At 62.0% G+C, this 67,482-nt stretch overlaps 3 protein-coding genes across 5 annotated transcripts; 1 reads left to right on the top strand and 2 right to left on the bottom strand.

Moving 5' to 3' along the window:
* The first annotated feature begins 9,338 nt into the window (after nt 1–9,338).
* Nucleotides 9,339–27,811, top strand: TRPM5 (transient receptor potential cation channel subfamily M member 5). The gene is made up of 24 exons (XM_068976272.1): nt 9,339–9,455; nt 9,811–9,991; nt 10,874–11,040; nt 11,794–11,977; nt 13,266–13,330; nt 13,456–13,647; nt 13,889–13,991; nt 15,334–15,452; nt 15,762–16,103; nt 16,244–16,384; nt 16,500–16,623; nt 16,926–17,071; nt 19,903–20,015; nt 20,527–20,619; nt 20,732–20,990; nt 21,120–21,238; nt 21,406–21,538; nt 21,612–21,786; nt 24,336–24,489; nt 24,801–24,982; nt 25,134–25,266; nt 25,788–25,860; nt 26,155–26,221; nt 27,579–27,811. The coding sequence occupies exons 1-24, from the start codon at nt 9,339–9,341 to the stop codon at nt 27,809–27,811; spliced, it is 3,615 nt and encodes a 1,204-aa protein (XP_068832373.1).
* Nucleotides 27,812–27,838: 27 nt separating this feature from the next.
* On the bottom strand, nt 27,839–31,684 carry TSSC4 (tumor suppressing subtransferable candidate 4). Of its 2 annotated transcripts, none has more exons than XM_068977891.1 (3): nt 31,556–31,684; nt 29,187–29,302; nt 27,839–29,034 (listed from the first exon to the last, which is right to left on the bottom strand). In XM_068977891.1, the coding sequence occupies exon 3, from the start codon at nt 29,010–29,012 to the stop codon at nt 28,035–28,037; it is 978 nt and encodes a 325-aa protein (XP_068833992.1). In that variant the 5' UTR covers nt 29,013–29,034; nt 29,187–29,302; nt 31,556–31,684; the 3' UTR covers nt 27,839–28,034. The 2 variants fall into 2 exon arrangements, with proteins under 2 accessions (XP_068833992.1, XP_068833993.1); XM_068977892.1 differs by lacking the exon at nt 31,556–31,684 and adding an exon at nt 30,840–31,544.
* Nucleotides 31,685–34,829: 3,145 nt separating this feature from the next.
* CD81 (CD81 molecule) lies at nt 34,830–53,027 on the bottom strand. 2 transcript variants are annotated; one of them, XM_068976534.1, is made up of 8 exons: nt 52,835–53,027; nt 40,553–40,667; nt 37,512–37,609; nt 36,747–36,821; nt 36,386–36,490; nt 35,978–36,079; nt 35,526–35,609; nt 34,830–35,376 (listed from the first exon to the last, which is right to left on the bottom strand). In XM_068976534.1, the coding sequence occupies exons 1-8, from the start codon at nt 52,898–52,900 to the stop codon at nt 35,314–35,316; spliced, it is 708 nt and encodes a 235-aa protein (XP_068832635.1). In that variant the 5' UTR covers nt 52,901–53,027; the 3' UTR covers nt 34,830–35,313. The 2 variants fall into 2 exon arrangements, with proteins under 2 accessions (XP_068832635.1, XP_068832634.1); XM_068976533.1 differs by having other exon boundaries at nt 35,526–35,612; nt 52,835–53,021.
* Nucleotides 53,028–67,482: the final 14,455 nt, after the last annotated feature.

Genomic DNA, 67,482 nt, shown 5'->3' with positions numbered 1-67,482 from the left:
AGAGTGGACTTAGAGAGGGCAGATGGGCGGGGCGGGCCGGGGAGGCTGGGGTGGAGGAGCCAACAGCAAAGCAGGGCTGACCGGAGGAGGACGAGGCAAGGTGACTCAGCCAGCCTGGCGGTATCCGAGGGGCGCCTACTGAGTCCCCAGCCTGGCTTGGCCGTGGCGTGGGGGAGGCCCTCCCCGCAGGGGGTGGTGAGCGTCTCTGGGAGGCCAGGGGAGACGCCACACAAGGACCTCACACACCACGCAGTGCAGGGCTTTCCCCAGCTGCCTCCTCCTCCCGACCCCCACAGCAGCCAGAGCCTGGGGGAGAGCTGCCCAACCTTCCCCCATCTGTGGGCCCCTGAGGGCTGAGACTGACTCACCCATGGCTGAGTCCAGGCGCCCGGGAGGACTTGACAGGGAGTGAGTGTGACTGCAGAGGGGCGTGGAAGCACGGATGGAGGGACGGACGGACGGGTGGGCGGAGGGGCGGGTAGGCAGGCGGGTGGACAATGGATGGGTGGACGGATGGGGTGGCTAAGTAAGGATGATGAGCAGATGAGCCACCCTCTGCACAAATGTTACCTTCACACTGAGATGTCCCTTGACCATTTAAAAGTAGAATCTGCCCTCCATTCAGATTCTCAACTGCTCTGTTTTAATCATTTGATTTTAAATGGTTTTAATTTTAATCATTTTTTAAATTTGTTTCTTACTTCTTTCTTTGCTGTGTGCACGTCGCCTGACCCACAGTGCTGGTGCCCGGTGGTGGCTCAGTAAATCCACGTTGAATGGCTGGACGTGCTGGCGGGTGATGGGACGGTGGAGGATGATGTGGAGGGAAGGCGGGCTTGGAAAAACAGGTGCGGGCCACTGAGGCCTGTGGTTTTGAGCCTTAACCAACCCTCAGAAGGGAGAATCTGCTCCTCGGCCTCCTCAGGGACCAAGAAGGGAGGGGGAAAGAGGGACAGCTGAGGACTGCACCCACAGGGCAAGAGCACACGTGTCCACAGACGCACGCATGCACACACACACGGGATATTCTCACACTTGCACGCACTGGACGCACATCTGATGGTCCTTGCATCGGCGCGCCCTGGTGGCGCCAAGGCCAGCTCTGTTCTGAGTGCTCCACCCCCCAACAGGTCCTGCAAAACCATTTGATCATCGTCCCCACTTCACATGAGGACCTGGACCCACAGCTGTCCAAGGACTCAGTGAGGGCCGCCCCACCACCCCTCACAGAGGCCAGGGCCGCCAGCTAGCCTAGAGCTCCATGGTGGGACCCGCTCTCGGTGACTGGAAATGGGCTGCCTCTCGGGTGATGGGGTGATGGGAGGCACTCCCGTGTTCATTTTCGTTTATTGCAAGACAATCGCTTTACAACGCTGTGTTAGTCTCTTCTGAACAACATCATGAATCAGCCATGTGTATACACACATCCCCTCACCTAGAGCCAGACAGTCTGGAACGCAAAGCCAAGTGGGCCTTAGGAAGCATCACTATGGAAAGAGCTAGTGGAGGTGATGGAATTCCAGCTGAGCTCTTTCAAATCCTAAAAGATGATGTAAAAGTGCTGCACTTAATATGCCAGCAAATCTGGAAAACCCAGCAGTGGCCACAGGACTGGGAAGGGTCAGTTTTCATCCCAATCCCAAAGAGAGGCAATGCCAAAGAATGTTCAGACTACCGCACAATTGCACTCATCTCACACACTAGCAAAGTAATGCTCAAAACTCTCCAAGCCAGGCTTCAACAGTACATGAACCGAGAACTTCCAGATGTTCAAGCTGGTTTTAGAAAAGGCAGAGGAACCAGAGATCAAATTGCCAACAGCCGCTGGATCATAGAAAAAGCAAGAGAGTTCCAGAAAAACACCTACTCCTGTTTTATTGACTATTCTAAAGCCTTTTTGTGGCTCACAACAAACTGTGGAAAATTCTTCAAGAGATGGGAATACCAGACCACCTGACCTGTCTCCTGAGAAATCTGTATGCAGGTCAGGAAGCAACAGCTAGAACTGGACATGGAACAATGGACTGGTTCCAAATTGGGAAAGGAGTATGAAAAGGCTGTATATTGTCACCCTGCTTATTTAACTTATATAAAGAGTACATCGTGAAATGCTGGGCTGAATGAAGCACAAGCTGGAATCAAGATTGCTGGGAGAAATATCAATAACCACAGGTATGCAGATGACACCACCCTTATGGCAGAAAGTGAAGAGGAACTAAAGAGCCTCTGGATGAAAGTGAAAGAGGAGAGTGAAAAAGCTGGCTTAAAGCTCAATATTCAGAAAATGAAGATCATGGCATCCGGTCCCATCACTTCATGGTAAACAGATGGGGAAACAGTGGAAACAGTGAGAGGCTTTACTTTCTTGGCTCCGAAATCATTGCTGATGGTGACTGCAGCCATGTAATTAAAAGACCCTTGCTCCTTGGATGAAAAGCTATGACCAACCTAGACAGCATATTAAAAAGAAGAGACACTACTTTGCTGACAAATGTCTGTCTAGTCAAAGCTATGGTTTTTCCCGTGGTCATGTATGGATGTGAGAGTTGGACCATAAAGAAGGCTGAGTGCCGAAGAACTGATGCTTTTGAACTCTGGTGTTGGAGAAGACTCTTGAGAGTCCCCGGGAATGCAAGGAGATCCAACCAGTCCATCCTAAAGGAAATCAGTCCTGAATATTCATTGGAAGGACTGATGCTGAAGCTGATGCTCCAATACTTGGGCCCCCTGATGTGAAGAGCTGACTCATTGGAAAAGACCCTGATGCTGGGAAAGGCTGAAGACGGAAGAGAAGGGGACAACAGAGGATGAGATGGTTGGATGGCATCACCGACTCAATGGACAGGAGTTTGAGCAAGCTCTGGCAGTTGGTGATGGACAGGGAGGCCTGGCGTGCTGCCGTCCATGGGGTCACAGAATCGGACACGACTGAGCGACTGGACGGAACTTAACGACTCCCCTCACTCTCCCTCCCACCCGCCCCCCATTGCACCCGTCCAGGTCATCACAGAGCAGCGAGCTGAGCTCCCTGTATCACACAGCAGTTTCCTGCAGGCAGTGAGGGGAGGGGGGAGTGAGCTGGGGGTGGCTCCTTCCTGGAGCTCCAGAGAACTCCAGAGACAGAACGGCGCGGGGAGAAGGGTCGAGCCCGGGCCGAGGGCTGTGCCTGAGGGTCCGCTCATCCCCTGCCAGCCTCTCCCTGCGTCTGTGATGGGTTAACGCTCCCCCCGCTCCCTGGGGGCCCACGAAAGGACTGGCACCTGGCTGGGAGCTGGGTGACTGCAGGCGCTGCGGGTGGGCCCGGGGCCTCCCTGCCACCCCTGGCCCTCCGCATCCCAGTCCTGCTCCCGGGATCAGGGCCACAGATGAGGCTTCGCCTGCCCGATGCAGGGTCCTGGGCTGGGATGATCCTGAGGGTCACTCTGTGGGGAGGGTACTGGCAAGGGGCCTGAGGACCCTCGAGGCACAGCCTCAGAGCCCCGAACATTCTTGCGGGCCTGCCCGTCTCCTGAGTCCCAGGCGGGGAGCCGCAGGAGACCCGGGACAATGGGCGTCAGTGAGGTGGGGAGCGAGCCTGGGCTACTCAGCCTGGAGGGGGCTTCCACAGCGTGGCCCACCGGGTCTCAGCCTTCCCCACAGATGTGCAGGTCAGCCCAGAGGTGGCAGATGGCGGCAGCCTGCTCTGTCCTCTCCAACCTGGAGTGACCAGAGATGGTGTCCCCCATGAAGGACCAGGGCAGGGTCCTTCCTGTCCAAGGGCCTGAGTCCAGACCTCATGCAGACACAAGGGAGGACCCCAGGCTGATGGGGAGACGCGGGGCCCCTCTTTGGGTTGTGGCTTCTGTCCCAGGAGACTAAACCCAGAGGTGGCTGAGTCTTCCTGCAAATTCAGCCCTGCACGGCGCCAGCACGCATGGGCCGGGATGCCCCCTGTCCAGGGCGGGTGTGTGTCCCTCTCTCCCAGGCCTCAGCAGGGGGCAGAAGTCGAGTGCACCTCCGTGGAGAGCCTGCTTCGGAGTGGGACCTGCCGTCCCACAGACAGAGGCCTGGGAGCTGGCACTCGCTCTGCCAGGTGAGGCGTCTCCCCACAAATGAGGGGTCAAGCGAACTCAGTCCCATCCCGAGTAGGGAGCCAGGAGGATGGGGGCAGCTGAGAAAAAGCAGAGCAGGAGTCACACCTCCGGAGGCCCCAGCCATGTCGGTGAGCGCAGGTGGCACCTGGCATCTCCCTGCAGTGGGCGCCCCCCAAGCAGAGCCCTCGAGGGCTGCAGCCCCCGGCCCCCGAGGCTCCCTCATGGCGGTGGCTCGCGTAAACGCCAGCCCGCACCCCTCGTCCACTCACTGGCTGCGTCGCCCCTGCAGCTCCGGTCCTGGGTCTGGGAGGCTCAGTGGCCGACAGTCCCTGGCAGGAAGCAGGCAGGCAGCACACGAGTTCCCCTCGGAGGGTCAGGCCTCCTGAAAAGTCACGCCAGCTGACCCTGAGAGAAAGGCCAGGGGAGCTGCTGAGCCTGTGTGGCGGGGGCGGGGGCGTGCGGGGAGACAACAGGGGGGCCTCTGAGGTTGGACGAGGCTGTGAGGAGGAGGCCAGGTGGCCGGAGAGGTGGGCAGTGGGCAGGCCAGGCCGGCGGGTTCCAGGTTGGGTGTCATTGCTGAAGTAATAGGGAGCGATGGAGACGTGCCGGCATGGAGGAGCGGAGCCTGGTACTAGGCTGGGGGTGGCCAGAAAGGGACGTCCTGGGGGCAGCGGTAGAGGGCAGGGCTGGAACAGAGGGCGGGAGGAGGGGCAGTACCGTGTGCCTCTGGCCCCACAGGCTCGGAAGTTCTGGGGAGACCCCCTCATCCTCCACGTCGCCTGGGCGGGACACTGGCAGGACCCCCAGGGGGGCCGGGCCCCAGGACAGCAGGGGTGTGTGACCCAGTCCCACCCCCTTGCCAGGGCTGGGTCTGGCCCTCTGCCCAGGAACCCCAAGGTCAGCATCTTCCCCCCAGAATCTGGTCCTCAGGTTCTCAGGCCCGGGATCTCAGGCGGCCCCTCCCCTCCCTGGGAGCGGGGGGTGGGGGGCTCCAGGCTACACTATGGCCGCTCCCGGACCCTGACAGCCGTCGTGTGCAGAGACACAGCGGCCTCTGCGGGCCAGGCCTCATCTACGGGCCCCAACTCAGCCTGCGGTCCCGGGGTGCCCTCTGGTGGCCAATGGGCCCAAGTGGAGAGGACTTTGGTGGTCCCAGAGCTGGGCCTGGACCCGGCCTCCCACCCAGCCCCGAGCTCAGGGGGTGAGAGGTCCCAGGAGGGGCCCCTGGGGCCTCGGAAAGGGGCGCACGGACGTGTCACCTGCTCCCGTGAGTTACTGCAAACCCTAGAAGCGGAGCTGCTCGGATCCCCATTTTCCAGAGAAACCAACGCCCAGAGTTAGAGAGACAGAAGGATTTGCAGGGCGTGAACCAGGACGTGGGCTCCAGGGCCCCGGGGGCCTCCCTGCGCTGCTCCTCAGTGGAGCGACAGTGTCCGTGCGAAGTCTGCTCGCTGACAGCCGCCTGCCCACCCCTCCAGGACAGCACTCCTGGGGGGCTGACACCTCTCTGCTTGGCGGGACCCAGGAAGGGAGGGGACAGTCTCTGCCCCCTCCAGGGACGGCTGGGCTGTACCCTCTGGGATCAGCCACTTCCACCTGCTGGAGAAATGGAGGAAGCAGAGACACAGGAGGGGTGACGCTGCCAACCCCCACAGGACCGCCTCTCGACACCAGGAGACTGGTGCTGCCCAAGGGGTCCCTGGGCCCATCAGAGAGGGACGGCTGGCCCTTGTGCCCGGTGGCTTGGCCAGAGCAGCCCTGTGGGCTGGGCCGGGCCGAGATCAGGTGGCGCCCAGCTCTGCTCACAGCATTGGCTGCCCAAGTGCCAGGCGTGGAGGGCAGGGAGGGGCAGGCGGGCAGGCTGTGGGCCCCTCCACCCATCCCTTGGCCGGCAGTCACACGTCCGGGCCTCAGGGAGAAAGCAGGCAGGTAGGAGCCAGGCCGCCAGCCCCCGGGGGGAGGAGGGGGCGCCCTGCAACCCAGTCACTTCCTGCCCCGTGCCTCGGTTTCTCCCCTGGACCCTGGAATGAGTCCTGCCTTCCTGGGGCTGCAGACGGACGGTCCCTCCGTGGGTTAGGCGGGGTGTCTGGGAAGGAGCCTGCAGAGGGTCTGGTCCAGAGGAGCAGCCCCGGGGCCCTGGGGGCCAGACGCAGGGAGCTGGCGCTCATAGCTGGGGCCCGTCTGGTTGGGGGCTGAGTGCTGGCTGCAGAGTGTGGGACCCCTGGGCACCCACTCCTGGTCACCACGTTCTACCATCTCGGGAGGGAGGGGCAGGCCCAAGTGGTGAGGGGCTGGCCCCCGTGACATGGCCCTGGGAGGGCCCGGGCTGGGACCCCTGGGGCCTGGCTGCCCAGGTCCACGGCACTGGGGCTGCTTCCAGAGACCCCTGGCCAGGGGTGGCCGTCTGCCCCTCTGCCCGCTCCGAGCACGAGCCCCAGCACCTCCGCTGCCGGAGCTGAAGAGCTCGCCTCCATTCTGTTCTGCCTGTCGGGGGTGGGGGGTGGGATTCCAGCGGGGATGACTCAGGACCCCCTGGCGCCTGGCCTCCCCCGCCCCCTCCAGGAACAGGGGCCTCGAGCCCGGACACCTGCTCATGCAAATCTGCTATTTGCATGTCCTTCCCGCTCCGGCCCCATTTGCCTGGAGCCCCTCCCACCCCCAGCGCTCAGTGCCGCCCCCCACCCTGGTGCTTAGGGCCACCCCCACCATGCTCAGTGACCCCCAGCACTCAGCACAGGGCCCAATGCTCCTCAGCCCCTGGGCTGGGAAGCCAGAGGCCAGGGACCAGGCTTCGGGGTTGGGGGTGAGGGGTGTGGGGTGAGGGGTCAGGTGGTGGCCCCAGGGAAGGCAAAACTGGGGCTTCGGACCACCTGCCTCTCAGCAAGGAAAGGGCCGCGTGGGCTGGCGGGAGAGCCCCTCCTGAGACAGAGGCCAGTCCCAGGCCCCCGCCTCTGGGGGAGCACGCCTGGGGCTCACGGACCGTGAGCACTCCAGTGCTGCCCAGGGCCCCCGCACACCGGGCCAGGGCACGTCCAGCGGTGGGGAGGGAGGCCACCCCCACAAGCCCTGCCCTGTCCCCGCCGAATGGTGGGAAGGCTCCCCACGTCACTGCCTGCACTCTGTGGTTGAAGAGCATCCCCCAAGTTCACGTCCACCCTGAATCTCAGAATGCTTGGAAAGAGGGTCTTTGCAGAAGCACTGAGTGATGGTGAGGTCATAGGGAGGGGGGCGGCCCCTCGAGCAGTGACCGGTGTCCTTATAAGGAGACGGGGAGATATAGGCAGAGACTGGAGGGACGCCGGAGCCCCCAGAGCTGGACGGGGTGAGAAGGACCCTGCCCTAGAGCCTGCTGAGAGAGTGAGGCCCTGTGCGCCTTGATTTGGGGTTTCTGGCCTCCAGAGCCTCCTGTCGCTTTAAGACGCCCAGCAGGTGGTCATTCGTTAGGGCGCCCTGGAACCCTCCAGCAGTTATAACCCCAAGGGTAGCAGGGCCAAGGAGGTGCCCGAGCCCGGGCCAGGCCTAGCCCCCCTTGCCCCTACCCCGGCTCTGCAGTCACATGCAGGCCCCCCCACTCTCTGCGTGTGTCCCAGCAGCGGGCGCCCAGCGTGGGGGGCCGGGGGGGGGTGCGGTGGGGGGAGCGTGGATGCAAATCCTCCCCCATCCTCTCCCAGAGCTGGGAAGGGGGGAATTTGAATACGGCCTTTCCATCCGTCCTGGAGGCTGTGTGTGGGGACGGGGCCTGGGTGTGGAGGGCAACACCCGGGCTCTGGGAGTGCCCTGGCAGCCGTGCCAAGGTCCCACAGGGGGCGGAGGACAAGGGGAGGCGAGTCTCTGCTTGGAGGCCGGAACCCACCGCGGCGCAGACTGCTCTCCCCGCAGGGCCAGAGGAGCGTCCGCCCTGCTCTTCCCACTGCTGGGCCCGGCGCCCCCGGCCTTGGCCGCATCCCTGCAGCCTCGGTGTCCATCCTCACTCAGCTTCTTCCCCTCCTTCTAAGGCTACTTGGTCAGTGGGTCAGAGCCCATCCCGATGAGCCCCTCTCCCTGATCACATCCGCAAAGGGCTTACTTCCACAACAAGCGCATTCACAGGCCCCAGGAGCAAGGGCGTGGACGCGTAGTTTTGGGGGATGCGTCACTTTGGGGGATGTGGTGGTGGGCCCGTGCTGGCCTGCAGGGGCCCTGCCCACGCCTGCCGGCCCCGCCTGTGTGCACAGGTGGCCCTCTCTAAGAATCAAAGGGCTGGCCTGGCCCCGAGAACCGAGGGAGTCACTCTCCTTTCACAGAGGGCCCATCCTGGCTGGGCCCTGCCCAGGGCACCTCCCAGGGGATGGCAGTGGACGGGGCAGCCGTGGAGCTGGAGCTTCCCAGGGTGGGCCTGGTAGGGCAGGGCCTCTTGGGTCTACCTGGACCTGGGGTCCCATCGGCTCTGCTCCTTCTGTGGACATAGGAGGGCCGGGGCAGGGGGCGGGGTGCTCTCCCCATGGGTCTGCAGAGGAGGCTGCTGGAAACAGCAGGTTGCGAGGGGCCATGCTGGCCGTGGCTAGGGGGCGGGGAGCTGGGTGGCTGGTTTGCGGTGGGTCCAGGAGGCACGGGGGCATTTGCCATCAGGCGGGTTGATGGGACCCAGATCCTGTCCCTTGGTCGTTCCTGGGACCCCTCCAGGCACGTGGGCAGTGCTGGGCTGGAGTGAGGACTCGGTGGGCAGGTCTCTGGGAGGGGCTGGGGGTTAAGGAGGAGGCCCCGTCCCTCCTCACCTGAGCTTCGTGCACCCGTTTGCCTGCCGCCCCCTCTCTGCCGGCAGCCGGCGCCCAGGTAGCCATGCCTGCCCTGGGTTGGCACGGCTGTGGTGGGGTATAGGGCGGGCTGCAAGATTCCCACTGCCTTTCGGGGTTTCCAGGACACCCCCTGCCGAAGGCTCAGCACAAGTGGCAATGGACAGGCTGGCTCGTGGTGCTGCGGGAGGGTGAGTAGAAGTGCGGGGTGGGGAGGGAGCCAGGAGGAGCGTCCATCCTGGCCTGGGGCAGGGAGCTCTGGCAGCTTGAAGAGAGCAATGCAGATGGGGGGCAGGCAGAGACCGAGGGGCTACAGGAGGGCTGGGGTCACGGTCAGGGTTGGGGACTGCAGGAAAGGGCGCTGGGGCAGGTGACTCCCTTTCTGCCTGCACCCAGGCTTCCCTGCGAAGGCAGCGGGGCCTCCATCAGGAGGTGGGCTGGGGCTCGCCTCGCGTGCCCTCAGGGTGGGCTCTGTCCCTGCAGACAGGACCCCATGCAGGATGCCGGGGGCACCCGTCCTGGCAGCCCCAGGGGTGCTGGAGACACACAGGGGCCGAGCCTGGGCCGGGGTGAGATCGTCTTCGGAGGGTCTGGGAAGAAGCGAGGCAAGGTGAGAGCTGCCCCCACCTGGGGACTGGCCGGCACCACCCTCTGTGCTACCCTGGGCCCTGGGCCTGGGACGCCCATCTCCTCTGGGCCACTCTCTCATAAGGGGTCTGTTTGGAGCCCCCAGGAAGGTGGAACTCTACAGCTGGCAGCCCCCTCTGGATTTTGCCTCCTACCCCAACACATGGCAGGTCCAGGCTCCTCCTCCAGCCAGCCCTGGCTGCTCACAAGTCACCCAGTGGGTCCAGATGGCCTGGGGAGCCCTGGCCTTCAGCTGTGGCCCTGCCCCCACCCTCTGGAGCCCAGCCCACCCCTGTGCCTAGCACCCCTCGCCCTGCCCCCCTGCTCCCACCCTGCAGTTCGTGAGGGTGCCCAGCAGCGTAGCCCCGTCTGTGCTCTTCAACCTCCTGCTGGCCGAGTGGCACCTGCCGGCCCCTAACCTAGTGGTGTCTCTGGTGGGCGAGGAGAGGCCCTTCGCGATGAAGCCGTGGCTGCGAGATGTGCTACGCAAGGGGCTGGTGAAGGCGGCTCAGAGCACAGGTGGGTCAGGGGGCAAGAGGGTCAGGGCACAGGTCAGGGGGCAGCTGGGTCAGGGCACAGGCAGGTCAGGGTACAGGTCAGGGGGCAGGCGGGTCAGGGCGCAGGCAGGTCACGGCGCAGGCGGGTCAAGAGGCAGGTGGCTCAGGGCGCGGGTGGGTCACAGTGCAGGTGGGTCAAGAGGCAGGTGGCTTAGGGCACGGGTGGGTCAGGGCACGGGTGGGTCAGGGCACAGGTGGGTCAGGGGGCAGGCGGCTCAGGGCGCAGGCAGGTCAGGGCGCAGGCGGGTCGGGGGCAGGCAGGTCAGAATACCTGAGAGGCCCCACGCTGGCCCTCAGCCGCCATCCCCATGGTCGCCTTCCCTCCGCGGCACTGCGGGGCGGTGGGAGCCGCTCTGGGGTACACGGCCAAGGGACTGAAGGTCTCCAGGCTCAGAGCCTCCCCCAGGAGAGCCGGGCCAAGTGTGGGGCCAACAGACCTCAGTGGGAGACCCGGGAAGGCTGCAGCCCTCACAGCCTGCTGCCCACAGCCGGGCCTCCCCGACCCCAGCTATTGGGACAGCACACTGGCCAGCCGGTCGCCGGGGTCAGAATTAAACTCCATGACTTTGATTTCAGGGGCTGGGCCTTCAGAAAGCCCAGTCAGGGAGGGGGCTTTCTGCCCTTCTCCACCCCAGAAATGACTGCAGAAGGGACAGAGGCCCTGCTGACTGTTGGGCCAAGGGCTGCGTGTGCTAGAAGGACATCCTGGGCTCTGGGCCAGCACAGACTGGGGTCAGAGTCTCTGTCCAGAGGGCAGCGGGGCCTGCCTCCAGCCCTAACCCTGACCTTGGTCCTGGAGGGCGCCTGGGGAGGCCCCTGTGCTCAGGGACCCCTGTGCCCACAGGAGCCTGGATCCTGACCAGCGCGCTCCGAGTGGGCCTCGCCCGCTACGTCGGGCAGGCTGTGCGCGACCACTCCCTGGCCAGCACATCCACCAAGGCCCGCGTGGAGGCCATCGGCATCGCCTCGCTGGGCCGCGTGCTGCACCGCCGGCTCCTGGATCACGCCCAGGTGGGCGCCAGGCTCTGGGCGCTCGGGCCGTGGGACAGAGCGGGACGGGGGTGCCCCCAGAGATCAGGGCTGGAGGACGCGCCTGACAGAGGCCACTAGGGCCATCTCACAGGCTGACCACACCACACCATCTGTGACTGAGCCCCACCTGCCAGGGCAGCAGTGGACAGACGAGCCCTAACCTTGGTGGTCGGGGTCGGGGTGGGCGGGGGGCGGCGTTCACAGGCCTGGGAGGGAATGAGGCTGCTCTAAGGGGCAGAGGTGGTGCCCTGGCGCCACGGGGTGGGGGGCGCTGGACCCAGAGCTGGTGGCGGGGGAGGGAGGCAGAGGGAGGGAGATGAAGGGGGGGGAGAGGGGATCCAGAGCCCTCCTGCCCAGTGAGAGGCCAGCAGAAGGCAGCACCTCCCAGGACCCGAGTGGGGAGGGGGCTGCCAGGCTCCCAGCCGGCCCAGGCCTGGAGTGGGCACCTGGTTTCCGAAGACCCCACCCAGACCGGCGCCCAGACACCCGGCCCGGCCACCACCCCGCAAGCTCTGTGACCTGGGGCTGGCTGGTGTCCTCCGCCCCACCCAGACGGGGGCCTGAGGCAGGTCCCCAGAAGGCCAGGCAGCTCCGTGAGTGGAGCCCCCCTCCACCCAGCATGTGGGGTTCTGTCTGGAGGGTACCCTCCCTGGGTGCCCCCCACAGCAGCAGCGGCCCTCCCTCCATCTGGGGGAGCAGGCCACGCCTGGGCCTCACGGTGTGTGTGCCTAGGGGGCCGGCCCCGTGCACTATCCCTTGGACAACGGAGGCGGCCAGGGCCCCTTCTGCCCCCTGGACAACAATCACTCCCACTTCATCCTGGTGGAGCCGGGGGCCCCCGGGGAGGGCGACGGGCCCACGGAGCTGCGGCTGCGTCTGGAGAAGTATATCTCGGAGCAGAGGACGGGTTACGGGGGTGAGGCTGCCCGGGGGCGGGGCTGCCTGCAGGGGAGGGGCGGGGGCGGTCCACAGGAGCGGGGGCTGCCGGGAACACCGTGGTGGGGGGTCGCAGGGGTGGACAGGGCTGAAGGACCACCAGCTTGGGCCGGGACGGGCATTCCAGGCACCAAACATGCCAGAGCGTTGAGACCTGGGCCACTGGGGGGTCCCGGGTGAGGGGGCTGCTGGCCAGGGTGATGGGGGGCAGGGCTTTGGGGAGTCCCTGGCAGGAGGGAGCATTTCCCCCAAGCAGCAGAGTGCTGCCAGTGCCCCCCACCCCCACCCCACCCCGACCAGAGGCCCGGCTGGGGGCTCCAGGATCTACCAGGAAAGTGAGACTTGCGAGTTTGCAGGGGCCTGTCTCCCTCCACCGCCGGCGGTTCAGTGCCTGCAGGGGGCAGTGCTGCCCGAGGAGCGGGCTCCAGCGTGGCCAGGGCGGGTCTGAAAGCGGGATTTGCCAAAGCCCGTGTATTTACAACTAACATTTACAAACAATCACAATATACGTGGGATCGCTGGCAATATTTATAAGCAGCACAAATATAATATTATTACACAAATATAATATTTATATTTGTGTCTGCCAACTGAGCACTCTAGTGAAAACGCAACCTCAGCCGCTTAACCCTCACCTTGAGGACGCAGGACTGGCCTGGGCTGCTGAAGCCGGGAGGCTCACATCCTCTCTGCCCAGTACCCTTCCCGCTCGGCAGGCGCCTTGGGAGTTAGAGGGGACCGCTCTCTGGGCCGGGGGCCATCCAGTCTGTTCTGCCTCCTCCGGGCAGCTTGCCAAGCTTCCCCACACAGCCCACCCGGCAGGTCCGGGCTTCTAGGGCTGCACATTCAGAAGTCTCGCAGCTGGTTTTCTGGGGGTAAGTGACTGACCCACGCCCCGCCTTCACCACCCTGAGGTGCTCTGGGGCCCTCGGATGGCCTGGCAAGGGGTCAGTGGAGCTTCCTGCCCTGGCCGGGGAGAGATGCCCGCCTTTGGAACGTGGTTGGCGTGGCCAGGGACCCAATGTTCGACTTGACATTTAAACAGCCACGAAGCGACCACACTGGAGAGAGGGGTGTGGGCCTGGCATTCTTATCCCGGGTGACAGGACAGCTGGGAGCCCCTCTGGAGAAAAAGACTCTTGCCTGGAGTTTGCCCAGAAACGCCGCAGGCTGGTGGTCTGAGGCCCGGGGGGTTGCCCCACAGGAGGCCTCCGGGCCCTCTGCTCACCCGGGCACCTGGGTGGACACTGTGCTCCATCTGCCCACAGGAACCAGCAGCATCGAGATCCCTGTCCTCTGCCTGCTGGTCAATGGGGGCCCCAGCACCCTGGAGGTAGGGCAGGCGGGGGTTTCCCACGGGGCCCCCCAGCCGGGGCCGGGATGGCGCCTGGTGCTGATCAGGCCCGGGATGGCGCCTGGTGCTGATCGGGCCCACTGTGCCCCCTCCGCCTGCCTCAGAGGATTTCCAGGGCCGTGGAGCACGCCGCCCCGTGGCTGATCCTGGCGGGCTCAGGGGGCATCGCAGACGTGCTCGCTGCCCTCGTGAACCAGCCCCACGTCCTGGCGCCCCAGGTGGCCGAGAAGCAGTTTAGGGAGAAGTTCCCCAGTGAGCACGTCTCCAGGGAGGACGTCGTGCGCTGGACCGGGCTGGTATGAGCCGCCGGAGAGAGGACCACGTGCTGGCCCTGCCCTAGACCCCAGCCCCTGGACTGCGTGTCCATGCCCAGCCCTGCTGGCTGCAAAGCCCCTGGGCTGGCCCCCGCTTCAGGCCCTTGTGGAGTGGGGATGCCTGGCTCTGAGGGTGGTGCTGCCCTGGGCCCGGGGGACGGCGGGCTGGCATTCTGGCTGGGGGCCGCGGGGTCACCTCCAGGCCTTTTTCCTGGGGTCCCAGCTACAGACCATCGTGGCCCACCGGCACCTGCTCACTGTACACGACTTCGAGCAGGAGGGCTCCGAGGAGCTGGACACAGTCATCCTCAAGGCGCTGGTGAAAGGTGAGGCCAGGCCGTGCCTGCCGGGGCCCCGCGGGAGGCGCTGGGCGGGGCGGGCGGCTGGCCAGCCCGGCAAGGGCAGCCCCCACCCCGGGCTCTCGGCCTCCAGGAGCCTGCGCCCGGGGTGGCGGCCCTCTGCTGTGATGCTGCGAGTGCCAGCGCGCGTGGCCGTGTGCGAGTGTTTGAGCGTGCGCACAGCCGCTGCTCACTTGGGCAGCAGCACGTGTGACCAGACTGGAGGAACACAGAGCATTCCAGGGCCTCCACACGATGATGACGTGCAAGTCCATGAGAGGCTCTGTCTCTGGAGGTTTTATGTTAGCTGTATTTTATCACAAATTTGTTTAACTATTTAATCATTCATCCCTAATTTTTACTTATTTAGTCTTGGCCGCGCTTGGTCTCTCTCGCTGCACTCGGGCTTTGCCCTGGTTGCAGTGTGCGGGCTCTCACCGTGGAGATCCCTCTTGTCACGGACACGGGCCCCAAGGTGCCCGGGCCTCAGTGGTGGTGCTGTGTGGGTTTCGCGGCACCACGGCACGGGGGAACCTCCCAGAGCAGGGAGTGAGCCTGTGTCCCCCTGCATTGGTGGGCGGATGCTTAACCTCTGGACCACCAGGGAAGTCCTTAGAAAACTACAGTGTTCGGTTAATTCAAGGGTTTCAGTGCTTTTTCAAGGTGGGCCACGCCTACTGTAGCTCCGGAGCACGTCCACCACCCAGAAGACCCACTAGGCCCCTGCTCCCCCTAGCCTTTGGCGACCACAAGCCTGCATGTCTATGGATCTGCCCGCTGGGGGCACTTCCTGGACATGGGCCCACACACCCTGTAGCCTTGGGAGTTCTCGGAGCACGATGCTCTGGGTGGCCGTTCAAGGCGCTGTAGCCGGTATAGGGGCGCCGGCCCTTCAGGACAGCGACAGTCCGCATTTTGTTTCCCTGTCCCCCTGTGGAGGGACATTCGGGTGGCCTCCACTTCCTGGCTGTCCCTCAGTGTGTTTCTCATTGAACGTAAACATCTGTTGCAGGGCTGACCGCTGGCAGGGGACACAGACAGGAAGGGGCTCTGTGGGGCAGGGGGCACCCTTGAGGAAGGGAAGGCTCCTCCAGATGCCTGCTCCCCACTATTCCACCCAGCCCTAGGGTCCCCTTGGGGTCCTGGAGCTCCCAGCAGTGGGGTGGGTGGAGTCTTGTGGCTCCTTGCCAGTACTCAGAGGGCGGGGAGGGAACCAGGGCATCGTTTCCATGGCCACACATCTAGGAGACCCACCTTGAGGGACCCTGTGCCCATTGGCTCTGCCGACGCCTGGGCTCTCCTTCACCCACTCCGCCTTCCCTGCCCGCAGCCTGCAAGAGCCACAGCCAGGAGGCACAGGACTACCTGGACGAACTGAAGCTGGCCGTGGCCTGGGACCGCGTGGACATCGCCAAGAGCGAGATCTTCAACGGGGATGTGGAGTGGAAGGTGGCTCCTGGCTCTGGCCGGCACCGGGCGGGGACCCTGACGAGGGGCTGGGGGCAGGTGGTGTCCAGGGCCAGCCTGGCCTGGCTGTTGCCAGGGAAGCCAGGCAGGCCAGGGCACCTCCCGTTGGGCCTCAGTCGTCCGCATCCCAGGCAGGATGGGCTAAATGTCAGTGGGCGCAGGCTGCCTCGGTGCAGAGGGACAGGCGAGGCGGGGCACCCAGGAGCTGGGGGTCTTGCGGAGGGTCCCCACGCCCCTCCCGTGGGCTCCCTTCTCCACGGGCTCCCTCTCACCCTCCACCCGGTGCCCCAGTCCAGTGACCTGGAGGAGGTGATGATGGATGCGCTGGTGAGCAACAAGCCGGAGTTCGTGCGCCTCTTCGTGGACAACGGCGCGGACGTGGCGGACTTCCTGACGTACGGGAGGCTGCAGCAGCTCTACCGCTCCGTGGCCCCCAAGAGCCTGCTCTTCGACCTGCTGCAGCACAAGCACGAGGAGGGCCGGCTGACGCTGGCCGGGCTGGGTGCCCAGCAGGCCCGGGAGCCGCCCGCCGGGCCGCCCGCCTTCTCCCTGCACGAGGTGTCGCGAGTGCTCAAGGACTTCCTGCACGACGCCTGCCGTGGGCTCTACCAGGCAGTGAGTGCAGGCAGGGGGGTGGCGAATGCGGCAGGAGGTGGGGGCGTGAGTGCGCGCGGGGGGCGGTGAGTGGGGCGGGTGGGGGTGTGCGGGGGGTGGGGGGGGGTGCGTGAGTGCAGGCAGGGCCGTGGCCACAGGCTGACACCCCTGCCCTCCAGGAGCGGGGCCCGGCCAGGAGGAACTCGGGCCAGAAGGGGCTTCTGGACTTGAACCAGAGGAGCGAGGACCCCTGGAGGGACCTGTTTCTGTGGGCGGTGCTGCAGAACCGCCACGAGATGGCCACCTACTTCTGGGCCATGGTGCGCATGGTGCGGAGGGCGGGAGGGGGGCTGGGGGTCCCGGGGGGCTGGGAGGACGCTGGGAGAGGCCTGTGGAGGCTGGGAGGTGGCTGCACACTTAGGCCCGGCCTCCCAGGGCCAGGAAGGGGTGGCTGCCGCTCTGGCCGCCTGCAAGATACTCAAAGAGATGTCCCACCTGGAGACGGAGGCCGAGGTGGGCCGGACTCTGAGGGAGGCCAAGTACGAGCAGCTGGCCCTGGGTGAGCACGGGGGTGGGCACCGGGGGCGGGGCTGGGTGCCTGATGAGGACAAAGCCCCACGTCTCGGGCCGGCCCAGCAGGGACACTCGGGGAGAGGGACGCCCCCACGTCCCAACGGAGAGGCCCCCACGTCCCGACGGGGAGGCCCCCACATCCCGACGGGAAGGCTGGGTGGGGACGGGCGTCTTTTGCAGCCCCCGGGAAGGTGGGCGCAGGCGCACAGCCCGTCCTGCGGGTCCAGCTCTGCGGGGGAGGCGCCCGGCGGTCGGGCCTGGGCATCACGCCAGCGGCCGCCCCCGCAGACCTCTTCTCCCAGTGTTACCGCCACAGCGAGGAACGCGCCTTCGCCCTGCTGGTGCGTCGGAACCGCTGCTGGAACAGAACCACCTGCCTGCACCTGGCCACCGAGGCCGACACCAAGGCCTTCTTTGCCCATGACGGGGTGCAGGTGAGCCCCGGGGCGTGCTGTGGGTGTGGCCTAGGCAGAGAGCAGGTGCCCCAGCCAGCTCCCTCAGGCCCTCACCTGGCCAGTGTCCAGGCCATCGGGGTGGGCAGGTCCATTCCTGGAAGCCGCCCACCTGACTCCCTCTGCTGGCCACTCTCCCCACTAGCCCCAAGTCCAGCCCTTTCTCCACCTCTCAGTTCAGTTCAGTCGCTCAGTCGTTTCCGATTCTTTGCGACCCCACGGACCGCAGCACGCCAGGCTTCTCTGTCGATCACCAACTCCCGGAGCTTACTCAAACTCATGTCCATTGAGTCACTGATGCCATCCAACCGTCTCATCCTCTGTCGTCCCCCTCTCCTCCTGCCTTCAATTTTCCCAGCATGAGGGTCTTTTCCAATGAGTTGGTTCTTCGCATCAGGTGGCCAAAGTATTGACGTTTCAGTTTCAACATCAGTACTTCCAATGAATATTCAGGACTGATTTCTTTTAGGATTGATTGGTTGGATCTCCTTGCAACCCGAGGGACTCTCAAGAGTCTTCAACACTACAGTTCAAAAGCATCAGTTCTTCAGCGCTCAGCCTTCTTTATGGTCCAACTCTCACATCCATACATGACTACTGGAAAAACCACAGCCTTGACTAGACGGACCTTTGTTGGCAGAGTAATGTCTCTGCTTTTTAATACACTGTCTAGGTTGGTCATAACTTTTCTTCTAAGGAGCAAGTATCCTTTAATTTCATGGCTGCAGTCACCATCTACAGTGATTTCGGAGCCCAAAAAGATAAAGTCTGTCACTGTTTCCATTGTTTCCCCATCTATTTGCCATGAAGTGATCGCATCTGATGCCATGATCTTAGTTTTCTGAATGTTGAGTTTTAGGCCAACTTTTTCACTCTCCTCTTTCACTTTCATCAAGAGGCTCTTTAGCTCTTCACTTTCTGCCATAAGCGTGGTATCATCTGCATCTCTGAGGTTGTTGATATTTCTCCCGGCAACACTGATCCCAGCTTGTGCTTCATCCAGCTCTGCATTTTGCATGATGTGCTCTGCATGTAACTTAAATAAGCAGGTGACAATACACAGCCTTGACATACTCCTTTCCCACTTTGGAACCAGTCTGTTGTTCCATGTCCAGTTCTAACTGTTGCTTCTTGACCTGCATACAGGTTTCTCAGGACGCAGGTCGGGGGGTCTGGTATTCCCATTTCTTTAAGAATTCTCTACAGTTTATTGTGATCCACACAGTCAAAGGCTTTGGCATAGTCAATAAAGTAGAAGTAGATGTTTTTCTGGAACTCTCTTGCTTTTTCCATGATCCAGCGGATGTTGGCAATTTGATCTCTGGTTCCTCTGCCTTTTCTAAAACCAGCTTAAACATCTGGAAGTTCACGGTTCACGTATTGCTGAAGCCTGGCTTGGAGAGTTTTGAGCATTACTTTACTAGCACATGAGATGAGTGCAATTGTGCGGTAGTTTGAGCATTCTTTGGCATTACCTTTCTTTGGGATTGGAATGGAAACTGACCTTTTCCAGTCCTGTGGCCACTGCTGAGTTTTCCGGATTTGCTGCATATTGAGTGAAGCATTTTCACAGCATCATCTTTTAGGATTTGAAATAACTCAACTGGAAATCCATCACCTCCACTAGCTTTGTTCATACTCATGCTTCCTAAGGCCCACTTGACTTCACGTTCCAGAATGTCTGGCTCTAGGTGAGTGATCACACCACCGTGGTTATCTGGGTCACGATGGTATTTTTTGCACAGTTCTTCAGTGCATTCTTGCCACCCCTCCCTAATATCTTCTGCCTCTGTTAGGTCCATCCTTTATTGTGCTCATCTTTGCATGAAATGTTCCCTTGTATCTCTAATTTTCTTGGAGAGATTTCTAGTCTTTCCCATGCTATTGTTTTCCTTTATTTCTTTACATTGATTGCTGAGGAAGGCTTTCTTATCTCTCCTTGCTATTCTTTGGAACTCTGCATTCAAATGGGTATATCTTTCCTTTTCTTCTCTGCCTTTAGCTTTTCTTCTTTTCTCGGCTATTTGTAAAGCCTCTTCAGACAATCATTTTGCCTTTTTGCATTTCTTTTTCTTGGGGATGGTCTTGATCCCTGCCTCCTGTACAATGTCACGAACCTCTGTCCATAGTTCTTTAGGCACTCTGTCCATCAGATCTAATCCCTTGAATCTACTTGTCATTTCTACTATATAATCATAAGGGGTTTGATTTAGGTCATACCTGAATGGTATAGCGGTTTTCCCTATTTTCCTCAATTTAAGTCTGAATTTGGCCATAAGGAGTTCATGATCTGAGCCAGTCAGCTCCCGGCCTTGTTTTTGCTGACTGTATAGAGCTTCTCTATCTTTGGCTGCAGAGAATATAATCAGTCGATTTCAAGGTTGACCATCTGGTGGTGTCCGTGTGCAGAGTCGTCTCTCGTGCTGTTGGAAGCGGGTGTTGGCTGTGACCAGTGGGTCTCTTGGCAAAACTCTGTGAGCCTTTGCCCTGCTTCATTCTGCACTCCAAGGGCAAATTCGCCTGTTACTCCAGGTGTCTCTCGACTTCCTACTTTTGCATTCCCGTCCCCTGTAATGAAGAGGACAGCTTTTTGGGGTGTTAGTTCTCCACTTCTGGTCTCAGCAAAAGTCAACCCTGCTAACCCGGAGCCTGGGCTCCCTCCATGGAAGGTGTTCCTTCTCCACCAGGAGGGAGGCTCTGGGGGCTCCAGGCTGGGAGGGCTGATGCCTTAGCTGAACCCTGAAGGGGTTCAGGCTGCTGCAGGCACTGGGGCAGGTGTGGAGGGTCGGGGCAACAGCACCCCTTTGTTTCAGGCCTTCCTGACCAAGATCTGGTGGGGGGATATGGCCTCGGGCACCTCCATCCTGCGGCTGCTGGGCGCCTTCTTCTGCCCGGCCCTTGTCTACACCAACCTCATCACCTTCAGGTCCGTCAGCACATGCAGCAGCCGCTTGCCAGAGCTGTGCTGGTGGCGACACAGCCCAGCCTCCCTCCCACCACCCCCGCCTGCATCCGCGTGGCCCCTGTGCGCCCCCTCCCCCCAGCATCCACATGGCCCCTGTGCGCCCCTCCCACACATCCTCATGGCCCCTGTGTGCCCCCTCCCCCCGGCATCCACATGGCCCCTGTGCGCCCCCTCCCCCCTCATGGCCCCTGTGCGCCCCCTCCCCCCGGCATCCACATGGCCCCTGTGCGCCCCCTCCCCCGTCATGGCCCCTGTGCGCCCCCTCCCCCCGGCATCCACATGGCCCCTGTGCGCCCCTCCCACACATCCTCATGGCCCCTGTGCGCCCCCTCCCCCGCCCCACATGCTTGTGGCCCCTCTGCGTGCCCCCTCCCCGCATCCCTCTGCAGTGCATCCGCTGGTTGGGTGCTCGGGGCCGAGTGGGAGCCTCGGGTGCCCTCCCCACGACCCTGAGGGGCTCCTGTGCTCGCAGCGAGGAGGCCCCTCTAAGGACAGGCCCAGAGGACCTGCAAGAGCTGGACAGTCTGGACACAGAGAAGAGCCTGCTCTGCGGCCTGGGCAGCGGGTGAGGGCCTGCAGAGGGGGCAGTGGTGGGGAGCTGGACTTCCGCGGGCAGGAGCGAGCTCTGGACCCTGGGTGCCCGTCTTACCATTGGCCGTGGCCTCCTTCGGGCGCAGGGCGGAGGAGCTGGCCGAGGCGCTGAGGAGCGAGGGTGACCGAGGCCGGAGAGCCGCCTTCCTGCTCACGCGCTGGAGGAAGTTCTGGGGGGCGCCCGTCACTGTGTTCCTTGGGAACGTGGTCATGTACTTTGCCTTCCTCTTCCTGTTCACCTACGTCCTGCTGGTGGACTTCCGGCCCCCTCCTCGGGGGCCGTCGGGGCCTGAGGTTGCCCTCTACTTCTGGGTCTTCACGCTGGTGCTGGAGGAGATCCGGCAGGTCAGCGGTGGGCCCGGCCCGGTTGCAGACGGAGCCCGGGGGGTTGCGGGTCACAGCCCGGCCCAGGAGGGGCCGTGCCCTGCGAGGGGGCACCGAGGCCGCCATCACTGGGCCATCTGCCCCCGCCAGGGCTTCTTCACGGATGAGGACACGCACCTGGTGAAGAAGTTCACGCTCTACGTGGAGGACAACTGGAACAAGTGTGACATGGTGGCCATCTTCCTGTTCATCGCCGGGGTCACCTGCAGGTCTGGGGGCCCCAGGGCCTGGCGGGGGCAGCCCCGGGGGGCTGGGGGGCAGGGCTGCCTCCAGGATGGGCCCGCCCGGGCCTGGCGCCCGTGCTGTGCGTCCCGGAGGAAGCCCCAGCCCTCTCTGGGCGTGGGCGGCCGCCCAGCCTGCCCTCCCGCCCACCCAGGATGCTGCCCCGGGCCTTCGAGGCCGGCCGCACGGTGCTCGCCATCGACTTCATGGTGTTCACGCTCCGGCTCATCCACATCTTCGCCGTCCACAAGCAGCTGGGCCCCAAGATCATCATCGTGGAGCGGATGGTGAGCCCGGGCCGGGGCGGCGAGGCGGGGCCCCGCCCGGCGGGTGCTGACCCTTCTCCCCCCCGCCCCCGAGATGAAGGACGTCTTCTTCTTCCTCTTCTTCCTGAGCGTGTGGCTCGTGGCCTACGGCGTGGCCACGCAGGCGCTGCTGCACCCGCACGACGGCCGCCTGGAGTGGATCTTCCGCCGCGTGCTCTACCGGCCGTACCTGCAGATCTTCGGGCAGATCCCGCTGGACGAGATCGACGGTCAGCACTCAGCCCGGGCCGGGGGGCTCCGCGCGGGCCCCCGCCCCGGGGAGTCACAGCACTGAGACCCCCTAGCAGCACACTCCTTCTGTAAGACCCTGACAGCCGGCCCTTCAGCAGGGCCTCTGGGGGTCACAGGAGACCCTGGCCTGATGGCTGACGGAGGGGAAGTCCCCAGGGCCAGCCCCCAGGCCCGGCACACCTGCCAGGTCATGTCCAGGCTGATAGGTGCCAGCTGCGGAGGCCCCAACCTCGGGCCCTGGGCGGGAGACAGAGATGGAGCTGTGGGCAGAGAGGGCCGTGGGCAGGCACTGGGCAGAGGGCTGGGCGCCCCCCTCACCGGCCATTGCCTGGTCTGGGCCCCAAGCTGGCCCTCCCAGCACGTCCCCACCAACAGTATGCATGCGGCCCACCCGCTGGGGAGGCCCTCAGCTGGAAGGCTGCTCCTGAGGGCACCCTAGCTTCTGGGGACCCACCCGACATGTGAGCCCAACACCCTGTCTGGCTTGTGTGGCCTGCCTGAGGGGGTGTCTCCAGGGAGGCCCCTGTATAGGGGTGGGGGTGGGGGCTGGTGGAAAGTGAAATTGCTCAGCGTTGTCCGACTCTTTCGGACCCTATGGACTGTAGCCCACTAGGTTCCTCTGTCTATGGGATTTTCCAGGCAGGACTACTGGAGTGGGTTGCCATTTCCTTCTCTAGGGGACCTTCCTGACCCAGGGATTGAACCTGGGTCTCCTGCATTGAGGGCAGACTCTTTACTGTCTGAGCCCCCAGGGAATCCTCCAAGAATTTCCTATGATAGTGCAGTGGTGGGTAGGGGGTGCTCGGGGAGCCTCAAGCTGGACCCAGAACACCTGTGTGGGCCCCGGCATGGCTGGGGTTCACTGAGGAGAAGGAGAAGGGGAACCAGCCCCTCCAACAAGGGGGGCCAGCGTGGGGGCCCAGGGCTCCAGCCATGCTGGGCCCTCCCGGGGTGTGGAGCGGGGGCAGGGGGTCCTTTACTCAGGCGGGTGTCACGGGGCGATCATGGGCGCAGAGTCCCTGAGACTGACTGCAGCCGCTAATGAGGCAGGTCAGCGCCCGTAACCTGGTAAATATTTGTCCATGGGACGAGGACGTGACTGAGACCGGCGGGCTCCGGGCTGAGCGGCTGTGCCGTCACGGGAGCTGCTTTCTAATTAGAGGGTTTTGCGGGCTCATTTCCTGGGCTGTTTTCTTAGTCCCCCCCACGTGTGCTCTCCCGTGGGCACCGTTTTCCAGGCCATTAGTTTAATGGGCCCCTGCCTGCTCTCCCCGGGCAGCCCCACCTGGGGGACGCTGCCATGACCTCCAACTGCCCCAGTCCCACGGGCCTCCTCGGGAGGAGGCGGGACAAGTGGGCGCCCAGGACCGGGCAGGGGTGGGGTCCCTCCCACCCTGATGGCCACGCATGGGTACGAGGGAACTCTGTTATGGTTTGGAGTCCCTAGGAGCCCGGGGTCACCTGGGCAGGACTAGGGGGTGCAGGCTTCCAGGGGTCCAGTTTTCAACACCACTGTAGCTGCCAGGCTGAGCCCCACTGTGGCAGCGCCAGCCTGGGCGTTTGCTGAGGGTCCCTCCCCCTCCCCGGGTCTCAGGGTGGACCCCCGGCCAGCCCCTCCCTGGGAGCCCACCGCCCCGTGGGCAGAGGGTGGTTTGCTAACTTACAGGCCGAGAGGGAAGGCATCCTCAGCCTGCGGTCCCAGCTGGGGTCCTGGGAGGCCGCGGGAGCCGGCTCCAAGTGTCCCGGGCAGATCCCCTCTCTGGGCCCCAGGAGGCCCCGGGACCACCCATCTCCCAGCTGGGCCTGGCGGCGCCTCTGAAAGTCCCGAGGGAGATGCAGGCGCCTCGTCACCACGGAGCTGCTTCCATCAGACGTGCAGGCTCTCCGGGCTGCTCGGGGTGCCCAGGGCGAGAACGGATCTACAGGCCAGGAGGGCGGGGGCAGCTAGGGAGGGGTCTCACACAGAGCCCCCAACCCCCATCGAAGTACCTCACTCAGGACGGGCTCATCCCGTGAGGGAGACACACACGGCTCGAGGAGCCGGCTCGTCCTTGAGCCTGCGGTAACCTGTGTCAAGGGCGTTCTGCCTTTGGGAAGGTGCAGACCTGCCCCGCCTCAGACTCCTGTGGCGGGCGGTGAGCCACAGGCCTGAGAAGTCCTGCAGGAGAGACCCCACGCCCTCGCCAAGGCCAGTGCCCCCCACGCTGGCTGTGAGCAGAGATTTGGGTGAGGGTGGGGTGACACGGGCTGGGCTCTGGCTCCAGAGCCCGTGGGCCGCTGTGACCTCAGCCCAGCGAAGCGGGGGGACGCGGGGCTGGCACGGCCAGGCAGACCACCCAAGACCTGGTTGTCCCAGGACTTGGAGTCTGAGCGCCGAAGCCCGGACTATGCCCAGGAAAGCACGGGGACTGGCTGCCTCCCCAGCACCCCCGCCCCGGGTGGCCTCAACCGCAGGGACACGACTCTGGACGCCCGAGGGTGCTGGCGGCTCGGGCCCGCCCCAACCCCCCGCGCCCGGCCCTTGCAGAAGCCCGCGTGAACTGCTCCCTGCACCCGCGGCTGCCGGAAGGCTCGCCCTCCTGCCCCAACCTCTACGCCAACTGGGTGGTCATCCTCCTGCTGGTCACGTTCCTGCTGGTCACCAACGTGCTGCTCATGAACCTGCTCATCGCCATGTTCAGGTGGCTGCCCTGCTGCCTGGCTCTGTGCACTCGGGGGCCTTGGTTCTGCCCCCCAGCCCAGACCTGCCGGCCCTCCAGCCCGCAGGGGGCAGTCGCCTCTCTGCCCTCAGGAGGGGCTTGGATAAGGGGTGTCACCCCAGAGCTGGGGCTCCCCTCTGGCGCTCAGGGCACCGAGGAGGTGGCGCAGGCCCGGCAGGTGTGTGCGGGCGGGTGCCCGGGTCTGCCAGGCTGCAGCAGAGGGGTGGTGGGGGACCCTGGGGGCGGGGCGGGGATTAGGGCCACGTGCCCACGCCGCCCCCGGTCGCCCGCAGCTACACGTTCCAGGTGGTGCAGGGCAACGCGGACGCCTTCTGGAAGTTCCAGCGCTTCCACCTCATCGTGGAGTACCACGAGCGCCCCGCGCTGGCGCCCCCATTCATCCTCCTTAGCCACCTGAGCCTGGTGCTCAAGAGGCTCCTGCAGAGGGGGACCCCGCAGAAGCGGGCACGCCTGGGTGAGGCTCCTGCCAGAGCCGCACGGACGGAGGGGCCCTGGGCGGGGCCAGGGGGCAGCGGGCTCCATCCCCCTCTGCGGCAGCCCCAAGGGCCTGCCCACCGTGGGGCCTCCAGGCCTGGGCCCTGCCCTGAGGCTGCCCGGCTCCACAGAGAGGGACCTGCCAGAGCCCCTGGACCAGAAGGTGGTCACCTGGGAGGCGGTGCAGAAGGAGAACTTCCTGAGCGAGCTGGAGAAGCGCCGGAAGGAGGGCCAGGAGGAGCTGCTGCGGAAGGCGGCACACAGGTGCGGGGGCGCCGAGCCCACAGGGCTGCCTGCGAGGGCCAGCGCCCTCCCCGCAGGGCCGGGAGGTGGTGGGGGCGCTGGTGGAGGGCCGGCTCAGGGCGGCTGGGAGATCTCTGGGGGTGGCAGGCTGCCTTAAGGCTGGCGTGACCCCTCATGTCACTGGGTCTGGGCTGGGTAGGGACGTGGCCCGGTTCTAACAAACAGCCTCTCACCCTGGACTGGGCTCTGCTGGGTCAGGCCTGCCCTACACTTGAGGGTTGGTGCCAGTACTCATGGGGTTCCTCCTGCTCTGGGGCGAACCTCACACCCACATGCCTGGTCCTGCCTGCGGGTGGGGACAGCCCTGACCGCCCTCCCACCATGCCCAAAGGGCCGGAGAACCCTGAACTCAGGCGCCCACAGAGCCTCAGTGACCCCCAAACGCACCCGAAGGGCCTGGGCATCAGGGCAGGGTGATGGGAAGGCCCCTGGTGTGGGGCACTGGCCTTCAGCAGCCTGCCGCCTCCCCGCTCCCGCCACAGGGTGGACGTCGTAGCCAAGTACCTCGAGGGCCTGAGGGAACAGGAGAGGCGCGTCAGGCATCTGGAGTCTCAGGTGGGTGGGCGGGCGGACCAGGGTGCCCTTCTCCCTGGGCAGGGCCTGGCAGGTGGGCGTGCAGTCAGGCCAGGGGCAGGGTGGAGAGGGCCTGGGGCTTCGGAACTCCTGCCTGCCCCTCCGGGAGGAGACCCTGCCGCTCCCTGGGGGTCCACTCCTCACACACACACTGGAGCCTCTTCCTCCCTCTCCTCGAGTGACAGCCGCCAGAGCGGGGTTGGGGGCAGCTGGCTGGCAGGGCCGGGGGGGTGGATGCGGGCTCGGCCCCGGAGCCCCCAGCCTTCCCTCTTCCAGGTCGGCTACTGCGCGGCGCTCCTCTCCTCCATGGCTGAGTCACTGGCCCGTGGCAGCGCCTACTGGAGTGAGTGTGATGGCCCCCATGCCCTGGGCACTCGGGGGGCGGGTGGGCACGGGCAACCCTCTGCCAGCCTGCAGGCCTGGGGGCTCTGTCCTCTGCCACACTGTAGGCCTCCGCTTTCCACCTTTCCTGGGAGAAGACAGGCCCAGGTTTTGGATGGTCCTTGGCTGGCCATGGTCTTTAGGGTGGGTGTGACCCTCTGTGGGAACCCACCGACTCAACTGGGGCGTGGTTCATGGGCCCCACTGGCTGCTTCCCCCACCCACCCTGCCCAGGGCCAGCTCTCTCCAGGGCTGCCCCACTGGGTGCCCAGCAGCTGTAAAGGGGTCTTCCTCCCCCCCAGACTCTCAGAACTCCAGCGCCGGGAACCCACCAGCCTCTGCTGACCACGGAGGAGCCCTGGGTAGCAGGGAGTGCCCAGAGGCTGGCCAGCCACCCTCCAACCCCTGAGCCACTTGGACATGAGCGCAGGGAGCCCTGCATTCCCAGGGGCCCAGGCCTGGAGGGCACGGCCCTCGGCTAGTCATCCTGGGCCTCGTGGAGATGCCGGCACACCCCACCACCAGTCAAGCCCCCCCAGGTGGGATGCACCGCCCTCGCCCTGCCCAGCACCTCCGCAGGCCTGGGAGTGCAGCGGTGCGTGTCACGGGCCCCCGAGCCCCATCCAGAGCCAACCAGCTGGGGCCAGAAGAGCAGGCCTCGCCAGATGTACTGCTGGGGGGCCTCCCTTTAGGGGGGCAGCTGCCTTGGGGTCCATGCCCAACCTGTGTCACCCACCAAGAGATGTCTTTTTCTGAAATGCTTGGAGTTAGGATCTCTGTCTTCAAGACCCAGGCTGAGCGTTCAGCGTCAGCTGCTGCCCCACGCCAGACAGCGCACTCGGCGAGTGCCGGGCCATCCCGTCTGGGCAGTGGTGGCAGGTCACCACCCCTAGAGGACCCAGCACCACCCCCCGAAAACTGCTTTACGGTCAATGGAGCTGGGAAAGCACACCCACACCTGGGGCTGCAGTCCCAAGGCAGAGGGGACCCCGGGAGGCGTATGTTTAGCGAAGCACGTGACAAGGGACGGAGTCCAGGCCCCTCTGGGAGCCCCACACAAGGCGAGTGGGCAGCCAGGCTGGTCTCCCCTTCCCTTGGGGACCTGGAGCCCTGGGGCAGGGGACACAGCGGCAGGGCCAGGCTGGGGCTTGACAGCAGTCACCGGAGCCACCTGGGCGCCCTCTAGGGACCGGCTCAGCGACCAGCACAGCAGTCAGCAGCCCTGGCGACACCTGCCAGCCCCACACACAGGGGTCAGCACAGCGTGCAGGGCCACCGGCCGCCGCTCCCCGGCCACACTCCCACTCTGCTCTCCCCAGATCCACATCAGCCCCCGTCCCCGGCCCTCACGCCAGCAGCTGGGAGTCCTCCCTGGGACGGGCTGAGGTCTCAGCCTCTTGCTCGGGACCAAGGAGGGACTCGCCTCAGTCGAATAGAAGGACCTCCTCCTGACGAGTGCGGGACACTGGGGGCTGGAGGGCGGAGGGCCCCGGCTGCGGTCGCCGGGGGAGAGGTGGTTCACACAGATACACAGAGCCAGAGAAACACGTAGAGCCTTTACTGTCTCCCGGGTAGAGAATGGGTTGGGCCTCCATCGCCCCCGGCCCACACCCTGGCGAGGTCTCCATTTCCTGGTGGCACCTACAGGCAGCCGGCGGGCCAGCTTGCTGCCCTGGAGCCCTGAGCCCGCTCCAGCCCTGAAGCCACCCCGGGGGCAGCGGTGGCCAGCCTTCCAGCACAGCCAGGTCAGGGAGGCGGCTGAGCAGTTTCCCGGTTCACACCTCCGCACCTGGGGCCTCGGGGCTGCCACCCTTGCTCCGGAAGTGGTCCCTGCTCCGCTTCTTGCTGCCATGGAAACCCACTGTCTCCACCAGCGGGGGGCTGCACCCAGAGCCGGCCTGGGCCATGCCCAGAGGTGCACCCACCTCCTGCAGGCCCCCTCGGGGTCCACTCCACTCCTCGGCTTCGGGGCTCCCGGGCCTGGCCAGGTGAGCCAGCTCCACGGGGCCCTCGCCCCCCGCCGCTCCTGGAACCCCAGGGTCACCCCTGCCCGGCTCCCCCGCCCTCCTGGGTACCCTCCTCCTGTCGGGCCGAGCCTCGCTGGCTCGGGTGGGTTTGGTGAAGACAAGCCGGCCCTCCCCGCAGCTGGAGGGGTCCTGGTTGAAGGAAAGCATGTAGTTGCCGGGGGCGGCCAGGTTCTGCGGGCCCAGGAAGGCCAGGGCGGCAGCCCGGTTGCTCTGCTCGCTGGCCTCGGCCACATCTTCCAGGCTGTACCTGGTCCAGCGCTCAGGGTGGGTCACGTAGTCAGGGACAGGGGGCGCCCTTGGGGCAGCAGGGCTCCCAGCAGCCCTACCTGGGCCCCCCGCTGCAGGCTGGCTGGAGGGTGTCGGCAGCTGCCGGAAGCTGCCCCCGTCACCCGGGCTGGCTGGAGCCACAGCAGGCACAGCCCGCCTGGCGGCCCCCTCCAGCCCATCAAAGATGCTGTGGCTGCGCTGCGAGAATGTGGAGCTTGTGCCTCTCAGGTGGAAGGGCTGCACTGCCTCTGTGGGGAGGCCTCTGGGGGGCGAGGGGGGCTCATCGGGGCACGAATCCCCGGACGCCTCCCCAGGCAGCGCCCCCGGGGACAGGGCAGCCGCCCCAGCGCCATCAGGCAAACTAAGGTCGGAGTCCGAGTCGCTGAGGGAGCCAGTGTCCGGAGGCAGGGCGTCGGCCTCCGAGTCCAGGAAGTGTCGGCTGTCCCCTGCCTCTGCCATGCGTCCCCAGACCACGCCACACCTGCACCAAAACAGCCCCGGGAGTCCCCAGGACACAAGCTCACACCCACCACCCCAGGCAGGACCAGCAGGAAGAGCAGTGTCCCAGGAGGAAGGCCCAGCCCCCACCCCCACCCCCGCCCCCGCCGCACCGACCAAAAGCCCTCCTCTTACCTCCCCGTCTGATGGGCGCCTGCTGGATGCTGGAGGGCAGGTGGATTGAATGCTGACGAAGGTTCTTGGTGGCAAAGGCCCCCTGGCACGGCTCTGCTCAGTGGCTCGGTGACTGGCTAAGGGCAGGGAGGGACAGCCAGCCATCAGACCAGATGGCGGACAAATGGAAGTGGTGCCAACATCCCCGGAGTGGGCCTGGGTTTACAAAGCCCCCAAAACAGCCAGGCCCAGGAGCTGGTCCTTTTGACTTGTCACCTCCCTCAGTCCTCGCCAGGCAGGGTTGACTAGAGCCACTAGCGGACCCGCACAGGGTGGTCTGGTAGAGAGCAGCCAGCCGGGGTGTCAACCCAGGGTCACCAGCAATCCTTGCGCTCCCTCTATCGGCCACGTGTGGTAGTGGCAGGCAGTACGCTTAGTAGCTCAGTTGCGTCCGACTCTTTGTGGCCTTTTGGATTGTAGCCTGCCAGGCTCCTCTGTCTGGAGAAGGCAAGGGCACCCCACTCCAGTACTCTTGCCTGGAAAATCCCATGGACGGAGGAGCCTGGTGGGCTGCCGTCTAGGGGTCGCACAGAGTCGGACACGACTGAAGCGACTTAGCAGCAGCAGTAGCAGCAGCAGGCTCCTCTGTCAACAGGATTTTCCAGGCAAGAATACTGGAGTGGGGTGCCATTGCCTTCTCCAATAAATAAGGAATGAATGAATGACGTATAACATGTAATTTTGTGCTAAAGCAGGTATCATCCTCCTCACACTGGCTAGCAGCTGCAGGTGTGAAACATTAAAACAAAATGGAAACTGAGGGTATTCTGGCCATTAACTGAGTAATTTTTCACTTCGGAGAAAGACTGTCACTGTTTCGTTTTGACACAGTGCCGGTGTTTCCACACACTAGCATATTCAATTACTTTCTAATGGATTACAAGTTGTGAAGGGTGATCACTCTTTTCAAAAAGTGAAATTATAGAATCGACATTGTATCAGTCACTAGTCTAATCGTGGTAACTGACACGTCCTGTGGTGGTTCCACGTGATAGCTTATTACATGTTTTCAGGTCAGTGAGTGCTCAGAGGGACGGAAAACAGCTGACAGTCCTGGCGGTAACTGCAAACTGGCTCACTGAACAGCTCGAACTGACTCAGTCAGACTTCACAAACATTTGTTGTGTGGATGAGGAGTACATTTATTCACTGTGCTAACAACTGCAATAAAGAATTGTAGAGCTTGCTGTGGGATGCTGCCTGGGAGAAGGGCAGGCAGGAAGTACTCCACAAAGCCGGAGGCACCTGCCGGCTCTGTGGGGAGGAGGTGTGCTCCTGAGTGCAGAGATGCCCTGGCAGCTCCAGAAGGGACTGCAGCCAGGTCCTTGACATCTGAGGGTCAGGCTCTCAGGAAGCTGGCTCAGCCTTGCTTGGCAGAGGCCGGCCCCACAGCTCCTGAGGCAACCTCCAGCGACATCTGCGATCCTCCACACACCCTTCACTTTCCCAGCGGAGCACAGAAGTCCTGCCAACACCTGACTAGCATTCCAGTGTCACCAGGCACCCTGAAACTTGTTTCCAGGCTCAGAGGACAGGCCTCAGCCTCCACCAACTTCCTCTTCCCACCAGGCCTCCCTTGCTTGCCCAGGGTGTCTCTGTTGCTCCTGCACCCACCAAAGACCAGGCCAGTTGGACCAGGAGTGGCTCTGAGTGCCCTGCTCCAGGTCAAACACAGGCGAGATCTCCATTCCTCTGGGCCTTGCATGGCTCCCAAAATGAAGGAACGACTCCAGGAAAGGGGACACGAAGTAAACGCCAACGGTGTCTGTTTTAGGGCTGGCAGGACAGGAGTGGGGAGATAATTGGCCCGTCATTCAGTACACTGGAGGCAAAGCTGGAGCTTCAACCAGCCTCCGGCCTCCTAAATTTGCACTCCCGTCCCCTGGACGCCCGTGATCAGTGGGACACTCCGAGGGGAGCCGGGAATCGCGCCCCAAGATCGAGCATGCCAGGTCTGCGTCTCTTGAGTTCTCTGAGAACTTCCTGAGCTCACTGGAGGGCAGAGCTGAGTCCAGGCTGACGGAGGCGCGGTTTTCTCAGGGCCGGGGTCGGGGCTGGCCAGGTCCCAGGGAGCGCTGGCTTCCTTGAGGGTTGTCTCTCTCCCCCAGGAGGCAGAGCCTTGATTTTCTCCACTCCACGCGCCCAGAATCTCGGCGCGTGCCCAGCAGGCGCTCGTTGTCAGCTGCCCGAGTCCTACGGCCAAGTCGGGCGGGGGCGGGCCAAGGGCCCGGGCCTCACGAGGGTCTCCCTGGTTGGGGCAGCAGACTACGGACAGTGGCCCGCTGAAGCCGGACGGGTCAGCAGCGCGGCCCTCCCCACCAAAAACCTACCGGCTCACTTCGGCCTGACTGCCTCCATCTTGAGCCGCGCTCAGCCCCGTGGGAAACCGAGTCCCCCGCTGGCCGATGGCCGCTTCTCCCGCGCCTGAGGAACTACATCTCCCACAAGGCACCTGGCTTCCACTCCTGAGGCCTATCGGGAGTGATGACTTTGCGCATGCGCTGCCTTCCCTACAGGAAACCGTGACGCTCCTTCGCGAAGAGACCGGAATTGACTCGGGGAGGGAGTCTGGGTGAGGAGGCAGGGCTGCGACTCCCAGAATGCTCCAGGGCTAAGGGCCCGAGCCTCGTTCCTGGTACTGTAGCCCACTTTGCCGGAAGCTGCGAGCACCGGAAGTGCGTCAACGTATCCGGCGCGGTTCCCAGGCACTTCCGGTGCTGTTCCGGAGCAGCCGTTCCTGCTCTCTCGGGTCCCTGGAACCGGGCCGCGGGGCGTGTCCCGCGGTGTACATTTGTCCCGCCCACTGGACGACTCGGGCAGGCCGCCGCGTGGCAAGCCGCCTGAGGGAGGCGCCCTGGCCTCGCCTGCCGATCGTCTGACGGGTCATTTCTCCTCCGAAAGTGAGTCTCCCAGTCGTGTCCGACTTTGCGACCCTGTGGACTATTCAGTTCAGTCGCTCAGTCGTGTCCGACTCTTTGCGACCCTATGAATCGCCGCACGCCAGGCCTCCCTGTCCATCACCAACTCCCGGAGTTCACTCAGACTCATGTCCATCGAGTCGGTGATGCCATCTGGCCATCCCATCCTCGGTCGTCCCCTTCTCCTGCCCCCAATCCCTCCCAGCATCAGGGTCTTTTCCAATGAGTCAACTCTTCGCATGAGGTGGTCAAAGTACTGGAGTTTCAGCTTTAGCATCCCAGGGTTGATCTTCAGAATGGACTGGTTGGATATCCTTGCAGTCCAAGGGACTCTCAAGAGTCTTCTCCAACACCATGGTTCAAAAGCATCAATTCTTCGGCGCTCAGCCTTCTTCACGATCCAACTCTCATATCCATACATGACCACAGGAAAAACCACAGCCTTGACTAGATGGACCTTAGTCGGCAAGGTAATATCTCTGCTTTTCAATATGCTATCTAGGTTGGTCATAACTTTTCTTCCAAGGAGTAAGCGTCTTTTAATTTCATGGCTGCAGTCACCATCTGCAGTGACTTTGGAGCCCAAAAAAATAAAGTCTGACACTGTGGACTATACAGTCCATGGAATTCTCCAGACCATAATACTGGGATGGGTAGCCCTTCCCATCTCCAGAGTATCTTCCCAACCCAGGAATTGAACCCAGGACTCCTGCGGAGTCTTCACCAGCTGAGCCACCACGGAAGCACCCGCCGAAGCTCAGCGCAGATCCCTGACTCCCCTGGTGGACGGCCAGAGCGAGCCCCCTCGGCCAGGGCCGCACCCAGGAATCCAGGGTTCAGGCCATGCTGCAGCCCAGCCCAGGAACCCAGAGAGGAAACAGGGCCCATTTTAATGTGTCCCAACCTTCGGGCTTAAGACCTCCCCGGTGGCTAAGACGGTAAAGCATCTGCCTACAAAGCGAGAGACTTGGATTCGATCCCTGGGAAGATCCTCTGGAGAAGGCAATGGCACCCCACTCCAGTACCCTTGCCTGGAAAATCCCATGGATGGAAGAGCCTGGTAGGCTACAACCCGTGGGGTCGCAAAGAGTCGGACATGATTGCGCGACTTCACCTTAACCTTGGGACACATCTTATGGCAGCTGATCCCATCACTTCATGGAAAAAAGATGGGGAAACAGTGACAGACTTTATTTTGGGGGGGCTCCAAAATCACTGCAGATGGTGACTGCAAACATGAAATTAAGACACTTGCTTCTTGGAAGAAAAGTTACGACCAACCTAGACAGTTTATTAAAAAGCTGAGACATTACTTTGCCAACTCCATCTAGTCAAAGCTGTGGTTTTTCCAGTAGTCATGTATGGATGTGAGAGTTGGACCATAAAGTTGAGCACTGAAAAATTGATTCTTTTGAACTGTGGTGTTGGAGAAGATTCTTGAGAGTCCCTTGGACTACAAGGAGATCCAACCAGTCCATCCTAAAGGAAATCAGTCCTGACTGTTCTTTGGAAGGACTGATGCTGAAGTTGAAACTTCAATACTTTGGCCACCTAATGTGAAGAACTGACTCACTGGAAAAGACCCTCATGCTGGGAAAGACTGAGGGTGGGAGGAGAATGGGACCACAGAGGATGAGATGGTTGGATGGCAGACTCAATAGACATGAGTTTGAGTAAACTCAACAGACATGAGTTTGATGGATAGGGAGGCCTGGTGTGCTGCAGTCCATGAGCAGTCCATGAGTCACAAAGAGTCGGACGTGACTGAGTGACTGAACTGAACCGGGGACATGTCATCCCTAAAGGTGCCCACACTCAGGGCCTCACCAGGAATGAGGGGGTGCGGCCACCCCAGGCACTAATTCACATCGCAGCTTGAAAAGGGTCTCACGGCACAGAGAGAAGGAAGAAGGAGCAGGTTCCTTGGGCCATCTGTCTCCCAACCCACCAGCCCCGATTTGGATTTTGGAGGAACAGGCCTACAGAAGCCCTGTGGCCCCAGTGCAGGGCTGGGTCCTAGTTTCCAATATCAGCCCCCAAGAAGGCCACTGGGAACCCTTGACATACGAATCCCAGACAGGGCCTTGGAGCCTCAAGAGGTCAGTTTAGTGTACAGATGGGTCAGCGCCTGCCTACAGCTCATGGGGACATTACCCAGCATTCCCGGTGGGGGCAGCAGCCTCTGGCTGGGCCTCAGTCCCCCGTGCTGGGCCAGGCGGGCTCCCTCAGGGAGTGGCTGAGGGCTTCACCTCCAGCCCCTGGAAGATGGGGCCACCCAGCCCCTTGACAGGAGATTACAACCAGCTAGACAGGAAGAGAAAAGACCCTTGGGAGGGAGTGCTGTGTCCATCTTCTACGGAGCTGACCATCAGGAGGAAGGGGAGCCTTGCAGGGCCCGTTTTTTGGGTTGTCCTGCCCACTCCTTGTAGGCCCCCCTGGGCAGTAGTGCCAAGAAACAGGGATGGGAGTGAGGGCCAGGTGAAGGCTGCTGGTGGTGACACCAGGCCCAAGAAAGGGGCCCCAGTGGCACCCACCAACAGGGTTGGTGGCACACTCTGGGACCAGCAAGGTCCAGCGAGCTGAGCACCACCCATGCCAGGCTCCTCAGCCCCTCAGGCTGCCCTCCGGGTCTCAGAGGCCACAGGTACACGGAGGGGGCCAGACCGTGTTAGCATGCCTGGTTTTTCCTTCTTTATTGAATGACTTTTCAAGATGTAATTACAATTGAAGGTGACGCGTTAGAAAGGAGAGGTGCGCGTTGAAGGCATAAGGCTGCTCGTAGACCCGGCTCCAGAGACAGGTGGCCGGAAAGGAACAAGGATTAAAAAAAGGCTGAGCGTGTGTGCCGCTCACGGGGACGGCCCTTGGCCCCCAGGAGAGGCCTGGCTGAGCAAGCAGAGCCCCCAAGCAGCAGAGGGGGCCCCTGCCCTGCAGTCCCCACAGCCCACTCATGCCCCCTACAGATGATGCCAGCCCCAAAAGGACAATTAACAGGGAGCTTCAGGACAAGAACAAAAACCTCAAAAGTAAAAAAGCTGATAAGTGTAGCAGTGATACCAGGAGGTTATATACACAGGTGGCGACGGCCCCTTCTCGGAAGTGTCCGGGTCACTCCGGGGGGCGCTGCTGGGGTCCCCGAGGCCCTCCCTGAGGCCTCAGCGGCTGCAGCCTCAGTACACCGAGCTGTTCCGAATGCCGCAGCAGAGCACCATGCTCAGGATCATCTCGAATATCTGCGGGGAGGGGGCGGGCGGGCGGTCAGCTCCCGGAGACCGTGGGAGGGGGGTGGAGACCCCCGGGGGGTCAGGGGCAGGTCAGTCAGCTCTCAGAGACCCCGGTGTTGGGGTGGGGTCCCCAAGCAGAGCCAGTCCGCCCCACTCACCATGATCACAGCGACCACGATGGCCGCGATGCCGATGAGGTACAGCTTCCCCGAGAAGAGCTCGTCAATTTTCCCGTGGCAGTCCTCCTGCAGGGGCGGCCAGGGGGCAGTCAGAGGTGCCCGTCCTCCCACCCCACGAGGCAGCAGCACGGGGCCCCATGAAGGGGCACAGCCCCGCCCCCAGGGCCCCCCAAAAGAGGTGTGAACAGCAAGCATGCCAAAGGCACCCTCCCGTGCTCAGAGACTACGAGGCACTGTCGGGACAGGGCTGGCCCGGGAGACCAGGGCACCCTCCACGCGGGGCTCGGAAGTGACCACAGCCCCCAGGTAGAGCAGCCCCAACTCCAGCCACCACATGGCCCAGCATGACCGTGGCCCAAGGGAGCCCCAGGAGGCTTGGCCACCACCCAGGACCCACCAAGGGGCGGCAGCTGAACAGAATCACCACGCACCTTGAACAAATTGGTGATGACGTTGCCGCCAGAGGGACACAGGCTGTTCTTGAGGACAGAGGTGGTCAGTGTGGTCAGCGTGTTGGAGCCACAGCAGTTAAGCTGCAGGGATGGAGGGCGCCCGCCGTCAGCCCTGGGCACGTGTCCCGTGGGCTGCAGAGGCCCCAGGAGCCGCCCTGGCCCAGGAGCTGGGGGCTTGGGGCAGTCCCCTCCTGGGGGAGAACCACGCCAAGGCCCACTCCTTCTCACCCTTCCACTCAGCTGCCCTGGCCCACCTAGTTCCCTCCAGGGACCCCCCAGAAGACCCCAGGTCCCCGAGAGTGGGGCTGCCTGGCCCCAGTGCCCCTCCCGCTCCCAGCTCCGGCCCAGGCCTCTCCCTCGGTGCCCCAGCCCCCGGCCCCGCCGCACCGTCTCATGGAAGGTCTTCACCACGGCCTTGGCGTTGTTGGCATCGTCGTCCACTATGGCCTGTTGCAAGGCCTGGTCATAGAACTGCTTCACGTCCTTGGCGATCTGGGGAAAGAGGTGCTTACAGCGCAGGGGGACTGTCCCCCCCCAAGACGTGCCTTCACCTGGCTCGTTTGGACAGTCAGGACGGACCCGCCCACCCGGAGCTGGGAGAGGGCTCTGCCTTTCACTCGGCCGCCACGCCCCCTCCTCCAGGAAGCCCTCTGTGGCTTCCTACCTGAAGAGTCCGCCCAGAGAAGTGCCCACAGGCCAAGCCTTCCCCACAGCCTGAGCCCCTGCCCTCCACCTGGACATGGCTCACCTGGTCCTTGTTGACAAAACCCCAGATGCCGGCAGCCACCTCACAGGCAAAGAGGATCACCAGGCAGGTAAAGAACTGGGGAGGGGAGGGGCGGGCAGAGAGAAGGTCAGAGCAAGCCAGAGGGCCCAGGGCTCCCCGAGGCCGGCAGGGGCTCACCTGCCACAGACGACGAGCACCCCAGGGGCCCACGGGCGCATGTGGAGCGCTCGGCGGTATCCACCCGCCCCAGCCCTGACGGGATGAACCATGTGAAGCAGCCACCCTTCTCATCAGCCCTGAGGGACTGGGCTCCAGAGGACAGGGTGGCTGCGTCGGGGGAGGGCAAGGCTGGCTCTGGGCGGGTGGGAGGGTACAGGGAGCAAAGCCCGTAGGAGGTGGGGGGTCACTGTGGGGCACCCGGGACCCTCCAACGGAGACACAGGCGCAGACTCCCCAGCCTAGGCCGCCCAGACGCCAGGCCTCTGCTTCCCGAGGGTGGCTGGCTTCCCGAGGACCCCTGAGGCTGGCCCTGGGCGGGGGCTCGTCCTCTACTGTCTCTGCGACTCGTTTTAAGAAAGAAGAGCGAGAAAAGCAACTTTGGGACTTACAACCAGCAACTAGACAAAAAACTAGATACAGCGGCAGTCTGCCTCGGCGGGGTCTGAGAACAAACCGGGGAGACCAGAGCTGGCACTCGAGGGAGGCTCGCAGGGCTGGGCTGGCACCGAACCCGATTCTGCCCCCGGCAGCCCCCGACCCCACCCCATACCCAGCCCAGGACCTTACCGTGCCCAGCAGGCACTGGGACTCCTGGATGGCCCCGTAGCAGCCCAGGAACCCAACGAACATCATCACAGCACCCACGGCAATAAGGATGTAGATGCCTGCAGCGGAGAAGAGGTCACACCCTCAGCGACCCAATGTCCCAGAGCCCCCAGCCTCCCAGAAGCCATCCTGCCTGCGCTGGGCATACACACCACTGCTCAGGGCTCCGGAGGGCCCACCAGGCGCTGGCACCCACCCTGCTGGGAGGAGGTCAGATGCCCAGTGGCTTGGAGAAGAGCCTTGAGGGGGAAGCAGCCTGGCAAGGCCATGTGGGCACCTCTGTGGGCCTCAGTTTCCTCCTCTGTGACGTGGAGGTAGTTAAGCATCACCAGGGCCAGGACTGAACGGCCAGTGGAGAGTGTTCAGGGGCCTCCACCTGACCCCGCCACCTGTGCGTACTGACCCCTGAGAGCCTCCGGGGCTTGGTGGGCCTTGGAGAGCCACCTGCGTCTCGGTGCCAAGGCCCAGCTGCTGGCCTGGGAGGCGGGGCGGAGCCCGGGGTCTGCCGGCCCCAGCCCACCTGACTGGCACACAGGGTCAGCCGTCTCCCTGGCCTGCCCAGCACTCACCGCTGGCCACAGGGCCCTTGCCTGAGTCTGCAGCCCACCCAGAAGGGGCCCTCGCCCCTTGAAACGCTGACCATGTCTCTCAAAGGACTTCCCACAACCCTAGTCCTTCCAGCAGACCTGGGCCCACCCCCCCAGTTGCCATGGTTACGCAGCAGGCGGAGCTAGGACACCAGGTCCCAGGGCTCTGGTGCCAAAGGGCCCGCTGGCCCTGCCCGGCCGTCTCTGGAGAAGAAGTCTGGGAGGTGGGACCCACTGGCAGGCTCAGAAGCAGCCTGGGGACCCCTCTGGGCAACCCCAAGTGGGCCTGGCCGAGGGTAAGCCCTGGGGGCTCCTCACTTGGACATGGCTAGGTTCTGAGACTCCTGTCCCCACACCCCTCCCTGAGGTTCAGTGGGACGGCCCAGGGTGCCAGGGAGGGGCATCCTAGCAGGTGCCGGCCCCCAGCCCCCCTTGCCCGCCTCACGGGGCCAGCCTTCCCACTGCAGCAGGCTCTGGCTCTGACCCGTGAGGCTGGGGACCCTCCTGGGCCCTGCAGCTCGGCCCGGGTACTGCTCAAGTCCCGCTAACCACCCCTCAATTCCCGGCAGTGGACACAGAGCTCGTCAGGGCCCACGTCTGTCCCCACTGCCCTGGCAGGCCCCATCTGCATCCTTCTGCCAGCCAGGGGGTTCCAGAAGGCTGGCCCCGGGTGGGCAGGGACGCTGCTGCCAGAGGGGCTCTGAGAGGCCCCCACTGCTGGTGGCATGATGGCATGACAGAAGCTCGAGTCCAGGGGCTGGTGCCCGGCCTATCAGGTGGTCCAGCCCTCCTTCACTCCTTCCCCGAGGGGAGCCCTCAGGCCCAGCGACGGCGTGTTGTGGCACGGGCTGGAGCCACGCCCCCACAAGCCTCCCTGTGGGACCCTTCCCACCAAGGCCTGGGCCCGGCCCCCAGCCTCCAGCCTTCTACCAAGGTCTCCCCAGACCCCCACGCATCTGCCCTGGACTGTGTCTCCAGGGGGCCACGCGGGGCCACCCAGGTCTGCAGCCTGCTGCCACCCTTGCCCCGTCCAGGCTGAGACAGGCAGCCTTCAGCTCCTCTCCCGGCTGCCAGGCCACACGCTGGGCTGAGAGCAGGAGCCAGCCAAGCCATGAGGAGAGGGACCCCCTTCCCAAACGGTGCACCCTGGGAGCCCACACCCCCTGCACCAAGAGCTTGGAGAGGGGGACGCAGACAGAAGACCGGGGCCACGCGGGGGCAGGCCCTGGGTAGGGAGAGGAGAGGCCTGGGAGGAGCCCTGGGGAGAAACTCCCCTCGAGCGTCCAGAGGACACCCTTGCATCCTCAGACGTGTGGGCAATGTTGCTCTGAGGGTGCCTGGCGTGGGGACAGTGGGGGCTGGGTCACGGTGCCCCGTGCAGTCTCGGGGCATGCACACCCATGGTCTCCGCCTGAGACTCAGACCTGAGGGGGCCCCTGCAGCCTTGGGGGGGGAGCCTAGGACCCTGCGGACAAGGGCTGGGGACCCTCCCTGGAGGGCTGGCCCCAGGACCACCCCAGAACACGGGCCGAGTGGGATGGTGAGAGTGGGCCACCCCCAGCCCAGGAGCCAAGCGTGCATCTCGAGTGTGGGGGCCCCCGAGCAGCTGGGAGGGACTGGGACCCCTTGCAGGGCCCACGCAGGATGGCAGGTGGTCGCGCCCCATGTGAGCCCTGCAGGCTTCCGGCCTGCTGCTCTGCCTGTGGGGGCGAGAGGGGCCCGCCCAGGGGCCAGTCCTTTAAAGGACAGAGGCGACTCTGCACACCCTCCCCGAGCTCCCTGGGAGCCAGGCCCATCTTGGGGGGAGTGGGAACGGAAGGAGGGCACTGCTGCGCGTGGTGGGAGGCACCCCTCCCCATCCTCCAGAACCCCTGCCCCGGAGGCCCCCAGCCCACACCCAGCCTGATGCACACCCTGAAGGGCCGCGGCCTAATAAGGCAGCCAGTGCGGCGAGGGCCCCCAGGCAGCCCAGGCATCCAGCCCCACCCCTCCCAGGAGCCTCCCTGAAAGGCCTGGCCCCTGACATAGCGGCCCCGCCCCCACCCGCTGCCAGCTCTCCCCCGGCCCAAAGGCAATCTGGTGGGGTCCCCACTGGCCCCACAACCCTCCCATCCAGCTTTCCCTGGGAGCACCCCGGCCCAGGCAGGCCCTGGGACAACTGCAGAGGGTACCCAGGCCCCTCAGGGTCCCCGGGCTGATGCAACCCCCTACCCCACCCCCGAGCTCTTCCTGGTGGGCCTCCTCCTCCCTGCCCCAGGGAGAAGCAAGCCCCACTCAGTTGCCTCCTCCTGGAAGCGCTCCCTGTCTGCCTGTCTGCAGCCTTACTGAGCTTACGATCTCACCCCCAGTGGCCTGTTCCTGCCAGCTCCCAGCCCAGAGCTGCCCAGGGTCTGCAGCCCATCCCCTGTCACTTACCCACATAGAAGGTGTTGGGGGCAGGCCGGTCTCCAAGCTCCAGATACAGGAGGTTGGTGGTCTGTGGGTCATGGCGAAGCCACAGGGCCACGCCCAGTATCACACCTCCGGCCAGCTGGGGAGAGAGCAGGGCACTGGTCACACGCGGCTCAGAGACTGGCTGTGGCCCACGTGGATCCCCCAGAGAGGCGGGTCCCCGGCCCTCGCTCTGGCGGGTCAGCACCAAGGGCACGGCTCACAGGCCCTGGGCTCACAGATTCTGGGGTCACAGGCCCTGGGCTCACAGATTCTGGGGTCACAGACTCTGGGCTTGGTTTTCCAGACGCCCCAGGCAGGCTTTGGTACGGGGGACTGGGGGCTCATCCAGACCCTCCCACCAAGCACCACCGGAGACTGCGGGACAGGTTGCCAGATGAGACTCAGACACCTGGTTATTCACAAACACTTCTTTCGTATCGAGTGTGTCCCAACCACTGCCCGGAACACACTCAGGCCAAAAAAGCACTCACTGTTCACCTGGAGCGGAAGTTTAACTGATGCCCTGTATTTTACTTGCTAAATCTGGCCAGAGGCCACACCGGAGCCTGTGGCCTGGGGAAGGCCGAGCCCTCCTCCAAGGGGGTGGCACTGCCCTGAGCTAGCTCGTCCGGGAACTCCAAGGAGTGGATGCCAAGTCTCTGGTGCCAGGACATGGTGAGGGGTGGCAATCTGATGCCACCGGGCCCTGGCGGGGCTGGTGGCCGCCGTCCGAGAGAGGGAGATGGCTGGGGGCGGGGCCGCCCTGAGAGTGGGCAGGAAAGGGGGCTCTGCGCAGAGCCTGGCGTGGGGCTGGGGGCTTCCGGCTGACTCACCCCCAGAGGTCGGTGGCTCTAGGGTAGGCGGGGTCTGCCCTTGAGGGCACATCCAGGCCAGGCCCACATCTGAGCATCCAACCCGGCCAGGAAAGCAACCCCGGGCTCCCCGACCAGCAAGGCAGTGACTGTCTTTGGAGCTACGAGCGCCAGCTCCTACACAGACCATAGGCTCTGTGTCCAAAGAGGAAGAGAAACCAAAACACGGGCCCCAAGAAAACCACCTGGCCGGCCCAGTGCTGGCCCCCAAGTGGGACCCAAAGTCACCAGTGGGGGCCACGCTCAGCGGAGCAAGAAAGACTCGAGGCCCTGGCCCCACGGGCTGCCCCCAGGAAAGCCCCGAGCACCCCCAGGGATCTCCAGGCAGAGACACGGGACACTGCTGGGGTGGGAGGCTCGCAGCCCCACCCAGACCCTCCCACACTGGGCTGGCTCTGCGCACGATAAGGTGGGGACCGTTGGGGACCATTGGCACCTGGCAGCAGCCCGGCTGCCCCTGCCAGGGGAGGCTGCAGGCACCCTCCCCGGAGCGGGCGGCACCCTCCAAACCCCTGCCCCAGGATGGAGGCGCTCCCCACCCACCACCCCTTCCCAACAGAGGGCAGCACCTGGGACCAGCAGGCCCTGTGCACGCTGTGAAGGGCAGTGCCCCAGCCGCAGGCATCCTAAGGCTGCCCCAGGTGCCCGTCACACCCGCAAGAGGGCAGGAGGGCCCGGGGGACGAGAGCAGGGGAGGTGGGGAGGTGGGGGGGGGGGTGGCTCCGGAGGGAGTCCCGGCTCCTGGCTCAGCCAGCTGCCATCTGCGCCTCCAGGGGAGGTGGTGGTGAGGCTGAGGGTTGCCGTGGCAACTCTGGCTGGAAACTGCCACTTATTCTGTTTGGAAACCGTGGTCCAGAGAGCGCTTCGGGAAAGTCCACCCCGACTTGGCCTCGGTGTCCCCATGGCAAGGGGCGGCGAACATGGAGGGGCTCCTCCTGCCCCTGGCTGCGCTGGGACCACCCATCTTTCCCTGCAGCCCCTCACCTCAGGATCCCAGGGACAGGCCCATGTGGGTGCCTGGTCCTAACGGAAGCAGTGAGGGTCACGCCTACCCCACCCCCAGACACCGAGGCAGGGAATCCGGGGGGCAGGCAGAGCCCCCACCTCTCCTGCCTCGGGAAGGGCTTCCCAGCACAAACCCCAGGATGTGCAGGGGGGCTGCGGTCTCCAGACTTCCCTGTGCTCCCCCACCCTCCGGAGGGGCGGACAGGGAAGCCCGTCCTGCCCACAGGGCAGGGGGAGCCTGGTGCTAGATGCCTCCTCCTCAGCAATGGCAGGCCCTGCACACGCCCACTCGGAGGGGCCTGGGGAAGGCAGTGGGCAGGGACCAGGCCAGTCCGGGGGGCGGTGAGCGCTCACCTACGGTCACCTACAGAGGACGGGCAGAGGAGCACTGCAGCCCCCCAACCCCACCCCAGGAGGGCGGGCGGGGTCCCAGAAACCCCAAGTCTGAAAGAAGCCTGCTCTTCAAAGATGAGCGTGCACTGGCACTGGCAAACGGCTAACAAGGACCCGGATCCAAAAGGCATCAAGAACTTCCAAAGCTCAGCAAGAAAACAAATAACCCGATTTTTAAAAAACAGGCCAAGAAACCGCATGAAAACCTAAGCCTGAACACACACTTCACCACAGAAGAAACGCTCACAGCAAATAAACACGTGGAAAGATGCCCAACGTCACTGGCCCCAGGGGAGATGCGAACGAAACACGGTGAGGCGGAAGACCAGACCAGGTGCCCGTGGGGGCGGGGGACCCAGAGACAGAGCTCCAGCCCCCAGGGCGCTCCCCCTGCAGGCCTGTGCCCGGCCCCTGCACCCCCAGGTACTGCCCTAAGTGGGGGTGGGGGTGGACATTCATGCCCATACACATGTGCTTTCCCGGTAAGCCCCCAAACCAGGGACAACCCACCTTCCGATTCCCTTCATACGAAAAGTACAAGAGGGACTTCCCTGGTGGCCCAGGGGTTAGGACTCCATGCTTGCAACGCAGAGGACACAGGTTCAATCCGTGGTCAGGGAATGAAGGGTCCAAAACCTCTTTACAAACTGAAGACATTCAGACATGGACAACAGTGATAGGCCAGTGGCTGCCTGGGGCAGGGAGGGGTGTCCTGGGGGCAGGCTCCGGGGCTCTGCTGGGGTGAGGGCTGTGCACACCCTCCTGAGGGCAGGCTCAGTGTCCACAGGTGCCTCCCACATCAAAACCTACCAGGTCCTGTGAAACTGAAAGTGCCAGTCACTCAGCCTTGTCCAGCTCTTTTGCAACCCGAAGGACTGCGGCCCGCCAGGCTCCTCAGTCCATGGAATTCTCCAGGCAAGAATACTGGAGTGGGTTGCAAGGCCCTCCGGCAATGCCCTCCTGTCCCAAGGATCAAGCCAGCATCTCCTGCATTGGCAGATGGGTTCTTTACCCCTAGCGCCATCTGGGAAGCCCCATCAGTTCAGCTCAGTCGTGTGTCCGACTCTGCGACCCCATGGACCGCAATACACCAGGCCTCCCTGTCCATCACCAACTCCGGAGTTCACTCAAATTCATGTCAACTGAGTCAGTGATGCCATCCAACCATCTCATCCTCCGTCGTCCCCTTTTCCGCCTGCCTTCAATCTTTCCCAGCATCAGGGTCTTTTCCAACGAGTCAGCTCTTTCCATCAGGTGGCCAAAGTACTGGGAGTTTCAGCTTCAGCATCAGTCCTTCCAATGAACACCCAGGACTGATTTCCTTTAGGATGGACTGGTTGGATCTCCTTCCAGTCCAAGGCACTCAAGAGTCTTCTCCAACACCACAGTTCAAAAGCATCAGTTCTTCAGTGCTCAGCTTTCTTTATGGTCCAACTCTCACATCCATACATGACTACTGGAAAAACCATAGCCTTGACTAGATGGACCTTTGCTAGCAAAGTAATGTCTCTGCTTTTTAGTATGCTGTCTAGGTTGGTCATAACTTTCCTTCCAAGGAGTAGGCGTCTTTTAATTTCATGGTTGCAGTCACCATCTGCAGTGATTTTGGAGCCCCCCAAAAATAAAGTCTGACACTGTTTCCCCATCTATTTGCCATGAAGTGACGGGACCAGACGCCATAATCTTCGTTTTCTGAATGTCGAGCTTTAAGCCAACTTTTTCACTCTCCTCTTTCACTTTCATCAAGAGGCTCTTTAGTTCTTCGCTTTCTGCCATAAGGGTGGTGTCATCTGCGTATCTGAGGTTATTGATATTTCTCCCGGCAATCTTGATTCCAGCCTCTGCTTCTTCCAGCCCAGCATTTCTCATGATGTGCTCTGCCTATAAGTTAAAGACCCAGTTTCCCCCTCAGTCAGTCTCTCCCATCAGGAAGCTTCCATAAGCCTCTTGTCCTTCTCTATCAGAGAGTAGGCAGACTGGAAACCACAGTCACAGAAAACTAACCCATCTGATCACATGGACCACAGCCTTGTCTGACTCAATGAAACTAGGAGCCATGCCCTGTACGGCCACCCAAGACGGACGGCTCACGGTGGAGAGTTCTGACAAAGCGTGGTCCACTGGAGGAGGGAATGGCAGACCACTTCAGTGCTCTTGCCTTGAGAACCCCATGAACAGTCTGAAAAGGAGGAAGCCCTATAGTTTGCCAAAGAGAAAATCGTTCAGGAGCCAGTGTAGACCCTGAGCAGGCCATCAAAACCCAGGGCTGCTGGGGCGGAGCACACGGGTACTCGGCACACAGGTGTAGTTCGGCCTTCCTTGGGGGCTGGGTAAAAAAGAAAGCGAAAGTTTGTCACCAGGTCATCTCCAACTCTTCGTGACCCCACAGACTCCAGGCTCCTCTGCCCATGGGATTCTCCAGGCAAGAATACTGGAGTGAGTAAGTGATTCCCTTCTCCAGGGGATCTTCCCAATCCAGGGACTGAACTTGGTCTCCTGCACTGAAGACAGATTCTTTACCGTCAGAGCCTCCAGGGACGCCTTTCCTTTTGAAGACATGCTGTTTGCGGCTGCCCTGGGTCTTCACTGCTGCAAGGCCTTCTCTGGTTGCAGGGGGGGCTTCTCATCGCCGTGGCGCCAGCTCTAGGGCACAGGTTCACCTGCCGCAGCCCATGGGCTTCGTGATTCCGCAAGCATGCGGGGTCTTCCCGGATCAGGGATCAAACCCAAGCACCTCCTGCACTGGTAGGCGGCTTCTTCACCACTGAGCCCCCAGGGCGGCCCCCAGGTCATAAGCCCCCACACCCAGATCCCTGTCTACTGGACTTCTAAGCAGCAAGTCCTGAAGGATCCCAGCTGCCTTCTTCACCGAGGTCAGGACCCGAGGCTTCCAGTGGCCAGCAGGAAGCATCTGGAAATGTTGGAATCTAGTCCACAGAACTGAGGTTTAACGTCAAACAAGGGACTGGATAACTAAGGATACGCCTGCTACAAAACAGAGTCCGGTGTTAACAGAAAGCACGCCGTCCTGGTGCTGCGTGGGAACCGGGACCTCCGGCTGCAGGTCACCCTGGACCCCGGGCGTCTTCCTGCCTCCAGTGTCCTCGCGTGCACACTGAGGAATTCACGGTGCACACGCAGATACAGGCAGAGTGCGCGGATGACACCGCTATGTACGGAGCATGCCCGACAGCGCTGGCGACTGCTGGGACGGCTGTCAGGAGCGTTGGGCAGGCCAGTCTCTGGTGGGGTCCGCATGGCTTCCTCTCCCCTCTCCCGCCAGCCGGCCTGTCAGAAGGGCTGCCGCCAACTGCTCTTGCACCCGAGCCGCCCCCAGACCCCGAGATGCTCCTGCCGGGGGCGAGGCTGGGCAGCAGTTCAGGAAGGGGCTGGCTGACCCGCTGCTGGGATGACCAGAGGGCTCCACACTGGGGGACGGCACGGGCTGTTTGCAGTGCTTTGAAGGTTCACTTTCTGTTTCTCTCTTCTTCCCTCCTTTCCCAGAATTAATAAATAGCGTCAGCTAGAAAGAGGGGGTGGGGGAGCTGCCAAGTACACTGGGTTCCCGCCCGGCCAGTCTGTGTTTCCAAGAAGCAGCTGAAACGGAGAAGGAGCGGGCGTCTCCCTGCTTCCCTCTCAGCTGAGCCCGCTGCCCCCCACCAACCCCACCAGGCCTCGGGCACCTCCCCACCCCCAGGCACCGGCCACCTGGTCGCCCCAGGTGCTGCCCACACGCTCCAGGAGTGACAGGACATTCGTGCACCCTGCGCCCCCTTAATCGGCGGCTGGGCCCCAGCAGCCCCCCGGCGCTCATGCCCTCAGTCCAGCGCTGTCAGGAGGACAGCTGTCTGACCCAGGAAGTGCCCAGGTGGCTCGGCACCCGAGAGGTCCTGGGGCCTGGAGACCCGCCCAGGAGGACAGTGAAGGCCACAGGAAGGAAGCGAGGCAGGAAGTGCCCGCGCAGACCCTGGGACAAGTCAGGGGGCAGAGGCGCAGCCCAGACGCGGCTCACGGGCGTGGAGGGTCAGCAGGGCCAGAGGGCACCCCGCTCGGGCGGGGCCGGGACGCGGTCCCGCAGGCTGAGCCTCCACCTCCACCCACCACAGGACAGACACGGCGACATGGGGCCTGACTGCCCTCCCAGAGTCCTGCCGTGCCCTCTGGGAACAGGGCCGCCCAGCTCAGGGCAGGAAGGAAGGAAGGACAGAGGAGCAGGACCCTCGGCTCAGCCAGGAAGCGGAAACCCCTCTCCAGCCCCCTCGACCTCAGGAAGCCAACGGCGGCCTCTAAAAATAGGCGTGGGGGTGGGGAAGGACTCAGGGCCACCCGGGCCCCACCAGCAGGGCGATCCCAGAGCTCCCTCCTGCCGGGAGGTGGACACAGGGCCCCCGCCACCTCCCGGGGTCCAGCAGAGCAGGCCTGGTCAGTTTCTGGGCCAGTTCCCGAGCCTACCACCCGCTGAGCGCAAGGCGCCCAGGAGGTGGCCTGCTCCCCCACCCCACCAGCTGAAAGACCCCTCGTGTGGGATGGCCCTTTGCCCCCTCGGCCCCTGTGCGGGGGTGGGGGGGGGGGCGCGTGTGGACACTGACGTCCCGAGGCTGAGCTGCAGGGGCCACACACACATCAGACGGATGGGCTGGGGGCCCGCTGCAGAGGCAGGGCAGGTGAGCGGGCCCGGGCAGGGGGCAGAGGCAAGCAGCGGGGCCCTGGGCAGCTCAGGGTGCCCGGCCGGCACCTGCTCGCCACAAGGCCGGGCTCAGCCGCTCGCCCTGGAGGAACGCCACGCCACACCCTGCCGCTGCCTGGGGACATGCCGGCCTTGAACCCCCGCGGCTGAAGGAAGGGCCCTGGTCTCCAGCCTGCTTCCACCACCTCCTCACGTGGGCCACTTGGAACCGCAGGCTCCTGACCGCCCCGGTGGGCCGCAGGTGTAGGCAAGGGGAAGGCGCTGGGAGTTCCACGTGGGCTAGAGCTGTTATCTCGGGGACAGACGGGAGGATTGCCCATCCAGAGGGCGGGCTCAGCAGAGAGGACCTCGGCCGCGTGCGAGGGAGACACCCCCGTGAGCCCTGAGCAGGCAGGACCGCAGAGGGCGGTTCCCAGGCCGACCGCCCCTTGGTAGCCCCCATGTGCCTAAGACCCACACTATCGAGCTCTGGGGCTCGGGTCTCCCAGCACCCGGGACCGGAGGCCGGGCAGGCAGGCAGCCTGGGGTCCTTCTCATGCTCCCCCGCCACGATGCGCAGGGCACCTGGCAGCCCCCGAGTCACAGCCTGAGCCGTAGCCGGCGACTGGCTGCAGCACTGAGGCGGACTCGACAGCCGCTGCAGGCGAGGCAGGCGGCGCGCCGGGCGAGGCAGGGCTCCGGGGCGCTGCTGGACGCTGCCCGGGGGAGAGGCACGGCCCAGGCCGACCTGGGAGTGGGGGTCGCGACAGAAGACCCGCTGTGAGGGCACGGGGTGCCGGGGGGCCGCCCGCCCACCCCCACCCGCTCCGCACGGGCCTGGCTTCCTGTCCCTCCCCTTCCCCACAATCATCCCGTCTCCCTGGCAGTGGGGCTGCAGGGAGCAGCACCTTTCTGAATGCATAAGGGCCACAACTTCCGTGGAGAGGGGAAGGGGGCCCTGCTCCCCAGGCCTCTGCAGCAACCCACCCACACCCCGGCTCTGGAGCCCCCTGCCCGAAGCACCCTCACCACCGATTCAGGCACTTGAGGAACCCGACGCCACCCCCAGCCCCAGCTCCGAGGTGCCTCCCTGTCCGCGGAGCCCAGCAGGCCTCAAGGCCAGGGAGGGTGGTTGCCCCCGGCTGGTTGGCCACCACCTGCAGGGCCTCCCCCAGCGTCTGGGTGCCCACCTGGAGGCCCCGGGTGGTCTTGTGGGAATCGGCGCCGGCTTTGCTGTAGGGAGGAGGGGTCCAGGCCCCACAGAACAAAGTGTGTGCAGGAGAGCGGGGGCGAGGGGTGGCACCGAAGTCCACAGGCTCTGGGAGGAGGCCTGCGGGGTCAAACCACATCTGGCGGACGGGTAGAAATGGCCCAGGAGAGACTCTGCTAACCTGTCATAGTGAGTCCTCTCCTGCAGGGTGGGCGGTCCTGGCCACCGGCCGGTGCCGCCTCCAAGGTGGAAAATATCCAGGCCTGGCCACAGCCTGGCCCACGTCCCGGGGGGCAGGCAGAGCCAGGCTCCCGCACCCCCACACCGCCCCTACCCGGGGCCCTCTCCAAAACGCAGCACCAGTGCAAACGTGCCATCGGCCCCTCCCTCAGGCGCTGGACTCTAAACCTTATTGACCACGACCCGGGTTCCCCCGTCATGACTCTCAGGCGCTGGGAAGGTGTGTGGGTAGATTATTTGGGAGGAGGGTGGTTTGGCCGGGGCTTATTTCTGTCTGGCCTTCAAAGCAGTAAGAGATAGGAATCAGGGTGAACTCATATTTCTGGAGGGAGACTGAGCTGGGGGCCGCGGGCAGCACCCCGCGGGGTGATACGCGAGGGCACTGGAGAAGAGCCAGCAGGGTCACGGGCTCCCTGGTGCCCAGACACTCCCCCTGGGGCAAGCCTGACCTGGGCACAGACCACAGACTTCCTCTTCTTGGCCTGGCCCGGATCGACAGCCGTAGCCCAAAGCTCAGCAGCCAGACGCCCGGGGTCACCAGGGGAGGCCACCTGCCCTTTTAAAACAAGGCGCAGAAAGTCCCTGCCCCCCAGCAGAGGCCGCCTGGGTCTGGCCCCTCTCCCAGGAAGGAAGGCGACAGAACCGCTAAGTGACAGACAGTCATATGCCGTCTGGAAGCAAAAGGCTGGTGTGCAGGGCCTCTAACCAGCCCCGCCCCAGCCTGCCCCCGCCGCCTCCTCTGGAAGGAGGCCTGACTGCATGAGGGCGGGCGGGGGTTGGGGGTGGGGGTGCCAGGTGAGGCTGCTGCTGTTGCAGAGGGGAAGCCGTGATCACACCCATTTCACAGATGCGGTCAGCCGGCTACCACGGCTCGCCCACTCTGGGCTGGGCAGAAGCCCAGAGAGCTTCTGCACAGGCCTTGAGCCTGCACAGGCCTTGAGCCTCCCGAGCAGCAGGGCCCCGAGTCCCAGCCGCCCTGCTGGGGAGCTCCCAGGTCCCCACACACACGCCCCAGTGGGCAGGAGCTCCAGGCCCCGGCCTCTCCTCCCCAAGCCCGGCCACCTCACAGCCCTCGGCCACCTCCACGGGGGCTCGGGGTCTGGTGTGGAGACGTGGGAGAGCACGTGTGTGTGGGGGTGGGGACAGAGCCGGTATGTATGTGGGTGAGAGAGAGCCCGTGTGTGTGTGTGTGTGTGTGTGAGAGCCTGTGTGTGTGTGAGCCTGTATGTGAGCCCGTGTGTGTGAGACCGTATGTTTGTGGATGTATGTGTGAGAGCCCATATGTGTGTGAGCCTGTGTGAGAGCCCGTGTGTGTGTGAGAGCCCGTGTGTGTGTGTGTGAGAGCCCGTGTGTGTGTGTGAGAGCCCGTGTGTGTGTGTGAGAGCCCGTGTGTATGTGAGCTCGTGTGTGTTTGTGAGAGCCCATATGTGTGTGAGCCTGTGTGAGAGCCCGTGGGGTGTGTGTGTGTGCAAGAGCCCGTGTGTGTGTGTAAGCGTGTGTGTGTGTGTGAGTCCGTGTGTGTCTGTGTGCGTGCACGCGAGCGCTGGCATGTGGGGGCAGGCTCCTTCCAGGACCCCATGCCAGCAGGCCTGTGCTGCCGCCTCCCACGGGGACGGCTTTACTCTCTGCAAGGAAACTTGCAAAAGTGCCCAAAGTGCCTGGATCCGGATCCAGATCAAGATCAGCAGCCTCCACCTCCCAGCCTGGCGCGGGTGGGGCTGGCCCTGCGGGGTGCTCCAGGCACCCAAGTGCCAGAAGCCCCCTCCCCGCGTCACGGCCTACACCTGCCAAGGAGAGCGGTCCTCCCTGAGGCCACCATGCCCAGCACCCAGCTCCTACACTAACAGGACCCCCAGTTCAGAAGGGAGGGAGCCAGGACCAGGGCAGCAGGCTCCACCGGGGTCCAGGCCCAGGCCCCACACTCTTGGCTGGGGGTGGGGGTGCAGAGAGGGGCTCGCCGCTCCCCACCATGGGTGGGTGGGGCCTCCGTGCCCCTGGAAGCTAACTTCTCAGAGCTCTGAAGGGCTTGCCCGAGGAGGGGAGGGGAAACAATTCCTCCGGCCTGAATAGAGGGGCCCCGGGGGAAGTGTCAGGCCTCCACCCCCGCTGCCTGGGAAACCTGGGAAATTACCAGAGGCAGCTGGGAGGAGCTGGGGGTGGGGGGAGTCTGCCGGGAGACCTCCCAGGCCGCGCGTTGGGAGGGGCTTCTCCGGGAAGCTCCGTCTTCTTCCTTGACCACCACCTCCCACCAGGGCCCTCCCAAGCTCTGCACTCAAGGGAAAAGCTTGAAGGCCGCTGGGAGAGGGGGTCTGGTTGACACCCCTTGCCAAGGCCAAAGCAGGCAATTACTAAATCAACACCAAGGCCAGCCCCTCAGCAAAGGTTGCCAAGGCCCCTGGCCCATCCTGCCAGCCTCCCTGCTCCCACCCCCAGGGCAGAGGCTAAAGGCCCCGGGCCCCCACGGGTGCCGCTGCAGGCAGGATGTGACACCTCCACCCCAAGTCCAGTCTCTGCCCTCCCCAGCCAACACCTCAGGGTCCCGGGACCCGACCCCGGGCTGTCCGGAGGGCAAACAGAGGTCTCCAGGCCCACACAGTTCTCCAGGAGCCATTTTAAAACTTTAGCCTCCCCATGTCGACTTGACATCCAGCAGACAGTCCTCGTCCTCCGGGGAAGGGCTGAGCAGCCTGGGGCGGTGGAGAAGCAATGAGGGGTCAGGAGGTGGCCCAGGTCCCTGCCCTGGGACCCCAGAGGGGTGGCAGCACACAGCTGCCAGAGGGGCTCCCGACGCCCATGCCTGGGGGCCCCCGGGACAGCAAAAGATCTCTACGCCCCTAATTCCAGCACCAACAGGAAATGGAAACAAAAGCCAAAGGTTCACCGGCACCAGCCAGCAGTTAAGGCTCATCAGGAAACACAACCCAGGCTTGCCGCCCAGAGGCCCCAGGAGACCCCTCCAGCACCCCTCAGACGTCTTTCGAAGCCCCGAGCTGGGCATCCACCCCGCCCCAGCACCCTCAGGCTCGGAGTCGCCCCGCTCTCCGGGCCCCCTGCCTGTGCCAGCTCGGAACACCGCTCAGCCCCTCGCCCCTCACAGCCTCTGCAGCGCCCCAGGGCGAGGAGGGGCTGGAATCTACCTCTGGGTGAGGAGGCTCGGCCCCCCAAACTGGGGGCACCACTATGCGCACACTGGCACGTGGGCCACCCGGGTCCAGGGCGCTTCTTGTTTGAGCTTTGCCCGGGCACGGACCCCCAAACCGACCCCCAGGGTGGCGACAGTAAACAGGAGGGTGAACTGAGCCGGGCCCAGAGTCGGGTGGACCGTCCCCAGGACTAAGGCAAACTGCAGCGCGCCACCCCACCTCCCCCCCGCCCGCCCGCTCGCCAGCCACTGCGCCGGGCCGGGCCGCCCATCTAGGGGCGGTGGCCCTGATGAGCTCATGGGGGCGGGGCGATTCAAGCCCCGCCCTCGAGCCCCTCTTTCCCCAAGAAGCAGGGTGGCCCCAGAAACAGCGGTCCGGAGAACTAAGCAGTAGCCGGGCGCTGGGCTCGGGACACGCACCCACCGCACCACCACCGTCACCAGCCGGGAACTGACCCCGGGTCCGCGAAGGGCCCGGCCGCGCGGTTCTGGGTCCCGACGCGCAGAGGCCCGAAACCCGTCTTAGAGCCCCCAGACCCGCCGTCGAGGGGCGCGGCGGCCCCGGACGACCCCCACCTTCGCGACTCGCCGGCCTAGGCCCTCCCACCCAGCCAGACTGGGCGCACACAGGTGGCCCCGCAACTTGGCGGCCCGGCTGCGCCCCCTTTACGGGGCCCAGCCGAGCGCGCGGCCTGCCGGGCTCGGGGAGTGCCCTCCCACCCCGGGGCAGGCTCACCCAGAAGACGAAATTGAAGACGAAGAGCAGGTATTTGATGCACTTGGTGCAGCCCTCTACCCCCATGGCGGCGCGGGCGGCGGGCGGCCTGCGGGGCGCGTGCCTGTCCTGGGTGTCGGACGCGGGGCCTGGGGGCCTGGAGAGCGGCTGGGGGCCTGGCGGGCAGCTGGGGTGCGCAGACGGAAGGCGCGGGGCAGGCGCGGACGAGGGGCGCGGAGGGACGCGGACGAGGCGAGCTGGAGGCCTGGCCGGGACGCGCCTGAGTCTTCGCAGCCACTGCGCGCTCACTCTGAGCTCGGGCGCGCGCCCCGCTCCAATGTTTATAGGGCGCCGAAGCCACGCCCACAGTCTCCGCCCCGAGGCCCCGCCCCCGCCCCTGCTGCTGGAGCGCGGAGTGGACGCAGCCCCAGCCCGCAGCCTGGCTCCCGGGGAAGGGGCGCACGACCCTCCCCCTGTGGCTCGCACACTTCGGGGTGTCAGATAGGACAGTCAGGACGCAGGGGCCTGGGCGCGCAGTGCCAGGCGCCGCACGCATCCCTGGGCTGCGGGCACGCTCAATCCCCCGAAGGGCCGCGCGGGAGGACTGGCCTGCAGCCAGGGAAGACTCACTTCCCCTCCTCCTCCAGGCTCCTGGGGACGATCCTAGAAGGCGCCATGGAGGAGGTGATGCGCCGGCCAACAGCTAAGCGCAGACAGCAGCGCGCTTTGTTCACAGCGCTTTGCGGGACAGAAAGCCGGGTCGGGTCGGCAGTGAGGCCACCGTGGAGGAGGCCCTGGCGTGAAGATCATAGAAGCCGAGTCTAGGCCGCTGGGCCCTTGCCCCATGGAAATGGGGAATCGCTGAGGGCTGGTAGAGGAGTCTGTGCTGCAAAGGTCACAGAGAGAGTGTCCCCCGACCAGTGTTGCGTCCAAGAGGCCCAGGCCACCTCTGGAACATGCGGCGTGTTTCACACACACCCTGGTGGTGCCAGTACCCACAGCCCTGCTGTCTCCTGAGTTCCCCGCTTCCCTCACTGCCTGAGCTAACCAGGGGGCAAAGAGGTGATTCGTCAAGCTTTCTGCCCAGGTGACAGCAGCTGGAGAGACAGGGGCTCTGCCTCTGCGGTCACCCTGGCACGAGTAACTATTGACCGCTTGAAACGTGGCCAGCGCCACCGCCTGGGGCTGACTGATTTTGCTCATGGTGCAGGGGTTTGCCTTTCAGTTGCGGAAGAAGGCCAGTGGCTACTGTGTCGTATCCATCGAGAGGCTCTGCTAGTCCTGTAGCGTTCTCGGCGGTTTATTTAAAAATTTGTTTCAGCTTCACGCTTCTGGAAGAGCCGGGAGCGCAGGTGTGGGGTTTGTGCGTGTTGAAGGTTATAACCAAAAGAAGTAACGTCTTTGAGGGGTCTGCCTGGATTCTTTTTGCGGACCAGGAGGCAGAACAGGGCTTCAGTTTGAAGAGTCACTTGTTTAGGTGGTTTCCCTGGTGCCTCAGATGGTTAAGAATCTGCCTGCAATGTGGGAGACTTGGGTTCAATCCCTGGGTTGGGAAGATCCCCTGGAGAAGGGAACAGCAACCCACTCCAGTATTCTTGCCTGGAGAATTCCATGGACAGAGACTGCTGGAAACCGCAGTCTGAGGGCAGGAGGAGGTGCCAGGAGTCCATGAGGTCACAAAGAGTCGGACATGACTGAGCAACTAACACTTTCACTTTTGTCTGGGTGCCCTGGGCACCCTGTCCTCCCATCCTCTCCCTGCAGTGATGCAGACATTCCCTGCCAACGTTGTGGGCTGTCTCTTCCCTGGGCCTTCTAGGAAGGGGGTGGTGGGGGAGAGAGCCCAAGCTCAGGGAGCCGCAGAACCGTGTGCCTGCATCCTTGGGCCGCCACCCCGCTTCTTCTGTCCGCTGCTTCAATCCTGTGGGTTCCAACTATGTGCCAGGCGCTGTGAGCAGCTGGACAGCCAGGCCCCCTTCGCTTGAGGACCTCAGGCCCTGGTGAGGGTGACAGATGCCACCCCATGGTGGCCATGGCAGTCCTGGGAAGGGACACTGTTCGGAGGATGCTGGATGGAGAGCCACTGGGGGCTGGGGGGCGCTCCTACTTGGGGTTCCAGGAGAAGTTGGTGATGGAGCCAGCCCTGTGGGGTGCTTTTGTTGTTCAGCCACTAGGGCTAAATCATGTCCGACTCTGCAACCCCATGGACGGCAGCACACAGGCTTCCCAGTCCTGCGCTCTCTCCCAGAATTTGCTCAAACTCATGACCATTGAGTCAATGATGTTATCCTACCATCTCATCCTCTGTCACCCCCTTTTATCCTGTCCTCAATCTCTCCCAGCATCAGGGTCTCTTCCAGTGAATCAGTTCTTCGCGTCAGGTGGCCAAAGTATTGGAGCTTCAGCTTCAGCCCTTCCAATGAGTATTCAGGGTTGACTGAATGAATTAATCCAATTCAATCCGATGTATATTTAGGATTGACTAGTTTGCTCTCCTGCAGTCCAAGAGACTCTCAAGAGTCTTCTCCAGCAGCACAGTTTGAAAGCATCAATTCTTCAGCGCTCAGCCTTCTTTATGGTTTACCTCTCACATGCGTACATGACTACTGGAAAAGCCATAGCTCTGACTAGACAGGCCTTGGTTGGGGCATTGAGGGAGCGTTTCAGGCAGAGGCGAGGCTGGAAACAGGAAGCTACTGGGCGTAGCAGGAGAATGTGGGGAAAGGGCTAGACTCTGAGGTCTCAGGTGGGGGCTGGTGGTGAGGTCAGGCTGAGGCCAGCTCTTGGTCCTGAAGGATGGTGCTGCCCTGGATTCTGGCCCCAGCGGAGGTGACTGGAGGGTTTCCATAGGAGAGCGTCAGGCCTGGCCCCGGAGGAATTGGCTCGCGTGGTTACAGGGCTGGTAGTGAACTGCGTGGGCACGCTGGTGACCCAGGAGGGCCAGTTTGGTGACGTCATCCAGCCTGAGTCTGGAGGCCTGAGCCCCAGCGATGCTAGAAACCGCAGTCTGAGGGCAGGAGGAGGTGCCAGGAGCCGCCCCAGCTCACGGGTGGGGCCGGAGGAGGGCGTGTCTTCCTTTCCCCCGTGTGTTCCGTTCAGGCTTCCGTTCAGCACCTGCTCTCCTGTATCCACGTTCAGTACTGACCCCACCTGGGAGCACCCCCAGACTCCCCTAAAAGGCGTGCCCCTTCAGGGTGCCCGGGGGGGGGGGTCACGTTGACACAGCAGTCCACATCTCAGGCAGAGGTGGCATGTCGTGTGTGCCAGTGTGAGCTGGGGACGGGGGGCGCCCCAGAGGCACGGCCTGGGGAGGGGGTGAGGGACACCCCGGGGGCACGGCCTGGGCAAGGCTCCTGCTGTCGGCTGGGCCGCAGAGCTCCCATTCCAGCTCTAGGCCGGGGCACCTGGACAAGCTCCCAGATGGGCTGCATTTGAGAATGAGGGGGAGGGGACAGGGCCTGCCAGCCTGGGAGGGGAGCCCCCCCTACCCCCCTACCTGTGCCACCCCTGCCCTGCCCTGACTGCCCCAGGACAGATGGGGAGCTGATGGGGGGTGTGGCCAGCAGCTCGGCAGGGCCAGCAGGCCTTACTGCCCAGCTGGACTTGGCCTGGGTCTTCTCCTCCCAGTGACTTGGGACTGGTTCGTCCATGTCCCATCTGCAGTGAACGCGACCACAAGCCCAGGCGCTCGGAGCAAGGCCTGGCTGAGGCAGGAGGCCAGTGCCTTCTTCAAGTGTGTTTGACAAAGAGGCTTCTCTGCCCGGGGCTGGTGACTCACTGCTTTTCTGGGACACGCATACTGTGTGTGTGTTGTGGGAGAGGGGTGTGGGATCACTGAAGCCGCCTCCTTGCCTTCATTTCCTGTGGATATAAGCAAAGACCACCTAAAGGAGAAAGGCTGTTTCTGCAAAGCCCGCTTCATAGGGAGTCTGCCACCCTCGCTGCATTTGACAGGGACTCAAGGCCGCCCTCAAGGGAGACAAGTTTATATTAAAAAACAAACTAAAAAACAAAAAGGACTTAACCTCTGAAAAAGGTACTATGCCATATTAATAAAATAAAAACAAACTATATGATCATCTCAATGGAAGCGGGAAGAGCATTTGACAAAACCCAACATTCTTTCATGATGAAAACACTCAACACGCTCAAAATAGAAAGGAACATCTTCCACTGGATCAGGGGTGTTTACAAATGACCACAGCTAACATCACAGCTAATGGTAAAGTCTGACCGTGTCCCCCATGAGATCAGGGACCAGGGAAGGGCTCCAAACCCTGCCACTTCTCTCTCTCTCACTCTCTCTTTCTCTCCTTCTTTTTCCATATATGTGTATTTTTTTAAATTGAAATATAGTTGACTTACAATGCTGTGTTGATTTCTGCTGTACAGTGAAGTGATTCAGTTATACGTATATTGAACATATATTCACAGGATATTGAATATAGTTCCCTCTGCTCTACAGTAGGAGCTTGCAGTTTATCCATCTTACACATAATCGTTTGCATCTGCTAAGCCCCATCCTTCCCTCCCTGGTCCACCTTCCCCTTGGCAACCACAAGTCTGTGCTCTATGTTTGTGAGTCTCTTTCTGTTTGGTATGAACTCATTCGTGTCGTATTTTAGATTTCACATGTAAGTGATAACATACGCTGTCTGTCTTTCTCTTTCTGACTTACTTGATCATCTCTAGGTCTATGCATGTTGCTGCATACTCCTGCCACGTCTATTCAACCCTGTCCTAGAAGCTCTGGCCAGAGCATTTAAGCAAGACGAAGGACTAAAAAGACACCCATAAGGGAAAGGAAGGCATAACCTATCTCTATTTGCAGATGACATGATGTCTTGTATGGAAAATCCTAAGAAATCCACATGCAGAAAGTTAAAACAATAAATAAACACGTTCAATAGCTGGCAGAATACAAGGTCAATATACAGGGGCTTTCCTGGTGGTCCAGTGGTTAAGAATCTGCCTTGCAATGCAGGGGACTTGGGTTCCATCTCCGGTCGGGGAACTGAGATTCTGCACGCCGCAGAGCAGCTAGGCCTGCGTGCGGCAGCTCCCATGTCCCACAGGCCACATCTAGGGAGTCCGTGTGCCCAAGGAAAGATCCCACGTGTCGAAATGAAGACCCCGCGTGCCGCAACTGAGACCCAACACAGCCGAGAAAAGAGAGATCGATACACAGAAGTCAGTTGTACTGCTATACACGAGCAATGGGCAATCCAAACGTGGAATTAAGAAGGCAGTCCCGTGTGTGACAGCAGTAACAGAATACCAGGTAAGAAGTGCAGCGAAAGAAGCGCAAGACCTGTACACTGACAACCACAAGACATCGCCGAAAGCGACCAGAGAAGGTCTGAGGAAACGCGAAGACGGCCGGCGCTCACGGACCCGAATGCGGCAATATGGTCGCGCTGCTCCCCCAGACTGATGTGCAGCTGCGATGAAACCCCCCTCAAAACTCCAGCTGGCCTTTCACAGTCTGACCCCAACATCCTTGCGGGGATGCAAGGGCCCCAGAATAGCCGAAACAATCTTAAAAAAATAAGAAGAAAGCTGTTGGAGCCACGTTCCCGATTCAAACTTCCCGCAGAGCTACAGAAATCAAGGCAGTGTGGCGCTGGCCGAAGGACAGACAAGCGTGTCCGGGGGGCGGCGTCGAGAGTCCAGAAGTAAGCATTCGCACCCATGGCCAACTGGTCTCCACAAGGACGCCCAGACGATTCGAGGAGAAAAAGAATAGTCCGCAACCGGTGCCGAGACAGCTGGAAATCCAAAGGAAAAGAATGGAGGGAGGGCCATACCTCACACCATACACGAACATCAACTCAAAACAGGGACCTCAGTGTAATAGCGGAAGCTATAAAACTCTTAGAGAAAAACGTTCATCTTCATGACCTTGAGTTAGACGATGATTTCGTATACACAAGCCCAAAGCACACGCAAAATTAGAAAAAACGGTCAGTAGGAAGTTCCTTGGTGGTCTAGTGGTTAGGACTAGGTGCTTCCACTGCTCTGGCCTGGGTTCAATCCCTGGTTGGGGAACTCAGATCCTGCAAGCCATGGGGTGTGGCTGAAAGAAAAGAAAAAGGAAAAAATAGGTAAATCGGACTTGGTAAAAATTTTAAACTCTTGTGTATCAAAGGATACTGTGTATTGAGATTATATGATTTCAAATCTCTTTTTTTTCAAATCTACTTTTGACAATTTAAGTGACAATGTATTAATCCATTGATTATGGCAAAGACAAATGGTTTTAGAAGTAAAGTTGTTTGGAGAGGAGGGATAAACTGGAAGGTTGGGATTAACACACACACACTACTATAAACAAAATAGATAACCAACAAGGACCTACTTATAGCACAGGGGACTCTACTCAGTATTCTGTATTAACCTGTATGGAAAAAATCTGAAAAAAAAAATATGTATGTATAACCGATTCACTTTGCTGTATGCTCGAAACTAGCACAACATTGTTAATGAAACTTGCACCAACATAACATAAAAATTAAAAACAAAGCAAGCAAGAAAGAAGTAAGGCTGTTTTGATATAAGAATGAGCTGTGTCAGGATGTCATTGTATTTATCGGAGCTCAGCTGCTCAAAGGGCCCCTGGGGGCTTATCAATAAGAACATGTGAAAAAGCCACCATGGTGCCCAGACATTAGGGCTGTAAATACCAAGAGTCTGTGACAGCCGAGCCAGACTGCTGATCCAGCTCTCTGAAGCCCTTGGCTTGGTAAAGGTGACTCCTTTATGAGAAATGGTGACGAATGGTGCAGCTGTCTCGCCAAGGAGATCAGCCTTCCATCCAACAGCAGCGCCACGGTTCCCCAGCAACAAGAGAGACTTATTTTTGTGCTGGCAGCTGGACATCTCTCTGGAGGAACCAAAACTTTATTCAAAAGGTACATCTCGGCTGAACTTAGACTTTATGCTTTTTACCGCCCTTTGGCAGGAACAATGGCGTAATCTGTCATTTGCCTGGAGGATGTTATTTCTTTGTTGGCTTATTAAGAGACTTTTCCCTGTATGCTCATGATATTATTGTTCCTATAATGGTGCAGTGGTGACAAACCCACCTGCCACTGCCGGAGACGCAAGGAACGTGAGTTCAATCCTGGGTTGGCAAGATCCCCTGGAGAAGGAAATGGCAACTCACTCCAGTCTTCTTGCCTGGGGGATCCCATGGCCAGAGGAGCCTGGCGGGCTGCAGTCCACGGGGTCGTAAGTAGTCAGACAAGCATGGCATGGCAGTGAACCTGTGCTAAATAAAGCGTTGGCAAAAATAATCTCAGTCCCTGGGCATGATCTGCCACCCCCTAACAAGACACCATCATCGAGAAAGTGGGGGAGGTGGGGCACAGCCCAGGAAGCGGGAGATGGTATTGAGATGTCTGATACCTGAGAAGAGACTAGTCTCCGCAAGATGTAAAGAATGCGTAGCAAGGGCAAAAAGGCAAACAACTCAACTTAAAAATGGACAGAAAATCTGAATAAACTTTTTTTGTTTGGACTGAGCAGCTTGTGGGATCTTAGTTCCCCAAACAAGGAGAGAACCCACACCCTCTTCAGTGAGAGTGTGGAGTCCTAACCACTGGGCCGCCAGGAAATTCCCTGAATAAACATTTCCCAAAGAAGATGGGTCATGTGGCCAACAAGCACACAGAAATATCTCAGTGCCGTTAATCATCAGAGAAATGCAAATCGAAGCCACCGTGAGTCATCACTTCACACCTGCTGGGATGGCCACCACAGTAAAGACGGATAGTACCAAGTGCTTTTAAGAACGTGGAGCAGCCGGAGCCCTCAGACGCTGCTGATGGGGATGTGAAACGGTGCAGCCCTTGTGGAGAATAGTCTGGCAGTTCTTCAAAACGCTAAACAGAATTCCCACATGATCCAGCAAGGCCGCTTAGGTACATTCCCAAGAGAAACGAAACCACAGTCCATTCAAAGACGTGTCTAGCATTGTTCATAACAGCTAAAGGGTGGAAGCAACTCGTGTGCCCATGGATGGATGAACAGATACACAAGTGTGGACCAGCTGTACCGTTCAGCCACACACAGGAAGGAAGTCGTGACACAGGCCGCACAGTGGGCAACCCTGAACCATGATGCTGAGCGAAAGAAGCCCGTCACAGTAGGCCATGGGTTATATGATTCTGTGTGTGGGTAATGTCCAGAATAGGCTGTCAACCGAAAAAAAAATATTTACCACCTAAAAGCTGAGAGTTATGTTCTATTCTGCGAGTATTTCAAGCCCAGGAGAGGGGGAGACAGTGTCCCCAGTGACCCTGAGAGGAAGCGAGGGGAGGAGCCAGCTTATAGAAAAGGTTTGTAACAAGGGCAGGTGGTACACGTGGGCTCTCTTCTTGGGGTGTTGAAATGTTACATTAGGTAGCACAGCTGTGTGGGTGTATAAAGACCCCTGAGCTATGTATTTTACATCAGTGAATTTGATGGTACACAAATTGCATCTCAATAAAGCTGAAAAATGTGAGAAGTGATCCATAAAGAAGGCATCGGTTCAGTCGCTCGGTCGTGTCCGACTCTGCGACCCCTTGGACTGCAGCACGCCAGGCCTCCCTGTCCATCACCAACTCCTGGAGTCTACCCAGACTCATGTCCATTGAGTCAGTGATGCCATCCAACCATTACCGAAGAACTAACGTTTTCTGACTGTGGTGCTGGAGAAGACTCTTGAGAGTCCCTTGAACCGCAAGGAGATCAGGCCAGTCAGTCCTAAAGGAGATCAACCCTGGATACTCACTGTGGACGTGGGGCTCCTGCTGGTCACAGGCTGAGGCGTCTGGTTACTGCTCGGCCGCAGGAGCCCTGAGGGTGGAATTCTTAGCCCAGAGGAGCTGGAGGAGGTCCCGCCTTGGGGAGAAGCACAGAGAGGGTCTGTGTCCGGTTTGGGGGGTGGGGGCCTCAGGCGGAGGGAGGCCGGGCCCCTTAAACTTGTCCCCGGCCTCCCGAGCCCTCAGCTAGAGGCCCCTGGGGTCTTCCGCCTGGTACAGTCTCTGGTGCCATCGTCTCCTTCATGTCAGTGAGATCCGGACACAGAGGGGTGGCTGAGTCCCGGCTGCCCAGCTGAGACCCCAGGGAGACATGGGCGGTGCCCACGTTCACTGTCCACTGCTCACTCCCACATACGTGGGGAGGGGGCCCCGAATCACAATGGGTCGACTGGGAGTGGGACATGTGGTCGGAGGGGCTCTCTCCATCCTGAGACTGGGAGCACCCAGACCCCAGGGGCCCCGTCTGGTGGGTGCAGCAGAGAGTGGGGTCTGAGACGTATCCTGCTGGCGCTTCCCATTGACGAGCTGGTGGGTCTTTCCAGAGGAGGCCCGGAGGCCCCCAAGCAGCCCGCTGGGATGAGGAGGGCTGTGCTGTGGAGACGTGGGCTGGGGAGTGGGGGCAGGGCCCTCAGGGTCCAAAGCTTGGTGGTAGGGGTGGGGTGGTTAATACGGCTTCCATTCTTAAGATTAAGGAGAATGAATAGCAATCAATGCTGCCTACCAAAGGACTCAGCTCTGGTTTCTAAATCAATACTAAATAATCAAATAAACTGGGAGAGAAGATTTAAAATCAAGACCAGCAGAAAGAGGTGGGAGGGCAGCAGTGGAGGGGGCAGGGGGCAGGGACAGGTCTGGGGTCTCAAGGGCCCCCGCCCAGAAGCTGGCCCCAGGCAGCAGGGCTCCGCAAGGACCTGGAGGAGGGTGGGATGCTCCCGGTGTTCGGATGCCTCAGGGGTGACTCGGGCTGGATTCGAGGTGGGCGGGGGTCTTCAGGGGCCCAGGTGGGTGGTGAGGAAGAGGCGGTGAAGGCCTGACTATCGGGGGGCAGGCCAGGAGGCTGGCAGGAGGGGCACCGAGGCACTTGGCTGCCCTGTGGGGGTGGAGAGGCCGTTTCCTGAGGGGGGCAGGGTGCAGGGCAGGGCCTGGATCTGGGGGCTCGGGGTCCGACTGGGCCTCAGCATTGGGGCGAGACGAGGCTCCCCCTGCCATCTGTCCTTCCATCTCCCCAGAGTGCATCATTCAGGAGAGGCGGGCGTGGGGAGGCGGGGGTTGGGGGCACCTGCCGGCATCTCATCCGCGCCTCCCCCCCCATTCCCCACTGGGTGCCCGGCCTCGGGTGCTATGCTGGGCTGATGCCAGGGCCTGGGTGCAGCCAGGTGGCCTTGGACCTCAAACAGCAGGCTCAGGCCAGGCAGGCGGGTGTGAGTCCCGCAGCCCGTCCCCAGGGGGTCCTCCTGGGGCCTGGTCCCTTTCACCACTTGGGCCACGTCTTGCTACAAGCTCCCACTCGGCACTGAGGCCTGGCCGGCAGCCCCCGCTCTCACTGGCCGTGGGAGTGCGCTGCACAGACCCAGTGAGGCTGAGCCCAGGCAGTGCCGGCCTGGCGGAAACTGGCCCCGGGCACAGGGTCTCTGACTTCTGGTCTCTGCCCGGCTCGGCCACCCTCCCAACCCCCCACCCGCTGGGCGCCTTGCGTCTCTCTGGGGCCTCCCTCCACCTTGCTGATCTCGGGGCCACTTGATTGGGAACCCCACTCAGGTCAGCCTCCCAAGGCAGAGCAAGGGGCCCAGCTGACCCAGAGCTCAGTGCACTGGGTGGACGGGGGGGAAGGGCTCCGAGCCCCCTGAGCGTGGGGCTGGGGAGAGCGAGGCTGGGCCCCCTCCGACGTGCCGGAGCAGGACCAGGGGAGCAGGGAGGGGAGCCCAGGGAGACCCCAGCCTTGCCGCCCCACCCGGTCTGGGCCCTGCTGCACCCTGGGGGCGTTCGCAATGTCTGCTGTGGATTGTGGGGGTTCAGCCAACGTGTGTAAATGAGTAAGCGGAGCCCACAGCCCTCCACCCTCCTGGCCTGGCTGCCCAGGGGCAGGTGGGCATGGCCCTGAGTGACTGACCACCGGCCTGCAGGGCCGCCCTCTTCCCTCAGACCCCCGCCCGGACCATGTCCCCCTCCCTGCTCCCTCCACCTCACAGAGCCCCGGCCGTGAGCAGCTGGGGAGCCATCTCCCTCAACGTGGCCGGCTCCATGCTGAGCCTGATCACAGGTCCAGCTCCGCCTCGCTTCCCAGGAGCCCCTCCGTGCAGGGTGCGCTCGGGCACTGCACCCTCTGGGCTTGGGGCGGGAGGGGGGGGTCTTCTCTGTCTCGCTCTCTAAATCCAGACTCCATGTTCCGCGCCCCTTCGCGCCATCCCCTGGGTCCCCTGGGGCCGGGGTGGAACTGAAGGCCTGCAGGTCTCCGCGGGTGTTGCCTGTCTGGCCCACCCATGGAGCTCTCCTCCTGCCTCCCGAGCTCTGCCAGCCCCTCAGCGTCCCTCCCAGGCCGGGGGACACCCTGCCTCCCTGCACCCTGGGTCCACTCCGAGCGCACCCTGCCCTGCTCCTCTGTCTGTGCCGCGCGGGCTCTGGGGTCACGCGGAACCGGCCATGGGGCTTTCGGTTTTCCTCGGCTCCAGGTGACGCCCTGCCAGCACCCCACCCCCAGTTCCCCCGCGTCCTCTCTACCTCTTTGATTTTCTGTCTCCAAAGTGGTTTCTTCATATCACCAGGAAACTAGGTTTTGGTGGTGAGGGAGCTGGGAGGACCCTGTAGTGACCAGGACAGACCTCCGGTCACAGGCTCAGGGTGGGGGCAGCTCCCAGGACAGACCCGAGAAGTGCAGGGCGCAGAGGCCCCCTCCCAGCGGCCCCTCTGCCCGGGGGCGCGGGGTGTGGCCCTGGGGTGCTGCCTCCGGTGGCTTTAGTCCCTTTGCTTCTAATGGTTGGGCTTTCCCCAGACTTCCTGCTCAAAGTCCAGAGACTCGGGCACCCTGTGCCTCCTAGGGTGTTATCTTTTCACCTTTGACCAGATCAAAGGATGCTGGCGAGACCCTGAACCCCTGCAGGGCCCTGGGATCCAGGGTTGTGAAGGACAGAATATGTGTAAGGAAGGGCCTGGGTTCTGCTGCTGCTGAGGCTGCATGGCGCCCCCTGGCAAGGCCTGGACTGGGAGGCACAGGCCTGGACAGCCTTATGGCTCCTGTGCCTCGTGCAGAGGAGCCGCCACCTCCAGCCTTGTGATGTCTGCCCGCCTCCCTCTCCAGCCAACCCTCTATGTCGCACCTGCTGCTCTGCTCCCGCGATAGCGGGGTGAGGCTGTGGGTTGAATTGTGTCCCCGACAAACTTGAATGTTGACGTCCTAACCCCCAGTACCTCAGAATGTGACTGTGTTTGGGAATAGGGCCTTCGTGGAGAGTTATTGAAATCCAAAGGAGATTACTCGGCATTTGGGGTGGATCCTAAATCCAGGGGCAAGTGTTCTCTGCAAGGGATGCAGAGACTGGACCTCAGGGAGAGGGCACGTGGAGATGAAGGTGGAGGCCAGGGGTGGGCTTCTCCAAGCCAAGGAACCCAGCAAACCGTCAGGAGCTGGGAGACAGGCCTGTCCTGATGGTCCTTCACAGCCCTTGGAGGAATCAGCTAGGCCCACACCTTGACCTTGGACTTCTGGCCTCCAGGCTGTGATATTTTGTTACACAGTAGCCCTAGATGACTATGACACTTAGATTTGGTTCTTCTTTTTTTTAACTGGAGTATAATTGCTTTGATCTCCTTGCTGCCCAAGGAACGTTCAGTTGTCTTCTCCAGCACCGCACTTTGTCAATTCCAAACGAAATGAACCGTAACTACTCACTGGAAGGACTGATGCTGAAGCTCCAATACTTTGGCCACCTGATGCAAAGAGCCAACTCATTGGAAAAGACTCTGATACTGGGAAAGATTGAAGGCAGAGGAGAAGAGGGTGACAGAGGGTGAGACAGTTGAATGGCATCACCAATTCAATGGACATGAACTTGGGCAAACTCTGGGAGATGGTTAGGGACAGGAATGCCTGACATGCTGCAGTCCATAGGGTCGCAAAGAGTCCGACATATTTAACTTATACGCCGAGTACATCATGAGAAACGCTGGGCTGGATGAAGCACAAGCTGGAATCAAGATTGCTGGGAGAAATATCAATTAACCTCAGATATGGAGATGATACCACCCTTTCGGCAGAAAGTGACAAAGAAATAAAGAGCCTTTTGATGAAAGTGAAAGAGGAGAGTCAAAAAGTTGGCTTAAAGCTCAACACTCAGAAAAAAAAAATCATGGAATCCAGTCCCATCACTTCATGGCAAATAGATGGAGAAAGAGTGGAAAAAGTGTCAGACTCTATTTTTGGGGGGCTCCCAAGTCACTGCAGATGCTGACTGCAGCCATGAAATTAAAAGACGCTTACTCCTTGGAAGAAAAGTTATGACCAACCTAGACAGCATATTAAAAAGAAGAGACATTACTTTGCCAACAAAGGTCTGTCTAGTCAAAGCTATGGTTTCTCCAGTAGTCAAGCATGGATGTGAGAGTTGGACCATAAAAAAGCTGAGCACTGAAGAACTGATGCTTTTGATCTGTGGTGTTGGAGAAGACTCTTGAGAGTCCCTTGGACTGCAAGGAGATCCAAGCAGTCAATCTTAAGGGAAATCAGCCCTGAATACTGCTTGGAAGGACTGATGCTGAAGCTGAAACTGCAGTATTTTGATCATCAGCTGGGAACAGCTGACTCCTCGGAAAAGACCCTGATGCCGGGAAAGATTGAGGACAGAAGGAGAAGAGGGTGTCAGAGGAGGCAATGGCCGGATTGCATCACTGACGCAGAGGACATAAACTTGGGCAAACTTCGGGAGATGGTGAGGGACAGAGAACCCTGGCGTGCTGCGGTCCATGGAGGCGTGAAGAGTCAGACGTGCCCGGGCGGCTAAACAGCAGCAGCAGCTCTTCACATCAGGGGCCGCACTGTCGGAGCTCCCGCTTCAGCATCAGTCCTTGCAGTGAATATTCAGGACTGATTTCCTTTAGGATGGACTGGTTTGATCTCCTTGCATTCCAAGGGACTCTCAAGAATCTTCTCCAACACCACAGTTTAAAGGAATCAATTCTTTGACACTCAGCCTTCTTTATAGTCCAACTCTCACATCTGTACATGACTACTGGAAAAAGCATAGCATTGACTCCATGGACCTTGTTGGTAAAGTGGTGCCTTTGCTTTTTAATATGCTTTAATATGCTATCCCAGTTAGTCAGTTCCGTCACTCGGTCATGTCTGACTCTTTGCGACCCCATGGACTGCAGCACACCAGGCTTCCCTGTCCTTCACTGACTCCCAGATCTTGCTCAGATTCACATCCATCGAGTTGGTGATGCCATCCAACCATCTCATCCTCTGTCGGCCCCTTCTCCTCCTGCCTTCAGTCTTTCCCAGCATCAGGGTCTTTTCCAATGAGTCAGCTCTTCCCATCAGGTGGCCAAAGTGTTGGAGCTGCAGCTTCAGCATCAGTCCTGCAATGAATATTCAGCACTGATTTCCTTTAGAATGGACTGGTTGGATCTCTTTGCAGTCCAAGGGACTCTCAAGAGTCTTCTCCAACACCACAGTTCGAAAGCATCAATTCTTCGGTGTTCAGCCTTCTTTATGGGGCGTGCCACAGGGGAGTGTGTTCAATATCCACACACTTATTCAAATTCTCTGTGAGGCAGCAACTCAAGGCCCACTTCTATGTCCTCTCGCAGTGCCCAGCGAGGTCCCGCGGCTTCCTCTGTGTCTTGAGCTCGTCATGTCTGAACCAGCTC

The sequence above is a fragment of the Capricornis sumatraensis genome, chromosome 8, assembly GCF_032405125.1.
Source record: "Capricornis sumatraensis isolate serow.1 chromosome 8, serow.2, whole genome shotgun sequence".
Taxonomy (NCBI): Eukaryota; Metazoa; Chordata; class Mammalia; order Artiodactyla; family Bovidae; genus Capricornis; species Capricornis sumatraensis.
Note: the sequence above shows the minus strand (reverse complement) of the source record. Positions and strands in the feature narration are given on the sequence as shown.

What these genes read in the sequence shown, in the direction of transcription:
- CD81 (XM_068976533.1), bottom strand. Translation starts at nt 52,900, where the DNA reads ATGGGGGTAGAGGGCTGCACCAAGTGCATCAAATACCTGCTCTTCGTC. An exon ending in CCCAGTGCCTGCTGGGCACG is followed by an intron (nt 36,822 to 37,511) that starts GTAAGGTCCTGG and finishes TCCCCTCCCCAG; the next exon opens with TTCTTTACCTGCCTGGTGAT. An exon ending in TCGTGGTCGCTGTGATCATG is followed by an intron (nt 35,377 to 35,525) that starts GTGAGTGGGGCG and finishes CCCTCCCCGCAG; the next exon opens with ATATTCGAGATGATCCTGAG.
- TRPM5 (XM_068976272.1), top strand. Translation starts at nt 9,339, where the DNA reads ATGCAGGATGCCGGGGGCACCCGTCCTGGCAGCCCCAGGGGTGCTGGA. An exon ending in GGGGCCCCAGCACCCTGGAG is followed by an intron (nt 13,331 to 13,455) that starts GTAGGGCAGGCG and finishes CGCCTGCCTCAG; the next exon opens with AGGATTTCCAGGGCCGTGGA. An exon ending in TCATCATCGTGGAGCGGATG is followed by an intron (nt 21,539 to 21,611) that starts GTGAGCCCGGGC and finishes CCCGCCCCCGAG; the next exon opens with ATGAAGGACGTCTTCTTCTT.
- TSSC4 (XM_068977891.1), bottom strand. Translation starts at nt 29,012, where the DNA reads ATGGCAGAGGCAGGGGACAGCCGACACTTCCTGGACTCGGAGGCCGAC.